The sequence below is a fragment of the Glycine soja genome, chromosome 11, assembly GCF_004193775.1.
Source record: "Glycine soja cultivar W05 chromosome 11, ASM419377v2, whole genome shotgun sequence".
Taxonomy (NCBI): Eukaryota; Viridiplantae; Streptophyta; class Magnoliopsida; order Fabales; family Fabaceae; genus Glycine; species Glycine soja.
The window spans coordinates 34,448,810-34,511,631 of NC_041012.1; the positions used below are offsets into that span (position 1 = coordinate 34,448,810).

Below are 62,822 nucleotides of genomic sequence, written 5' to 3' on the forward strand. Positions count from 1 at the left end.
TCAAGCTCTTCATTTTAATGTGTAAAATATTGTTGCGCAAGGATAAGTATACCCTACGCAGTAGTATCGTGGACTCAAAAGTTTGAATATTGTACCATAGAGACGGGTTGTGTTTCTAAATAATTCAAATTACATAAACTAAATAATTTTTGGAGGTTTATCTAGTGTTGAAAGTATTTTGCCAATTGTAACCGAAATACAAATTAAGCTAAGCAACAGTTTCTAAGGAAGAGATATACGATTGAAGACAAGCCCAAATTATGAATTCACATGTATCCATTTCCCCCTAATTCCAATTTTAATTAAGAACCTAAGTTAATGGTTAATCACCGATTGTCTCTTAAATTAATTGCCAACCTATGGTTAAGAACTTAAGTTAATGGTTAATCACCAATTGCCTCTTAAATTAATTGTCAACCTATGGTTAAGGTCTGAAAAAACTCTTCCCCTTAAATTAATTATCAATTGGTCATTTTGGGATTTAATTTGGGATTAAAGATGAATAAAAGAAAGATTTGTAAAAAGAAGATTCATGCCACTAGTTTGACCATGCAAGTTTTATGAACCCTATTATTTTACAGGTTAGTTAATTATGAGTAGATGATCACTAACATATAATTAATTATGAATTAGAATTATCAATTCCAATGTAAAAGAGAAAACAATAAAAACAATACGATTAACTGAATAACATCAGAGAACTCGCTTGAAATATGGAACTAGAGTACATGGTATAATTATATCATAATCCAAGCTCTGGGATTTAGTCAACCATGGTCACAGTACAACCAAACAACATACAAAATAACATAAAGAATGAAAGATATAAAAAATTCTTACAAATTATGACAAATGTTTCACCCATAGTCCTCTACCAATAGCCTTATTAAGAATGCCCAATTACTTCAAAATAAAAGACAAAATTTGAAAATTAAGAAAAAGGTACTTTATAATTAAAACCTAAGCTATTTATACACAAAGAAGTTCGTTTTGTCATGTAGGGGTAAGCATGAGTCATGCTTAAGTATGCATGACGCCAGGCTTAAAGTTCAGAGCATTGACCAATATACATACCTCGTGCTTGGAGGGTTGTGTATGAGTAAACATGGCCTATTTTTAGCTAAGCACAGGATCGTGCTTCAAGTTCAAAATGTTGGACAATAAGCATGCCTCATGCATAGGGGTTGTGCTTCCAAATCCGAAACAAAGTCTGACAAACACGCCTCGTGCATAGATTAAGCATGAGGTGTGCTTTATTCCAACTTCTAGCTCCCTTTTTATGCTTTTTCTCAATCCTTTGGAGATTTATAGGGTTTGCACAATTTAACACAATTTAGACTGAAACAACCAATCCATATGCTTATTGTCATAAAAATAATGTCAAAAATCCTATAAAAATTAATATCAAAATAGGGTTTATCAACCTCCCCACACTAGAACATTGCTTGTCCTCAAGCAATTATTTTAGCTCAAAAAATTAAAATAAACAAGAAGTTCAAAGAGGAAAATAGAAGTCCATGAGATCACTCATCTTATTCAAGAATGACAATTGATATTTGTCCTCAAGTAACCTCACCAGGGATAATGTTTAGCTAGATTCCCGATTAGACTTAAGTATTTAGAAATCAACTCCCCACTGAAAACATGAGTACTTATACTCACGTCCCTTAGTGTTTATAGGTAAAGAGAATAGACACTTAAGTACATCAAAAAGTATGTTCCATAGGCTTGTACTTCAATCAAATCACACCATAAAATTAACAAACATGCAAAAATAGGGTAAATCATGGGATGTAATGGGCCAAAGGCTTAGATGTCAAGTGGGTCACACAAAAAATGGATATACAAAAGGCTCATGAAAATAAAATGAGGTAACCTCTCTGGCACATTAATCTTCCCTCAATCTCAACTATTTCATCCCTTTTTTTCTTTACACTTTTTTATCACTTTTCATTGCTCTTACTCTTCTCCATTCTCTCATTTTTGTTTCAGTGCCAAATTCACTTTATTAGGCATTTTTTATTCCCTTTTTTTAGAAGGAGAAAAGTCAAAGTTCTTCTTTATTGACATATGGGCTTTAATTTCTGGAGGGAAGACCTTATATCATAAATTGCCTCCTTTCTTACCTACAGAGGTTATCACCACATAACCATTCACGAAGGGAACAAAAAAAGATTTTTCAAGCTCAAAGATGGCAACTAGTGGAAATGTAAGTCACAAGCTTTGAAAGTCATGAAATAGAAAGCCTAAAACTCCCTAAACTTTCACATGCAAGCAATTAAGCAGTATGCAAATGCATTTCATCACAAGTTCTAGAACAACATAAATTGAGAGATCATCACACATTAATTCCTTAGGGTTTTCTATGTTTCTACCTCATTCTGGTCTCAACAAAGAAGTTTTCAATCCAAACCACATTGCTAACTATCAACTCTCATTGGCAAAGTCCCCTAATTACAGTTACTAACTAAGTCTCTCTCTCTCTCTCATTGGATGTGAAATCTCATTTATTCATGAATATGCTAAAAGAAAAAACAAAAAGGAGCTAGAATAAATGCAGAGAACTACACAACATATCACTCAAAACAAGTGGGCAGAACAATCGTTTAGATAAAAACCCTTCCCCACACTTAACTGAAGCATGGTTGTTCGCTCCTCTGCAATGCTAATCGGCAAGTGTATCGAGTCGCACAAGTAATATAAAATGGTTAGAACCAAATATCATATCCATAGGGAACTTGTTTCACTCAAAAAATACAAATTCAATGAGCAAACATTTGTATAAAGCAAGTAAATGTTAAGTTGGGTTTTTGTATGAAAATCTAATTAACTACAAATTAAAATATCTAGAGATTGAGAAGTAAAAACAATCAAGTAGAAATCGTTGGGTCATTCTACTGAATCTACTTTGATGTTGTTGTGTATTTTTCTCTATTTAACATTATTTTAGTGTTCTTATGCTGGAAAAAAAATTACCCAAACCAAGATCCCCTGAGTGAATGGGCCTAACTCTATTTAAACCTCGTCCTTGATTCCAATGCTGAAAATCCTAACTATACATACAAATGGGTGATCAAGCCACAAGCATGCAAAAATAAGCATAGATAGAAGCAATGAACACATAAAAACAACATTAAATAGATAGTAAGAGAATTTTACATCAAAGGTTCAACAGAACTCCCGAACAAGAGGTTTAGCCTTCCATTACAAGTAATAAACTTTCAGCACAAAGGAAAAATTTTGAGGGAAGAAAATGGCTAAGAATGATTGAGGATGTCTCCTTCAACCTCTAGAACCCTAATCTCATTCCTTTAACCTATACTATCTTGGAGGCTTCATTTCTGTCACTTTGGCTTCTCCTTTTGCTCTTTTTTTTCGAATTTTCCTTTGTTTTATGCCAACTTCAGTGTTTTAAAGGCTCCTTAACATTTCAAATTCTGAAGGCTCGCTTAGCGAGATTGGCTCGCTTAGCAAGATTGACTCGCTAAGCGCGAGTTAGTGAAATTTGGCTTAACGAGCTGGGCTCGCTGAGCGCGAGAAGAGACAAACGAATCACTGGGCGAGCTTGCGGCGCGCTGGGCGAGCACATCTATAACTGATCCTCTTCTAGGGTTTCCCAACATGCTAAGTGAGCTGAGTGCCTCGCTTAGCGAGACACCAGCTGCAAGAACCTTCTCTTCTTTTAGCCTAAAATTGAAGTGGTTTCAACATTAATTCACAACATGCGAGTATCTACTATATAAAATCAAACTAAATATGAAAATATGTACAATTCCTACAAAAAGAACCATAAATTGGGGGAAAGAGGCTAATTTCATGTAACTATTCAATATAAAAGTTAGTCATAAATAACAACTAACAATGGCCCCTATGCGAGAAATAAGAAAATGAAAGCAAGAAAAGATGAAACTGAAAGAGACTAACTAACTCCTAGAAATGAAAATAAAATATGGATGACAAAGGATATTTTTTTGCAGGATGCCTCTTAGAAGCACTTCTTTAATGTCCTGAGCCTAACGAGTTAGCAAAGGAAAATTCACCCCTGGAAATGCACAATACAGTGCACTTGAAGGAATGTCTCCTCATAATGCTTGACTCTATGGCAATTGATCTGAAACGTGTCCTCATTGTTGCTTTTTAACTCAAGTACTCCATATGGGAATACTTTCACCACTATGAAGGGACCATACTACCCTGAGTGTGATTTTCTTGAAAAAAGGTGGAGGCGTGAGATATAAACTAATATTTTTCGCTCTCATGGAACTCATGCCTCTTTATGCGCTGATCATGCCACTTCTTGGTTTTCCCTTTGTAGAGCTTGATATTCTCATAAGTTTTGAATCTAAACTCATCTAGCTCCTTCAACTACCGTAACCTGTTACTACTTGCAAGCCTAGGATAAAAATTTAGAAACTTCAAAGCCCACATGGCTTTGTGCTCTAGTTCAATAGGCAAATGACAATTGTTTCCATATACTAGCCTAAAAGGAGACATCCCAATGGGAGTCTTAAAGGCTGTTTTGTAAGCCAAGAGTGTGTCATCCAATTTCAATGACCAATCTTTCCTGAACGCACTCACAATTTTCTCTAAAATCTTCTTTAGTTCCCTATTAGACACCTCAACTTGACCACTTGTTGAGGGTGGTAGGGAGTATGAGGAGGTAAGTTCTATTCTTCAACACTTTCATTGTCTGGAGACTAGGGGCCACCATGGTCCCATAAGGACAACTCACAAGGTCTTTCATTGTGGCTTCTTTTGGCCCTCCCTTCACCGGGATGCATATGATTATGTGAGGTCTTGTGATAGTTGTCAGCACACTGGTGCTTTGTCCAGGTGCCTTGAAATGTCTCACAAATCCTTTCCCCAAATATTTTGATTATGAATATATTTTGGTTGTTGTAGACTATATGTCTAAGTGGGTTGAGGCAATAGTATTACCCACTAATGATGCTCATAGTGTAACAAAATTCCTTAAAAAGAATAGTTTTACACACTTTGGTACACCACAAACAATGATTAGTGATGGAGGAACACACTTTTGCAATAAACTTTTGGATAGTCTTTTGACTAAATATATGTTACTCATAACTTGTTGAAATAATACTTGGTTAGAGCCTGAATAGGCTTGTTGAAACAATACTTGATAATTGCTCTTGGAGGCTTGTTAAAATAATATTTGGGTTGTACCTCAATTTTAATAATATTTAGGATTGAGGTTGAAGACAATTGTTGAAATAATACTTGAGTTTGAGTTAGGTTTGTTGAAACAATACTCACGTTGTACCTTAAGTTAAAGAGTACTAGGGTCTAATCCTGGAGGCTAAAAAAAGGGAAACCAAAGAATACTTGGTTTGTTGAAACTCAAAAGGCTTATTGAAATAATAGTTAGGTCTGAGCTTGAATAAGCTTGCTAAAAAAGCTCTTGATAATTGTTCAGCTCTTGTACCTTACCTTTAATTATAAAGTTAACCAGACAATGTTGCATATAAAGTTGGCGTATCAAATGCACAATTTTGGAAAATTCCATTAATGCAAAAAAAAAAAAGTATAGAAGAGAAACATTTCATTAGAATATTCAAGTCAAAATGGGAATAACATTTAATGCATCAATGAAATGCATTAATGTAAGTTTTCCAGAAGAGATCTCAACAACTAAATTTGAGTTCATCTATAAAATTCCAAAGAGTCAACAAGCTTCAAAGATCCCATACCTTGCAACCACACTTACTAAGCTATATTTATTTGCAGCAGTTTGAAAATAACACTGTAATTTTGTAAATGCTCTATAAGCATTATTAATGGTGAGCCTATATTGATGATAATATAGGGTTAATGAGCCTGAATAAACTTGTTAAAAATAATAGTACCTACCTAGAGAGACAAGTTTAAAGAGTGCTTGGGATTTGTCTGGAAAAGGCATGATGAAATACTTGGTCTGATCCTAAAGAGGCATGTTAAAAGAATACTTGGTAATTATTCTTGGAGAGGAAAGCGGAAGAATACGTAGTTTGTTGAACTTGAAGAGACTTGTTAAAAGAATATTTATAACAATGTGAAATGCTACTCCTGTAAATCTATGAGTTGGTGAAAAATTGGTGGTTGTTAAGGACAAAATATAGTCTTAGGTTGTCAAATAGAAAAAAATGAATATATGTATTATTTTAATTATTCTCTTACTATTTATTTTGTTTGACGCTAAGGAAGTTGAATATTTATTTAAGTAATTAAGATATTGATAAAGAATATTTATTAATTTTATCATAACTAATGGCAGCTAGGGAATTGAATATGAAAGAAAACATTTTGATTTTTAACAAAGAAATGTTTAAAACTAACATTTTTTCTCTTATTGACGATACCTTTAATTCATCCTATTGAGCCTAAAACTTTCAACTTAGCTTCGTATGTTCACTTTTAGTGTATTTTCTAAAAAAACTGAGGAAATTTTTTAAGAAAAGTAGTTAATCCCTTTTTCTTATATTTTCGTGTGTATTTACAATTGTAATCAAGTACTATAGTACAGAGGTGATAATTTCTTTGGATTCAGGGATATTTTTAATGTAAGTTATTCCATTCAGTCTCAAATATAATTTTTTGTTATATTTAGATCTCAAATATAAATAAATTTTAATTATTTTTACTTTATTTAATAAATTATCTTCAAAATTCACTTAATTTAATAGGAAGTTTATACTTATATCAAGTTTTAATAGATTGACATAATTTAATAAAGTTAATTATTTTTAGTTTTTTTTTATATGTTTGAGACTGAAAAAATTACAATTTTATCCTTAATCTAAGACGTCTCTATAAAACTTATATCTTATACTTAATCTTTCACTTCTTTTCAATCTAAGGATTTAATTTAATTTCAAGTACTCTTTTCAAGCACAAAGAACCTCGGTTCGAAATCTAAGGATTCAATTAAAGTATCTTAATTTAATTTTAATATTTTGTTTCTTAATTTAAATTACTGTCATGAAAGTAATTTTTTCTTTAACTTCCCATCTTTTTTTAACATCATTTTGCTTATCTTTATATTATAAATTATCTTTGTACTTTATATATAATGATTTTTTCATCATCTGTGTCAACTTTTTCAGTCCATATAATAATAATAATAATAAATTATTAATAAAATTTAAATATTTTGTTTGAATCACTATGACATTAGTGGTGTGAGTATCATATTCAAATTTTAAATATGAAATCTTATTTGAAGAGACTGAATTCAATTTTACTTAGACTAATATATATTGATAAATCTTTTAGTCTTTATAATATATATATATGTTTGTTTTTAGTATTTTAAATGCTTTATTTTAATTTTTCTTCTTCTTATGAATTAAAGATCTCAATATTACTATATTTACCGAGATTAAAAATATATATGATATTATTATTATTATTGTGACTACGGAAAAGAGACATTCTCTGTCTTTTATATATTTTAAAAAAAATTAAAATAAAAGATATAAAGAGAGAAAGAAAAGAGATTAAATAAATAAATTTATAAAAATTAAGAATAAACATGTCCTAAAGAAAAATACGTTAAAATAAATATCCTTATCATAACTGTTAAAGATTATTATTCTTCTTATTAATAATTAATAATAAGAGAAAAATAAATACTGCATACCTTGCCACATATTTTTATAAATAAAATAACAGATATTTTTTAAAATTAAACATAAAATGAGCATTTAACTCCATATTAATTAATTACTTAATACTAATCTAATATCTACACAACTAACCTATTTTAGTTTGGTGACCAGTGTCCTTTAATTGGACTTTTTTGTCATCTCACCTTTTCCATTTTTCTTCTTTTATTCTAGGATAATATTTATTTTTGTAGTTGGATTTGTTAGACGCCAATAATTATGTTCCTACATGATAGAAAATTAAAATTTTGTATTATGTTCCCACAGGATAGAAAATTAAAATTTTGTCTATGAATTTACAAAAAGTATAATAAATTAGTTTTATTGTTAGTTTTTTTTTTTAACTCAAATAGATGTGTCTATGTTCCTAAAAGATAAAAAATTAAAATTTTGTCCATGAATTTGCTTAATGGCTGCCACCGTCAAAAGGTTAACTTTTTATTTGGTCTTTGAAAAAAATAATTTATTATCATTTTAATCTTTAGATTTAATCACTTATTTATCTTTTGTACCCTAAACTTTACGTATGATCATTTTAATCTGTAAAATATTTTTGAATTTTTAATTAAGTATTACACTATACATAAATTGTTAGTATGGTGATAATAAATAACATTTGTTTATAGTGATAATAATTATTTATGATAATGAAAATTGAATGAAAGATAATTGTTAAGCATAAAAAACTATTAAATTTTATATTTAAAATGTGTATTTATGTAACAGAATTGAAAATAAATAAATATATTAAAATTAAATTAGTTTTTCCTAAGAATGAAATTAAGAATATGTATTATGTAAATATATAGATACAAACAAATGATTTGTTTTTAAAAGTCAGTATATTTATTTAATTAAGGAGGAAATTAAAAAACAAAGAGATATAAAATGGATTTTTTTATTTGACCAAAATTTAAGACGAAATTAGATATTTTCATTTTTTTTACCTTTTATTGAATTTTATTTTATTTTGTATACTCTAACATGACTAATATAATTGGTGAACTATATTTTATACTTAATTTTGTAGGTCATATATATTGTATACTTCAACATGATAGACGACAATTAGCTTCTCCAATGAGAATATAATGAATGAACTATACTTTATGCTTAATTTTATAGGTCGTATAATTTTAACTTATAATGAGCCATGTCTCCTAATACTCAATTGTTGAATAACAATGTGAAAACTGCAAAAAGGTATATAAGAAAATGGTTCTAACATTTTTATTTTTCATGTCCTCTTATACTTAATTGTTATAATGGGTCAAATTTTGTTTAACTATCTTTTCGTCATTAATATTATATTATAAAATAGATTAATTAATTAATTAATCTAACATTCTACGTATGTTAATAACATATAAGATAATAACTTAATTTAAGTAGAATATTTGGTTTGAAACCTTATAGAATCTTGTTAGTAATGTCTTAGATTTAACACTTACTATTGTGATGTAATCACTCATAAATTAAGTTTCATATTTATAATATAATTTAAATGATAAAATTATAGAAATAATAGAAGTGAGAGAATATGATAATATTTATGTTAATAATTTCATGTAATATGAAACTTAATTGAATATTTAAAAATATTTTTAAGAACCAAAATGACAATATATTTTAAGTTCAGAGACCAAAAATATCACTAAATGATTAAAATGATAAGAACTAATTAAGTTTAGAGGCCAAATTGAAAAGTCAATTTTTTGGTACTCAACAACCTCTCCTTATCACATCAGTCACGTAGGCTCAATCATTTGACTTTATGGAAAAAGCTAATACTAAAAATAATTTGTTGTACTTCTTGTAAACTTGGGGACAAAATTTAATTTTTTTAATCTTTTAGGAATTTAATTGTGAACCTCTAATAAATTCAAAGACAAACATGAATATTTATTTTTTTATTTTATAAAGATTACACAATTCAGTTTCACTCTCTTTGGTCTCACACGCTCACCCTTTCTCTTTTTCATTTCATTTCTTTTTATTATTTTTTTGAAAAATTGTTCTCTCTCTTCCCAATTTCCTTCCTATTTTCTCTCCCTCACTCTCTTTTTTTATTTTTGAATTTTTATTTACTCACAGATTTTTATATCCTATAATTTATATTAACACAATAACACATACAATCATAAGAAATTATTGTACTTTTACCAACATGTTATTTCGTTATTTGTAAATATTTAATATATATTATACTTGTTATTATATAATAATATTATTATCATATTAATTAAATGAAATAATTACTTATTAATTTCTATAATTTATATTATTATTGAATAATGTTACAAAATTTCTTTTTAACAAAAGTTAAAACTTGGTTTTAACATTTATACTTTATAATTTTTTCATATAACTTTATAAATATTTTAAATAAAATAACAAATATATGTGAAACTCTAAATATATTTTTTCTGCTTCGATACACTCTCAAATTTTCTACTTCAAAGAACTTATTAAGTAAAAATATTTGTTTTATCAAAAATATTTAATGTTACACTTAAACTTATTTGTTTATTACTGTACTCTCAATTTACAAAATATATATATTTTGATACACAATAACAAATGCATTCGTTGTGCTAGGAATTAAGGATAATAATGTCCAATCCGTCATTGCCATTCGCCAGATCGCCTTATCTAAGGTTACAGTAGTACATCATTATAAAAATAAAAAAATAAAAAGTCTACACACTACTATGATGTATCTAACATTCTAAATTTCTAACTTTCCTCTCTCTCTCTCTCTCTCCGAGGTCTTAGATCTCTGCTCTGTCTCTGTCTCTATCTCTACTTGAGGCCTTTCCCTCTGTTCCGTTGGCGGGTGGGTCTTTCTTCTCTCAAAATGGCCACCGGAGTGAACAGAAAAATTTCTGCTGCATCAGCTCGGGCCCACACCAGAAGGGCGAAGAAAACCAATTCTCTACCCCTTCCTTCAGGTTACTCTTCGCAGTTCCACTCACTCTTCGTTAAAGTTTCGTTTTTTATTGCATTTTAAGCTGTAAATGTTTCTGGGTCGTGTTGCATCTATAGTTAGAAATGAGGATATGTGAATATTAATCCAAAAAAATTGTTTGTTTGATGAGCACCGAGAAAGCTCGGGAAGCCTTTCCCTGCGCTTGTTTTGTTTTCTTTATCCGTAGGAATTGAAGATATCGAAGACAAGTACCAGACGATTTATAACCATCCAGTATAGATTGTTTTGTGTGGACACGTATAATGAACCATCGATTATGTTTCAATTTAATAGTTATTATTATGGCTTGGATTGCAATTGCACCTGGGGCATTATGATATTCCGTTCCTCATATTTACACGTCATTTATTAGTTAAGTTTAATTTTTATACACTATAGGTGTAGAAACTTTTACACTGACAAGTGGCAACCAATCAGAAATTGCTTTAGATATGACTTTGAAAGTAGTTATTACTTTAGTCCACATGGTGAATTGGTATTCGATGTTTGGATGACTGTGTAAGTAAATCTTTATGCTGACTATGTGTTCGTATTAAATTCTTATTAGTTATCAATGGGAGTTGGTCACTTTTTATTTTGTTCATTCCTTTTCTTTAGTAAGAGATTTGTTTATTAGTAAGCTAAAGTCTAGGGAGAGGAGAGTATCGCATTCCAAATCCTGGTGTGCTACAAGCCTTATCCTTAGTTTATAATGGTACTTCAAATTCGCTTGCTAAGGGGGATTGATGGTAGAAGGAGTCCAACCTAAGCATTTTTAAGTAACTTGCTCCGATCATTGCCAACTTTATTTGTTTTCAATCAGCATAAACAATGAAAACCAATCATTGCCAACTGAACCAACCCCTGTTGGCTTTAGGAGATTTATAACTAGTCTCACCTGTATTGGAGCATAGGGTAATTATTAAGTTGTATTTTGATATTCCTATGCTTGACTTATGGACTGCAAATTGTCATTTAGTCTTTATGTTTGAAGTTTTATTTATCTGTTTTTTAAATTTGGCATTATTATCTCTCAGGAATTCTTGGAACAGCACTAGCAGTGTTGTTTATTGGGTTTCTAGCATGGGCTTATCAGGTTATTCAACCTCCCCCTCCCAAGATATGCGGCACTCCTGATGGACCACCTATAACAGCACCAAGAATCAAATTAAGAGACGGAAGGCATTTGGCATACAAAGAGCATGGTGTTCCAAAAGATGCAGCCAAGTATAAAATCATCTCTGTACATGGTTTTAATAGTTGCAGGCATGATGCTGTGATTGCCGATACCCTATCACCGGTAATTATTAATATTACATTTTTTTTGTCTTTCATAGCATTCTCTAATATCTTTGTTGTTTGTACTATTATATTTAAGATGGGTTTTTCCAGGATGTTGTTGAGGAGCTGGGGATCTACATTGTATCTTTCGACAGACCTGGTTATGGGGAAAGTGATCCTGATCCAAATCGTACACTAAAAAGCATTGCTCTAGATATACAAGAGCTTGCAGATCAGCTGGGATTGGGCTCCAAATTCTATGTAGTTGGTGTCTCCATGGGTGGACAAGTTGTTTGGAACTGCCTTAAGTACATACCTCACAGGTATGACTTGGGATATTTTTAGTTTATTGTTAACACCATTGTTTTAGAAAGTATAACAGTTACTGTGTAATGTTGTGTGTTGTGTATGATCAGGCAGCCTTTATTTATAATGAGTAAGTAGGATCAATATTGATTACATAGGATCAATCTAATAATGAGTAATAATGACTAAATCACTAATTACTATCTAATCATAATAACAGAATAATATGTAAAACAGAAAGCATATCACTAATATTTCTTTTTACATGATTTGTTCTTTTGTTATTATGTTCACATCTTCTTGCTTGCCTATACATGTTAGCAGTGTGAGATACAGCTGTCAACCTCTCTTTGTAAAAATAATTTTTTTATGCTGACAGGCTGACAGGTGCAGTACTTGTCGCCCCAGTTGTCAACTACTGGTGGCCTGGTCTACCTGCAAACTTAACTACTGAAGCCTATGACCAACAAAAATTACAAGACCAATGGGCACTTCGTGTTGCTCACTACGTACCATGGCTAACTTACTGGTGGAACACTCAGCGATGGTTCCCAGGATCTAGTGTAATTGCTCATAGTCCACATATCTTTTCTCATCAAGACAAAGAACTTCTGCCTAAGTTGTTGTCCGATAGAAAGAGTTATGCGGTAGGTATCCAGCCTTTAGGTGATTACAAAATTGTGAATTTTTGCTGAATGCAATTCAGTGTGATTTAGCTGTATTGGTTAAATTCGTAAAATATGGTTTGATTTTGAAATATGTTGGCAATTGTTTTGCTTCCAAAGATCAGAACTTCACCAACTGCACAAATTCATGTTGTGAATATATTCTCTTGGAATTTGGTCACGAAAGAAAATTGTTTTTCAGTTTTTTCTAACTGTTTAATTTAGCATGTGGATGCCTACATTTTTTGAAATTGGTTGTAAACAATTCTGACCGCCTAATGCTTCTGAATTCTTTGTATGCATACTCTGTGTTCTTCGTTTTTGATGTTATACAGATATAAAAAAAATAAATAACTTTTGGAATTAATAGCTACTACAATAGTTTGTCTTTGGTTACTATTATGGATATTAAAAGATATATAATATAAAACACAAATTCAGACTGGAGTATTTAAAACACAAGATTCTCCCTTTTTGGTGGGAATCCATGTCGTGGGTGAACATCCTAGGAGCTTTCCCGCAGAAACCTAGGCAGCATTTCTCCCAACATGCCATCTGTTTGCCTAATCGGATTCGAGATAACAGATGGCGATGCTGGTGGTTGGCCCTCACATGGGCAGTGTGGCAACAGAGGAATAAAATAATCTTTTCAAATGAGACTTTTGATGGCAACAAGGTGATGGAGGATGCTATTTTTATACTTTGGACGTGGATGAGGAGTTTTGAGAAAGACTTTGCACTTCCCTACAGCTATTGGTCGACTAACATTTCATCAGTTTTTGTTAATACAGGGGGGTAGAATCTTTAGGAACTGGAATGTTAACAGAACTTGAACCCAGCTATTGGTTCCCTTTGGGACTGACCTTAGTCTGATTTTGGAACCATGTGGCTGGTAGTCTAACTACTTGTACTGATAGTACCGCTGGTACTGATTATAATTATATATATAAATATAATTTATTTTTGCCGATCAAAAAAAAAAAAGACTGGAGTATTTAAACTATGATCATTGATGCATTATATTGGTATCAGTTTTGGATCATGTTATTCTTGCATGACTACCAGCCACATGTTATTGATGCATTATACTGGTAGTCTAACATGATCCGCTGGTACTTAGTCTGATTCATTGTTCATTATATTTGTAGACAAATAATATCTTGTTCCCTAAGGATTTGGTTTGGATCATGTTATTCTTGCATGAACAATTGTGGGAGAAAATGCCTGAAAATTCATTCTTAAATTAAAAGGTCTATGAACTATGAATCTTTTTGCTTGTGTTGTAGTGTTTGACATATATAGAAGATATAGCTATTAAATATCAACCTTGTATAATTATTGACAATAGTTTGATGCATTTTGTAATAATTAAGGCTTAGTTGCACTTTTTGTCTTCCTACAGTTGTCATTTCTCAAATCCCCTGCCCATTTTTTATGCATATTTGGTCCCCCACTATTTTGGCTATGTATGAATAGCCGCTCGCACACCGTTTCATCCAGTTGAACATGGTTTCTAACGGAAATTCAAACACACTTTAATTGTGTAATTTTGATCTCTGTTAACTTGACAGTCAATAAAAACTAACATACTCCGGCGCTAGAGGCTCCTCACTTCGCTAAGGTACGGGGGAGAGTAATTGTACATTGCCTTCTCCTTGTATATGCAAAGAAGTTGTTTCTAGATTCGAGCCCATGACCAACCGGTCACCAAGACACAACTTCACTAAGGTATGGGGGAGAGTAATTGTAAATTGCCTTCTCCTTGTATATGCAAAGAAGTTGTTTCCAGATTCGAGCCCATGACCAACCGGTCACCAAGACACAACTTTACCATTGCACTAGGACTCGCCCTCTAATTTGACATTCAATATTTGGTGAAAATCTAAACATAGCACTCTACTGCAATCCACATCAGCATTTCCTTTAAATATTGAATGTTAAGTTAACGGATGAACCAAAATTACACACTTAAAATAGTGGGATCAAATTGGCAAAAAAAAAAAAAAGAATGAGGGGACTAAATTTGATAAATGACAATAGTAAGGGTCCAATAAAGTTGATATATGATAAAGATACTTACCCTGTATCCATGAATAGCTAGGAATATGGACTTTGGAGTTTATTTTTGGAACTTGATATCTGTTACATCATCTGCCAATTGAGAGCAGAATAAATGAATTGCATGAGAATTATTTTGAAGCATATTTTATCAGAGAAGCAAAATGTTTGTTTGTGCCCGAGGCTTTTGGTGCATTGCTCCTGCCATATCCTCATTCTTTTTATTCTTTTATCTTCAAATTACCTAATCAACTTATATAGAAAATTGTTAAGAGTACTGCCACTGTGACCTGGTTAGGTTGGCATAGCAGGTAAATCAATCTTCATGATATTAGTGCCTTGTATTTTCCAATTAGCTATTATCTGCATCCCATGGATAACTGCCTAAAGTTTATTGATTTCACAGATAGTTTGTTTTGAGTTCTTTCGCAATTTGTGATGTGTAACAAATTGAATGTTAAAGGTTCATCTGTAATTAAGGGATGTGGAAATTCTAAAATTTTATGCATGTATTTTCATGTTGAGGCATTGCACAATGACATCATTTAATCCATGTAGTTTATCCAACCTACAGAGGAAAGACTTTTGCCATGTATATTCTTGTTGAAGCAAGACAATTTGATACTTGTGCACCCAGTTTGACTTGATAATGCTTTGTTAGCATGCACTTTTGATATTTGATTTTACAGTTATCTGAATAATGCTAAAGCAACTTTTCACTTTTGTAAGTGCCCTTCTAGCATGGATGGAATCTTTTGAATTTCATCCACTAATAAAGAAATAGTTCTGTGAGAATTGGGTTCGTTCTAGAAGTAGCTTATTAATTGAACCATTAAATTTGATTAGCCTCATTCTAATTGAGTATGCTTGAAGTTCTGTAGTTGTCTTCAACTAAATAATTTCCTCTCATAAATATATAATAACATGCCTTGTTTCTGTTAGCATATTGGCTTGGAAAAGTTTTAGCTCTTCAAGTCCCTTAAACATCAGTTTCTTACCTCAATTCTTCATAGAGATTTATAAATTTGTTTTTTGTGGCTTCCACAGGCACAGGTAATACAGCAAGGTGATTATGAAACCATCCACCGCGACATAAATATTGGATTTGGTAACTGGGAATATAGTCCCCTTGATCTTGAAAACCCATTTCCAAATAACGAAGGCTCTGTCCATCTTTGGCAAGGAGATGAGGATATGATGGTTCCAGTTACACTGCAACGATACATAGCACAAAACCTTCCATGGATTAACTATCATGAACTCCAAGGTTCTGGTCACATTTTTGCTCATGCTGATGGTATGAGTGATACTATCATCAAGTCACTTTTACGTGCGAAGTAGGCTTCTTTTATGTTAGTTACTGTCTGTGAGAAGTTGGCGGCTTCTATATTGGTTACGGTCTATCTCAGGTCAGTTTCAGCATTTAATATCTCAGTTTTGGAGGATTCAAACTGTTGAACAGAATGATGTATGATCAACTTTGAACAACATTGTGTACACTTAATGGTAGGGAGAATTCAATTACTCAATAATTGTATGAACTATATTCTTTTGTGTGGGAAGTTGTTTAACAGAAATTGGCTTGTTTAAGTTACTCTGAAGCTGACACTATGGCGATGAGTAGCACTATTTTTGCAAAATCGTGTTTGGCTTTTAACTGCCTGATTTTTTATTTAATTTTTTTTACCAAAAATCAATTCTCAACAGCGTGTTCTTGACTTGAATTTGGACACATGCTAATTATTTTCAACTGTTCTAAATGTCCGTGTACGGAAGTTTGTGGTTCATATTAAAACAGCTAACAGATATATAGATGATGGGGTAGATAAATAGATGAGAAAAGGGAAAATGATTCATGTTATGATCTAAATTGAATACCCATCATCTAAATCAAACATGGTTATGTTTAGCACCAGTGTTCGGAAGTGAAATATTCGAATGAAATTTCCATAGACTTCAGTGGTGTGCTTGCAAGGATTTTGACGTTCAAATTAGTCTGATTTTAAAATAGAGGATCAAAGATAGAGAGAATATATTAAATCCCATTAGGTTTATATGTACCATTCTTGATTTGGTTATTTTGATGTTTCTTACCAGATATTTGTTTGGACTTTGGACAAATCTTATCAGATTCTTTACAATGATTCAATGCTTCACATCCATATTGAGGTTCATTCACGGTTTAAGGACTCTGGGTAAATGTCTTTTGAGGTTTAGTTATTGGGTCAGCGCATTAAGGTGTGTATGTGTGTGTGTTTTCTCAGTATATTAAGGTTGTGTTTGGAAACGTTCAACTTAGTTGAATGGCTATGTTGAACGGAAAAATTCCACATTTCAAAGCAAAAACGCCAAAGCAATTATGGTGTTACTTTTGCATTGTGTCTAATTTAATTTGTCCGAACTTAAATTCTCCAAAGAGGGGTGTATAAATTATTGTCAATAATGTCTTTAGTCCCTTGTACCCTTTTCCATGTCACGTGTAAGGCCAAGCATAATGTCACCCCTGAGAATTCAGAAGTAAATTTGTAGCACGAAAGAATAATTCATGCGCGTTACTGGGTGTCTCATGATAGGCATAGCTTTGGCTTTTCTGAATTGTAATCAAAACCATGTCCTCCACTTGCCACAATAAAATAAAAAAAAAATGCTGGTTTCCCATTAATTTATAGATTTTGAAGCTTAATAATGTCGCGTGTTTGTTTTGGCAGTGTTGCCTATAATGTTTTTCTTAATTGGCAAAGCCTTATCATTGCTATCATCTCTTGCAAAAAGCCTATGACGACTTTTGAAGTATTTGGGGTGTAAAAAACTAGTTAGCAGCTCGTTAGGTTGCCACGCAGCTCTATTATATTATTCCTTGTCATCAATCATATCATCATGTGCTTCAGCAACCTTCATTCCTTCAAAGTATATCACCGCCCAAAAGTCTTATTACCTTGTGGGACAAACCTTACGTGTTTGTCAGTGTTATTATCTAATCAAAATTAAAGTTTTACTTTTGATAAATTATGTTGATTTTTAATACAAATTTTTATCATATAAATCATTGAGATGAAACCCCAATTTTAATTAGAGAACAACAATAAAAACACTTAAGTAACTTGAAATTTTTTCCTATCTCATTTTTAATCTTATTATTTTGATAATTAATATTATGGGGAGAGGGGAATGGACTATTTGCTGCTTCAGAGTTTCAATACAAGGTAATGTGACCAAGCTGCACTCCATATTCTTTACTTATATAGTATTGTAATTAATACTACAACGATACACAAAAAGTGGGACAAGAGGTTGAAAACTCTTCAAAACAATGAAAAAAGCAAGAAAATTTAAACCCCAAGACATGATTCAAACCCTGAAAGGTACATAGACCAACAGAACTACCTTGCTGTCTTGGGATCAAATTTTTTCCTCAAGGTCCCAATCTGCTTAGAACTCAATCCAAAAGCCTTCTGTAGAAGCTCCTCATCAATCCCTGAGCCAAACACAGCAGAAGGTATCTTCTGAATACCAGGGTTTTGGCTATTGAAGCTTCCAAACAATGTGGCAGGCTCATCGCCAACGTTCATCATGAAGTGCACTAGCCCTTTAGGGAGCACCATGATCTCTCCTTGCTCAAGTACTCTAGCAAACACCCTATTGTTGGAATCAACAAAACCTAAGTACATAGAGTTATAAGATTGACTTTGTGGTAAAAAGAGAAGGGAGAAGGAAGAGGTGGTGGATTTGAATTGTCCCACTAACAAAACAAAAATAACAACTATATAATTAACAACTAACATTTGCTGATAAGAAAAAACAAACCTGAGTACACTTTTCCTTGCACCACATGAACTAGCTCCGTGGCTCTCGGGTGAAAATGGGGTGGATTGATGCCCCCAACTTCGATGTCGGCTCGCACAAAAGACAAGCCTAGAGTGTTGAGTCCTGGAAAATTGGTAGGGCTTGCTGACACCACAGCTAGGCCTGTGTCTGAGAAGTTCCCTGTGGCTTTTTTGAGTCCTGAAAAGACAAAGTCCTCAGTGGTGGCTTCGGAGGAGTTCTTGCATGGGAGAATGTAGTGCATGTCATGTGATGTTTTGATGGCACCAAATATTGGGTTTGATATGCAGAAGTCTTGGACTGGATCAGGGTCAGAGGCCAGTGTGATGGAAGCACTAAGGGAGAAAATAGCAAGCATAAGCCAAAGGGTGTTTTCTGAAAACATTTTTCTGATCTCTTGTTCTTTTGCCTCTTTCCTTTTTTGGTTCAGTAGTGGCTAGCTTGTGTGTTGAACAAAGAGTGAGTTTAGGTGGCTTATATAGAAATGAAATGTATGTTATGTTATAGTATATTTTAATATTTAAGAAGCTTTTTAAATGAACTGCACTACGCTCTTGGAATGATCACTAGGTAGTATAAGATGCAAAAGCTTTATTACAGGATCTTAGGCACATATTCTGCAATTAATGTTTCTTTTTTTTTTTTTTTTGGTATTAAAACTTGTACAGTGGGAGGTCTAAATGACAATCAATTTTACCCTTATTCAATTAGTTTCTCAGTACTAAAATTGAAGATCTCCTGAAAATTATTGTCCAACAAATAAGATTTTAGTAACATAATGAAAAATCAAACTTGTTCCATAGATAAATGATAGTTAATTCTGAATCCTTAATCTATTTTTTTTTACTGAATCCTTAATCACTTCTAGCATATATAATAAGGTCCAACGTACTAATGATGCTCAAGTTTTATTACAAGTACGTTGTTTTCAGCATTATAACATACAATACTTGTTATATAAAATTAATTAAAAGTGATTAAATCATAGGCTATTCCACGCGTTGTATAAAGCGGCGCTGACAATAACCATGATTAGAACGATTAATTAGGAATCTGTGTTTTAATTAAACAGGAAATACTTCCTGCGTGCACCACCACGGGGATTAAGGTGTGGTGATGTTGTTGCATTAGTGAACCATCCAATTCATGTTCTCGTGCCATTTATGCTGTATCCATCGATTGCATGGTGCTGTTCTCATTGCTTTACTTGTATGTGAAGGAAGCTAGGCATACGATCGAGTTGGCAAAATTAGAATGAACTTTAATCCACGCATTGATGACTTGATTATTTGTCAGCAATATTAGCGGAGAGGGTCGTGGTCCAGTTGGATTAGTGAGATTCATAACGCTAGAGTTGAACCGTAGAAAATGAGACACCAGAATATAATACCGTTATTGAGTACTAGGATTTCTTTTTTCTATAATGATCATGGAATGCATTTTATACGTCTCAATTTTTTAAAAAAATAGATGGGAAAATCCATGCACGACAGCTCGTGAATTAATATATATGATCGAATATCACAAACCGAATTAGTCTTTAATCTAATGAGTTGAAATACACTTACGACTTTTGACAGAAAAAAAAAATCATAATTGAATTTGCAACTTATTTTTTACACAATTTGTTGTGTTAATAGAAGTCGTAACCAGACATCAGACATGCATTAGGGATAGGTCAGGGAGTCAAACATTGGATAGGTTATACAAAGTCATAAATTCAAACTTTAATTTTTTTATATATAAGTCAATTCAAACTTTGCTTCTTTTTTTTTTGAAATTAAATCTATGGTATATTATGAAACGGAACTAGGGGCTGGAAAGGTCATCTACTCATGGGCTACAAATGAGAGAATCTGTGAGGGAATATCCTCAATCCAGACTAAATCCGCAAAAGAAAAAGCAATCCTAACTAGACGATTTGCAACAATGTTTTCTGTCCTTCTAGTATGAACAAGGCATGAATTGTTTCTATGTCCCAAGAGATACTCACAATCTTGCAGAATACCATCAAAGTATGTACATTTATCCACACTTCCATTCTTCCAAGCTAGAGAATTCTTGGCAATCAGTCTCAAATAGAAGAAGGTAATGGAGAGAGAGTTGTTGAATTAGCTGAATAGTCCATCTGAAAGTCATTGTTTCTGCAATTTTCGGAGTAAAACATTGGTGATTCACACAAGTAGCTGCTGCTAGCACCTGTCCATAGCAATCCCGAAAAATGACCCCATCCCTGTGCCCTTGCCAGCTTGCCGCCACAAGAGTGCACTTATAAAGCAAATTTTGACAATTCAAACTTTGTTGTCCTTGTTGAAAAAAAATAAAATCTGCATCATTGAGCTAAAAGCTCATGTAAAATGGCCAATGGAACTAAGCCTTGATTATTCTTGGAAATTCATCAGCTAATAACAAATAAATTAAAACATTTTGAAAAAGAATATGCTTCTTGCTATTTATTTTATTTATTTATCTTTTATTATGGATAGTTTGTACTTGAGATAAAATGGATAGTTTTGTCTCCTAATAATTTGTCTCTGTAGTGTCTCTTTGCATTGTTTTTATTTCCATGGCCTGACTATTTGTACCATCACTAGAATTGTGTTAAAGTTACAGGTTTCATTTTTCCTCTTCTTTTTCCTCTCTGGAGTTAAAATTTTGAAAGCTAGCTTGTATATCGTGTAACTTGTAATAACAAGTATTACTTGCAAAATAAAACAAGAGTGACGGGAGCCGCTTAGAAGTAAATGAGGTAAAAATAGAGTGCAGGTAGCAACATTGTGAAATCCCAGATGCTTGATTTTATTATTTGGGCCCAGGATTGGGCCATGGTTAAAGATCAAGGCCAGCCCATAATCCCCCTTATTAGGAATGGCATGCCACTGGAATCCCAGGCGTGGGAGAAGATGCCTTGTTTGAGAGGAAGCACGTTTTCATGCTTCCGTACGTGTGCGGGATATGCCATGCCATGCATCATTCATATGCATCTTGTTTTTTTTTCCCCAACCTAGGTCAGGTTATTTTCGGCCAACCTCGATCAAGAGTTATTTTTGACCGACCAAGGTCAGGATTGTTTTATCTCGACTCAGACCAAGATTATTTTCGGCCAACTTCGGTTGAGGTTATTTTCAGCCAACCTCAACCAAACCTATTTTTGGTCGACCTTAGTGGGACTTTTTCTGATTGACCTCGGCTAGGGTTGTTTTTGGTCTTCCTCAACCAGGGTTGATTTTGGCCAACCTTGGTTGGCTCTTTTTGCTTGGGTTCGACTAGGGTTAATTTTGACGACCTCGACTAGATTAATCTTGGTTGACCCTAGCTAGGGTTAATTTTTAGTTGACATTGATTAGGGTTAATTTCAAGTGACTTCTACCATGCTATTTTTAGTCGATCTCAGCTAGGGTTATTTTCGATCGACCTTGACTAGGTTAATTTCTAGCTGACCTCGACCAGAGTTATTTTTGGTTGTCCTCGGCCATAGCTATTTTTGGATGACGTGGGTCGAGGTTGTTTTCGGTCGACCTCGGGCAAGGCTATTTTTGGTCGTCCTCGACCAAGATTGTTTTTGGCTGACCTCGGCCAAACTGTTTTTAGTCGACCTCGACTAGTATTATTTTCGATTGACCTCAACTAGGATTAATTTCAATTGACCTTGGCTAGCTTGTTTTTTGTCGACCTTGGGTAGGGTTAATTATCGACCGACCTAGGGTAGGGTTAATTTTTGGTTGACCTTGGATAGGGTTAATTTTTTACTGACCTCAATCAAGGTTAATTTTGGTCGACGTCGGTCGGGGATGTTTTCAGTTGACCTCAGCCAAGGGTATTTTCATTCAAGCTTGATCAAAGCTATTTTTTGGCCAACCTCAGCCAGGGATATTTCCTGCCGACCTCGACAATGACTGTTTTTGGCCTAACTCGGTCGACTGTTTTTGGTTGACATCGACTAGGATTATTTTTTGTCAACCTCGACCAGGTTGTTTTTGGCTGCCCTTAGCTAGGCTTAATTTTGGTCGACCTTAGCCAATGTTGTTTCTGGCAACCCTCAATTAGAGTTTTTTTCAACCAATCTCGACCAAGGTTGTGTTCGGCCAACCTCGGCTAGGGTTGTGTTCGGCCGATCTCAGTTAGGTTTGTATTCAATCGATCTCAGTCGAGGCGATTTTCGACCATCTTCATCTATGATTAATTTTGCCAACCTCGGTTAGGGTTATTTTTGACTGACCTCATTCAAGGTCGAGTTCAGCTAACCTTGACTTAAGTATTAAAAAAGTAAGCCATAATATGAAACTTAAGGCCCATAAGCCAACCTTAGCCTTGCAGGCTTTGGGGAATTTTTAGCCCGACGATTTTTTTTGGCCCTACGGGCCTTTTGGTCAACTCGAGCCAAGGTTAGGTTGGGAGGAGCCATTTTGACGACTGTACACTCGACTACGTCAAACAATATTTTTGCCTTTCTGGGAATCATGTTAGATTTTTGTTTTACACCATAATTATTAGTGTCTGACTTGTATTTATTGAAAATTAAGTTCTTGATGTAAATGTTGTGATTTTACACTAATAATATGGCATATTACAAAATAATATAATTTATAAATATATTGATATTCTATAACCATTCTAATGGATAGGAACATAAATAAAAAAAAACTATAATAGGTGGAAAAGTTAGATAAAGACATAATTTAAACAAATAGGACAAGATCATAAAAAAGTACAAACTGATAAATAAATAATGCATGTATTAATAACGTAAAGGTCTTTTTTTTATAGCTTTATTTAATTATAAACTGATATGTATAGTAAATTAGTTCACTTTTATAATAATTATTTTTTTTCTTTCTAAAGTTGGAGATCATATTATTTGGGTGTGTGTTTAGATAGATGTTTAAACCACATTGTATGAAAATTTCTTGAATTTCAATGTGTAAATATAAAAGTTATACAAGAGATGGATTGATCTGAATTCAGTTAAATATGTAGTGACCCGTTACCATTACATAAAATTAGGAACTAACTTAAGCGAAATTTTTTATTTTAATTCATTTAAATTTTTTTCTATTAATTTGATTATGAAAATGCTTGCCAACTTTTTTTTTCATTTCAAAGGCCAAAGGCTAAAATGCACAACTCAAAAATAAAACATCACATGATATACATACAACACTATAGTAATTTAAATCTCCTTAAAACATGCATATAAACACAAATCACACTATAAGGATAAACTATATAAATTTTGAGTCGGTCAACACTATATATAACTTTAAAGAGGAAACAAAAATGCATAATGCGTCTTCACGTCCAGATACAATATCCATGAAGCCTCCAAATACAAGGGACCACCTACTATCCGTTTGTTCCCCACGTATGCCAAATACGGGATTGTCATAGGCACGAACCACATGTGCAACAATACAATGATAAACTTACCAAAAACAAACATACTAAAATGGGATAAAACTTAATAATTAAAGCATATTTCACTATCATCACATATTTAACATAATATGTAGAAATCATACATAAAGCATAAGTCTTAGAATTTTCCTAACAGGACGTCTCATGATAATCATTAGTTTATCAATCATTACATAAAGTTTCAATCATCATACGCCATCATCATCATCAGTCCATCAATCATCACACATCATAGTATTTCTATGACTCAAGTAACATATTCTCTAGTCACAATTATCAATGCACATATCTAACTATCATGTTATGTCATGTTGAGACTCTAATCTATTTAAGGATTTGTCCACCCATCCATTCTATAAGCCCATTAGACATAAGCCACCACAACAACCTCCAACACTAGGTTGAGGACCTTCTTAACACCTCCAACTTACACGTTTACTCACATGCAATGTTATTCATCAATGCATGTATGTTATGATCATTCAAGTCCAACATTATATCACATCATCAATACATTCAATCATCATCATCAATTTAATTCATTCACCAATTTCAATACTATAAGAGGTTATAACATCATAGATTCACTAGTCATATATTCATCACGCTTATGAACCCACCTATAGTTCAATAAGCATAGCAAGACATTCCAATATCTTGAATTCTTACAAACAACTCACCAAAAAATCATAAATTGAATCTTATGATCTCAACATAAAGTCAACTATAATCATAAAACAACATCATCTCAATCACATCTCATATCAATACAAATTCATTAAGATCTCATAATAATTAATTTACGCAAGGAAAACAAACATTAATCACATCCACATCAAAACTAGTCATTGGACTCAAAATTGGTCATTGGACACAAGACTGGTCATTGGACGCAAATTCTGTAAAATTGTCTCTCATGACTTCCAAATCATCCCAAAACAAACCCAAATCATTTTTTATCAATTTCGATACATAAGCAACATCAAAACTTTTCACAAATAAGAACTTTTAACCAATATTCATCAAATAATCAAAAACCCCAATTTCAAAACTCAAAACCTCAAATGCTCAAACTATCATTTTTAAGCAACATGATTCATTTTTTAACAACATTAAAACCAATCAACAACAACCTAAACATAGAAAAATGATAAAACTTCTCTTACCTATTCAAACTCAAAAGATGACTTTGTGAAGAAGAATAAGTAAAGCAAGAAACTTTGGGTCCAAGATGGAAGCTTTCTCCTACTCTCACAACAATTCCTCACCATCCATACCCCCAAACCCCCCAAAAACCAATAAATACTGCATCAAAACCATGAAAGTGAACACTTTTATAAACTTTCAAAAGTGTCCATTAAGGAAAAAGAAAATAGAAGATGGGAGAGGAAGGAAGAGAGTTCCTTACTACTAAACTAGCCTCAACACTCGAAAAGAATACCACTGCAAGATCCCTTGAGTCAAGAAACTTCAAGGTCTCACACTATGACTCTCTCACTTCCTTCTATTTACACCCCCACACTTTACTAAACTCATCTATCTTTTTCTCATGACTCAAGGTCCATGCACTCAAACTCATCAAAACATACATACAACATGACATATACATAACATAGACATAAATATAACAATTCATTATCTCATAATTAATTAATTAATGATATACATTAAAAATAAATTTAATTTTCTTATAATCTAATTAAAATCCTTAATTATAGAAATTAAAATATTACAAAAATATAATTATAATCCAAATTAACATATCGACTCTCACATGATAAAGTCATCACATCATATTCCAAAACATATAGACAGATCTGATGGTGCATGTCTTCTGCAGAGTAACAATCATGAAATGAAATGCTACCTTAGCAAGTCTATCAGATATATCATTTCCATGTCTTTTGGTAAACACTAAGTCAAAATAAGAGTTTATTCTTATTAGCCGTCTACAATCAATGTAATTTCTCTTAAAATTTGTTCAAATTTGTACAAAATTATGTTGATTGGTGGAAAAGTTGAGATAAGATAGGTTAAAAAAGAATAATATAATATAATAAAATAAAATGGTTACTAATTAATTTTGACCACCGATTGCCATGGCAGGAAAGAAATTAATCAAAAAAGATTCAAATCAAAATTATTATCATAAAAAATAATAATTAATCTTGGTTGAAAATCCTAAATTTATATTAAATGAGTATTTTTCTTATATAATATATTCTATATTAAAAATTAATCAAAATTTAAATTTAAATAATGAATTATTTGAATTTAGAAACAAAGTCTACTGTCACTAGTAGTTGGTACTACCAAGGTATGTTGTTCACCACAAATAGATATCCTTTTCGTGGTTTGTCGTAGCATCCGATACCTCACAATCAAAGCGTACACACTCGCATTAAGTTTTAAGGGAAAAAAAATAGTAAAAAAGAGAAAGAAATTTACAAATTAAAGGGTACGTATACGTGTTGAGCTGAAAGCAGGGACTGCGCCAAAACTAGGTTGCACAAACGACACCTGTCCTTAACGTGGCGAAGGCTGCAATGTTTTGGTCTCTGATTTTTTTGATCTCTACATGGGACAATCTTAATTCCTCAATTTATATATAATACGTTGCGGCACTTAACAACTCTTTTATTCTTTAATAATAACGCCGTGTGCTAGCTTTTGTGGCGTCTTTGTTTGTGAGCTTGAACATACAGTGTGTTTAAGTGTTGACACTCCGAAAAACACCCGAAGCAAAAAAAACTCTTATTTTTCAGTTCCTCACATCCCAAGCCTTTATAAATAAGTTTTAGGGTTTTTTTGGGGTACACAAGGAACGTGTTTCGCTTGATCATTTACTAGCATTTTGGGGTGAACATTTTGTTTTCAGGTATCTCTTTATCTATATATGCTTTGTTCTTGTGTAATATTGTAATTATGTATAATTGCTGATCCTTTGTTTTCATTGCACCTTGGTTGATTTCTTCTATCTTTTGGTTTGTATACTGAGATGTAGATTAATAACAAAGGCACATGGTGCATGCTTGGTCCTTGAGTTGGTATTTGATCGTTAATTGGTTTGATTTTAGTGGGATTTAACTCTCTTTATTTGAATGTTCGTGCAAGCATTAGGATTTGGTAGTAGCATGCATATTGTATATTTTTTTTTATCTCGTGGGAAACGACACATGCATGTATATTTTATATTTTCAAATACACTCTTTATTTTGGACTGAAATTTATTAAAAAAAATAATTAGAGTGTCATGTCTTTAATTTTTTAACCAAAGGGTGTCATTTCTTATTTATCCAGTTTTACTCATGATTTTATAAATTTGATTTAATAGTAGAGAGAGTATTACAATGATTAATTAATTGTGATATTGGATCAGCTGGTTTGGTATACCTTAATCTCGTTTTTCATTATGTTTTTCCTTCTTTCGAGTATTCCCTTTCGAGTCTTTTAAAAATGTTTTTTTGAAATAAAAATATGTATTCTCATCGATCAATCACAAGACTTTTTTTTTTAAAATTTTTTTTAATTTTATAATAATTATTAAAATTCATATGTAACATTTTTTTATTAATTGATGAAGTACTGTGCTGAAAAATAAACTTTTGTCAATATCATATCTATATTTGAGCCACTTGGTGTTTTCGCCTTTTCGGTGCCTAATGTGAACATGACATTTAAGGGATGCCATATTTTTGAATTGTTTATTATTATTATTATTACTTTCGTAAGGCACCTAAAGAGTGAAATACTGAAATTTGTTCATGGACTTGTATAAGGAAAAAAATTAAGAAAATAAAATAAATTAGGCTTTTTTTTATATATTTTTTCCTACATGTCTCTTTCCTTGAAAGTAACTCTATACTAAGTCGATATTAAATTTGGACACCTTTTCTAATAGAAATTCGAATCTTGATTTATCATATTGTGTTTTTCCATTAGATCCGATCCGTTGGTTTTTTTTCTTTCTTTTCTTTATAAGCATTTACATAGAAGTTTATGAAAAATTACCATAATTTTCTAATAAAGTTTAGGATAAGAAAATCAAACATGATTGTGACAAGGTTCTACTATATTTTTACCTCTATTTGGTACAGTAGTAATGGTTATGGAGGTCCATGCCTATTACCTACTGAACTTTTCTGTATGCCAATAAAACCGGTTGTTGCTTCGATATTTATAGGCACTAGACAAAGGGTAGCGGTGCAGTTTTCAACTTTCCGTGCTACTCGATACTGATAATATTCTTGACTTAGTAATTTCTAAGCGGGATTCAGTGGAGAGAAACAATTTTCTCCTCAGTGGAACAAGAATCAACATCAACATTTGTATCTCCATCATCTAGTTTTGGATAATATTAAATATTACGCAAAATATTTTCATATGCTTTGTTGCACCCGACAAAAGTAAAAAGAGTTGATTCTGTGGGAAAGGCGCACTCTTCAACTCAATTTTATATTATTTCATAGTTTTTTTTTTTTTGGGACAGAACATTAAGTGTTAAACTTTACTTTTTTTTTTCCTTTCAAATAGATACCATAAACTTTAAAATTATTATGATTGATATTTAATTTTAACTTTTTCATAAATCGACACCTCATTTTTTCATATTTAAAATGTAATAAAAAAATATAAATTTAAAAGAGATATATAAAAAGGGAAAATAATAACATTAATAAAAAAATATTTGATTGTTTTAATTTTTAATTTTCAATTTTATTATGTTTTAATGTTTGAAAAGTGATTTATAAAAAACATTAATAAACAATTGAGATTCTTTTGTTAGTAATTTAACCCCAATTTAATATAAAATGTTGTTTATGAAAGGAGTCATTTTTAAGAATTAATTGAGATCAAATTGAAATTAGGTCTTTATATGCAAAAGAGATAAAGTTTAAGGATTGATTGAAATAAAATTAAAGTTTATGGTCTCTATTTGCAAAAGAGATAAAGTTTAGGGTGTCTTGTAAAAAAGATAAAGTTTAAGGTACTTAAATACTCTTTTTTATTACTTGATTATTAATCGTTGATTTTGTGACTCGCTCACCAGGATGCAGTGCAGTTTTGATGGTTCATAGTAGTATTTAGCTATAAAATATAAATTAGGGTCAATTTGGATTAGCTTATTTAGAATTAATTCTAAAAAAGAAAAATAAGAAGAAAAAGATGTGATGAATTTTTTCGATTTTCACCCACTAATCATTAAACTTTACATTAGCTAATCATAGTAGTATTTTTTTTCCTACAAGTGTTTTTAGAGAAACTTATTTAAATAAGTCTTTAAGGTGTTATTTGTTTATGAGAAAATATATTATATACTGATAGAATAATTTATACTCTTATTTAAATACAACTTATACTATGCATACGACAAATTTACTAATCTTTATGATAAGTTATATGAACATTAATTTGTGATTGAAATAAAATTATTTTACAACATTGTAGGATTGTCACTATAATGGCATTGGCGTTAGTGATAGACATAAGAAATGGAGTCTCTAGTTCTCGCGCAACATCCACAAGCGAGAATGGTGCCGTTGTCTTGAAGTAGCATCACTGGCTATACACACGTTTCAGTCAACTTGATTGTGCTATTTGTATTTATATCTAGACTCTAGTAATACAATGACAAAATAAGAATCACAAAAATAAAAATAAAAAAAGCTGGTAGGGTTTTTCTCTTACTAACTTGTGTTCTTACATTTCAACAAAATTGTGTATGGTTTGTCATAAAGCTAAAGGCAGGGTGAATGACTAAAAAGAAAAGGCGAAAAATAGTGGAATCGATCTCTAATTTATTTGTAACCATAAAACTAAAATAAAATATATTAAATTATCTTCACAGTTTACTTAAAAAAAAAGAGTAATGTTAAACACTACAATATATTTTATAATTTAATGAATTTATTGTTTCTTTTTATTTCTCTCTGTTACATTATGTGTATTTTATTCCACAATTCTCTCTCTTCTATATAGGAATTTTATGGTATACTTAATAAAGAAAATAAAGAGAATATACTGGTATCATACAAGAAAAGGGTAGATTTGTAGATATCCAAATATAGTTAATAAAAATAGTGTTTAACTCCGTTGACTTTGTGGGAAAAATTGAATGACACAGAGAATCTACTGCTTCCATCACAAGAAAGATCACCATCATAATAACGTTATATATTATTATCTTTTCTCCCTTACTCATCTTTTGACCTTTCACAAACAACACTTAAGAGGTTGTGTTTGACTTGGCATCTTAATTTGCAGCAAAAAAGAAAAGGAGAGAAATCAAGAAGAACATATGGTGGTGCCTGAGTCTGAGATGAATTCCCAAAACGAGGTCGAATCGCCGCTACAATTGGAGCAGCAGCAACAACAACACAACAACAAGAACGATCCATTTTCATCACTGGGAAGACAATCTTCTTCGATATACTCCCTCACCCTTGACGAGTTCCAGCACACGCTATGGGAGAGTGGCAAGAACTTCGGGTCCATGAACATGGACGAGTTCCTCAGCAGCATATGGAGTGCAGAAGAGAATCAAGTTTTGAACAATTCCGTCTCTAACAACAACAACAACATGAACAACTTGTCTTTAGAAGCTTTGACAGAGAAAGGGGTGATAAGGAAGCAACCAAGCCTTCCTCGGCAAGGTTCTCTAACACTTCCTGCACCCTTGTGTAGGAAAACAGTGGACGAGGTTTGGTCTGAGATACACAAAGGACAACAATCTCAGCAACAACAACAGCAACAGCAAAACAATAACACTAACAACAATTGTGGCGGTGGTAGTAATAATAATAATGTGCAGAATACCGAATCTGCCCCTCGCCAACCTACCTTTGGAGAGATGACTTTGGAGGATTTCTTGGTTAAAGCTGGGGTAGTTAGGGAACAAGGTGGAATGGCTGCAATGCCTGCCATGCCTGCTCAAGCTTCAGCACATCAACATATGCAGCAGTATGGCATGTATGCAAATAACAACCCTACAATGGGGGCTTCTTTTGTCGGTAGGCCGGTAATGGGGATGGCGGGTGGCGTCGATGTCGGTGGCGGTGGTGGTGGGAATGTGGTTGCACCGCCTTACCAGGCTGTGCCTCAGGGTGGTGTTGGTGGTGCAATTGGGGATTCTTCTGGGTATGCTGGAAATGGAAAGAGGGATGTTGGGTATCCACCGGCGGCGGTGCCGCCACCGGGGGTTTGCTTTGGAGGGAGGGTGTTGAATGGTGGCGGTGGCTATGCGGCAGTGAGTAACATGGGAATGGTGGCGCCAGTGAGCCCGGTTTCACCGGAGGGGATTGGAACCGGCGAAAACTCTGGTGGTCAGTTCGGGATGGACATTAGTGTATTGAGAGGGAGAAAGAGGGTGTTGGATGGTCCTGTGGAGAAGGTGGTAGAGAGAAGGCAGAGGAGGATGATCAAGAACAGAGAATCAGCAGCCAGATCTAGAGCAAGAAAACAGGTAGACATACCTTGTTGATTAATTTCACAAACTGCACTAGTTATGAAGCTAGATGTCTTATTAATTATTCATCTTGTGAACTATACTTGTGTTGTTTATCTGGTTCTTAGAGATTACTGTGTAATGTGCATTGCTTAATGTAAATACATGTCATACATATATCCATTCTTTACAATATTTAATCTTATAAGCCATTACAATAGCCACTGGGATAGGTTTTGTTATTTTCCCCATAAATTAAGCAAAGGTAACGTGATTAACTTTTCTTTATAGGACTGATATTAAAATCAACTACTAATTTTGCCACAAGATCTGGTTGGAATTTTGATTCTGATAGAATGAGGATTATTTTTTCTTAAGTAGCTTGGTCTGTGAAGATGTTAAATTGTCAATAAGATTGTTCTGTAGTGCATTTTGTTGGCTGCCACATGCCTAGGTGCATTGTGGTTTTCAGTTGGAGGGTTCCCCCATAACTGATAATTTGGTGGCAGGCAAAACAGTTAGCATCAAATTAATTATGACAGAATTTTTTTAATTACACTACTCTTTACATCTCCTTTATTGATAAACTCTTTCCTCCTTCATTGACCAAAGAGAGGGTGTAAAGGGGTAGGATAAAAAGATGTGAGAATAGCCTTTTTTTTATTATTAATGATAAACTGTTTACCAGTGATTGGGGGAAAAGGTAAAGAAAAGGTGCATAAGTAGGGATCACCACCACGAAAGATAAGTAGGGATAACTTTTGAGAATTCTTGTCCTTAGAAAACTTCCTAAAATTTTTTAACAAAATGAGTGAAATTGCACTACAGGGGTAACAAATTTTAAACTTTTAAAAAACAAAATGCTTGCTTGTTAATTCAGGCTATATTAAGTATAAACCATTGGATGCAAATGGGGTGGGGAGAATGGAAGAGAAAGGAATGGCCAAGATTAAATAAATATTGTAAGAAATTTGTATGTATTTCGCCTAGATTTCATAATATGTAAATATTTGACAATTATTGTTGTTAATGACATTCCTTTGCCTGACATAACCTTTTCTAATTTTGCCTTGGCAGGCATACACTGTTGAATTAGAAGCAGAATTAAACCAATTGAAAGAAGAGAACGGGCAACTTAAACTAGCTCTGGTATGCCTACTAATTTAATTAACAATTTGATCAATATTGTTGAATGTTTATTTTTTTCTTTACTGTATTAATTATGGTAATTCCATATCTAACCTGGATCATGCTTCTATCTTTAGGCTGATCTTGAGAGGAGAAGAAAGCAACAGGTAACTAATTAACATGCTTATTCAATTGCAAACCTTTATTTATTTTCAGATTTAGGTAAACTAGATTTTAATGTTATCCTTTCAATTCCCATAACCATATATATAAGAACAATTCAATATGAGAACCACATTTTTAATATTAATATCGGCTATGCATGCACGGACCGCAAGCAAATTGCAAATATTAATTAGCATGGTGCAGAATTTGGTTAGTTATTTTATTTTCCATGAGGATATATTATGTGAAAACTTATAATTTCCTTTTAATAAATTCTGATCTTCTCTTATCACCTTGTGCAGTGTTTGGAGGAAGTGAACGGGAGAGTTCAAACCAACGCTCAGAAGGCCAAAAAGAAATTGAGATCATTGAGAAAGACCCTAAGTTGCCCTTTATGAGTCAACTAAAGGATCTACATGTGTAACCAGTGACAGTTCTTAATTAGATTTTAGTACATAGAGGAGTTGGCTGTGGTGCATCTTCTTGTGTTTTTGCATGAACAACACTCCATGATGCAAAGCAAGAAGGAAGCAAGACATAGAAAAAACTGAGACTAATGTCAAAGCCAACTAAGGCGAACAAGAACACAATTGCTAAAGCAAGTTCGTGGCCAATCAAGGATTAGATGACTGTTTTTCAAATGAGTGACTAGTTAGTGAAATATAGTAAATATATATAGTTTGTTTGTATTATTGATGACATTTTCAATGTCAAATAAATAAATCTTAGTTGCCTGTATGGCTGTATTAATATTGTAGTTTTATTGTGCAAATATATATATATATATATATATATATATATATATATATATATATAAAGCAATATGTAAGTTAATAATCATCATTCATCAATGGCCCTTTACGTATTTATGTTGATGAAATCAACTAAATGGCGTGAACAGGTAGAAGCTTATTGCTAATTACTGAAACCGCCTGCATGTTGGTGAAATAAAGTAAACTGGAAAACCAAAAACTAATATTCTTCACTTAAACAATCTTACCAAATTACTGTAATGCTTTAACTTTATCTTGCCGCGATCATTGCTTGGTTTATGTAACTATGATCACTATCAGCACGGTAGCACCAACGTCCCCACCATTACCATCACAACTAGGCGGACCACTACCACTATTATTGTAATTCACCATAGAGGCTATCGTTGTAACTATGCTTATATTTATAAAACGTGAAAATTATAAACATGTATTCAACAATATCATGTGAAAACTAACACACACACACACACATATATATATATATATATAAAAGATACAATTCAATTCCATATATAGTTAAATACAATTTAGCCCTCACATTATAGGTATCATACAGTACATAGAAGAAGTATAAGTAATATTAGTTTGTAACTGCGACTCAAATGGGGAGTGAGAGAGACATAGAAGATTGACAGGAGGGACGAGGGGAGAAAAAGAGACGATGGTTATAGGGAGACTAGCTATGGAAAAGGGATACAGAGAGAGAAGATTGACATGAGGGACCAGGGGAGAAAGAGAGACGACGGTTATAGGGAGACTAGCCATGGAAGAGAAGTATGCTCATTTTACTTTACTCACATCTTGAAAGACCTCCAAGAACATGAGCTAAGGAATGTATTCATACGTTGAGGCAAGGTGGTTGATGTTTTCATCTCGAAAAGACTTAACAAGCTTGGCCTTAGGTATGACTTTGTTAAGTTCAGAGAGGTGGAAAAACCTAGAGTTTTGGAAGGAAGAGTTGACAAGATTTGCATTGGCAACATGAAGCTCATTGCAAATCTAGCCAAGTATAAGAAAAGGGGTGAGGGTTGTGTGAAAGATTCCAAATACTTTTCTGGGGGTCAAAGAACAAAGGTGGTCTTGTCGGAAATATATCAGAGAAAGCGAAGAAAAGGTGTTTCCTATGCACAAGAAGTGTAACATAAGGAGGGTGAGCCTGTCAAGTATGGGAAGGGGATTGGGTGTGGTGTGGGTGCGATAGGGGATAGGGATGCATCATGTAATGAGGACAAGGAGGAAGTAGGTACAATGTTTGGGGAATTGTGTCAAGTAAGGGTGTTCTTATACGAGGATCATATTAAAAAATACTCAGTTGATAGGGGTTGTCGAGGTGGATAGGCAATGTAATGCTTGCTTGGGCAAGAGGTCAATCAGGCCCAACTAAATGAGCCCAATTTTGTAAGGGATGTGGTTGAAAATCAGATAAGTGAAGGGATTGGAGAGAGTGGAGGGTATGATACTTGGGCCTAAGATGTTAACATTTTGGCCCAAGTTAATGAGGCAAAATTTGGAAGGGAGGTGTTAGATAACTAAACTATAAAAGGAGGTGTAGTAGCATTTTGGGAAGAGATTTCACATGGGCCAAATTCTAAGGACGAGTCCCTAAGGGGAGATCCTTCACTTGGACCTATTTCATGTATTCGGGTCTTTGAGGAAGCACATCAGATGCCGAAGGAACCTTCACAGTCGAAAGAGCATTGACTCGACCCCTAACTAATCACCTCTCAGAGATCCTTGTGGAGTTTTATGGATAGGGATCTGATTTCTAAAGAGGAGGGAAATGACAGTTTCATGTCTAGCCAGAGGGAAGGTATCAGTAAACGTCACAAATGCAATTACAGTAGATCCTTTTCCATTATCATGAGATCTAAGCAGAAGCAAAAAAGATTGGCATTGTGGCAGAGTGCGAATGTCTCGGTGGTGGGTGTGGCTTGTCTTGCACCGCTTCAGAATACATCTAAGGTGTTGTGGTAGAGTGCGGGCAGTTGGGATTTGGTTTCCTCCCCCTTACAAGCCAATGTCGTACATCTGGGGTGTTGTGGATGAATGACAACTATCATGAAGTGACAAATCTGTGGGAGTTTGGTATGGCAATGGGAGCATCATATAGGGGTGTGATGCCTTAGTGGTTCAAAGGTTCTTTACTTTGGAATAAAGGGATAATGATCATTTCAAGGAGGCATAGGGACAAGGAGCAGAAGGGACATCTGTGGTGGACCCATGATTATTTTGTCTTACAATATCAAAGGGATACATGGGAAAGGGAAAGGTAGAAGGATTCAAAGGTTGGTAACTGAAGAGGGTGTTGAATTCATTTGCTTGTAGGAAATGAAAATGGGGGAATGCATGGAACAAATGGGCTCATTCTGGGATGATTTTGATTTTGAATGTAGAAGTGTTCCTTCAGATAATTTGGCAGGGGAGCTCATGTGTGTTTGGGGTAAAAGGAATTTTTAGGTATCTGACTTGTTTTCTAGAGCAGGATACCTTGGCTTCAGAGGAAGATGGAAAGAAAAGTGGGAGTCTAGGGTGATTGTCAATATTTCCTACTCGTGTCAGATGGAAAGGAAGAAGCAACTTTGGGGGGAGCTTTAGCAGTTAAAAACATAGTTTTTAGACAATTGGTGCCTTGCAAGGGACTTCAATGTTGTTAGGAAACCAGTTGGGAGAAGATGGGAAACAAGATTGTGGACATCAAGTAAATCAGAAATGGAGAATTCAACACTTTTATTGACTCCATGGAGCTTCTGGAGATTCCACTTGCAAGAAGACAATATATGTGGTTCAAAAGTGGTGGATCAACTTGTAGCAAGCTTGACATGTTTCTACTCTCACCTGAATGGCTAAATCTCATACCTGATGATATGCAAGTTGTGCTGAACCATGATGTTTTCACCACTGCCTAATCATTATGAGGGAGTCTAAATTGGATTGGGGTCCAAAACCTTTATGTTCCCTCAATGGGTGGGTGTCAGTGAAAGGGTTTGATGATTTTGTGAAAGAAAAGTATTCCTTAATGTAGATTTAAGCTTAGGGAGTGTTTGTATTTAAGGAAAAATTTAAGAGGCTGAAAGTGGATCTTAAAGAGTTGAGCAGTTTGAACTATAATGATCTTGAAGTATGATGTATTGATTTAAAGGCTAAGATGGTTAAGTCGGATACTAAAGCATAACAACATGATAAAGGTTAAAAAGGAGAAACAGTAGGCGAGTACTAGAAATGGTCTAATTGTTTGGAATTATTGCTAGTGTTAGAAGTTAAGGATTTATTCACTCAAGGAAGAAGACTCGAATACAAAGTTTTTTCACACCATGGTGAATTGGCGAAGGAAAATCAAAACCATCCATGGACTCGAGCTGGATGGGAGGTGGGTATAAGATCCGATTGAAGTTAAAAATGGAGTCAAACAATTTTTTTCAAGAGCATTTCTCACAGCCAGAGGAGCTGAGACTAGGGTTGGAAGGGGTTCGGTTCGATTCACTTAACGAGGAAAATAATAACCATCTCATTGCTCCTTTTATAGAGGATGAAATCAAGGAAGAAGTATGGGCATGCACAACAAACAAATGTCTAGGTCTCAACAGATTTAATTTTTGTTTCATAAAACACTTCTGGGAATTACTCAAGGTTGATATAGTAAGGGTGGTGATGGAAAAATTTCCTTTACACGGAAGATTTTGGAAGAGTGTTAATGCCTCGTTTATATCATTGATCCCAAAGAAGAAGGTGTTAGAGTCGTTGGGAGATTACAAACCAATTTCTCTTATAAGATGCATGTACAAAATTATTGTAGAGGTGTTGTCAATAAGGATAAAAAAAGGTAGTGCACAAGGTGATAGATGAATCTCAATCTGTGTTTGTGGAAGGGCGAAACATGCTTGATAGCGTTCTTATGGCTAATGAAATCATCAACGATGTTAAATCAACAAGGAAGTCATTTTAGTCTTTAAGGCCGACTTCGAGAAAGCCTGGGATGTCGTTGGTTAGAGATTTTTATTCTATATGATGCATAGAATGAGATTTTCTCCTATATGGATTTAGTAGGTGAAAGAATGTTTGGAATCCTTAATGATTTATATGCTTGTTAACGGAAGTATGACAAAGGAATTCAAGGCAAAGAGGTTGAGGCAAGGTGACCTTTTTGCGCCATTCCTATTTTTGGTGGTGGCAGAAGGACTAGAAGGTTTAGTGCGGTAAGCAGTCAAGAAACATATGCTAATAGGTGTCGTACTAGAGGAGAAACAATTGCACATTGTGATACAACAATTTGCAAATGATACCATGGATTTCTTGCTACCATCTATGGATAATGTGTTGGTATTAAAGAGCGCTTTAAGGTGTTATGAGGTGGCATTTGAACTAACAGTGAACTTTCACAAGAGTCGATTGGCAGGTATCAGAGTAGAAGGAGATTTGGTAGCGAGATTCACAAGGCTACTCAACTGTGCTACAATGGTGTTACCTTTTACGTTTCTAAGTATATTGGTTGGGGCTGATCCACGTATGGATGCAACATGGATATTAATCCTTGAAAATCTTAGGAAGAAGTTGACTCCTTTGAAGTAGAAACACTTATAACTGGGAGGCAAAGTTTGTCTTCTAAATTCTTTTATTTATGACATTCCCCTTTTTTATATGTCATTTTTCAGAATGCCAAGATGTGTGGATACTTCTATCAAGAACTTGCAAAGGACGTTTTTGTTGAAAGAAGGTGTGGGTGAGAGGAAAACATCATGGATTTGCTGGGACTCGGTTTGTCTTCCCAAGGATAGGGGTGGCCTAGGTGTAAAAGATGTTGAGTGCTTTAACAAAGTGTTGGTGGGGAAGTAGTGATGGAGAATGATGTTGGAAAAAAGGGCATTGTGGATAAGAGTGCTTTGAGCTTTGTATGGTGATAACACTCAAAAGGCTCATTATGGTGGAAGGATCTTGTAAGGTTAAGAGAGGGTGGCCAGGATAATGGGTGGTTCAATGAAGGGCTCAAGAGAGTTGTGGAGGGTGGGGGGTGGGGAAGACACTTTGTTTTGGAAGGAGGCCTAGCTAGGGGAGGAGAGTCTGTGCTATAAATATTTTTGACTTTTTTCTATATATGATCGACAATTGTCGTGCATAGATTACATGGGAATATGGAGGGGTGAAGTTTAGGAATGGAGGTTCAATTGGAGAAGAATATATTTGGAATGGGAGAAACCGATGATGGAGTCATTCATGAATCTTATTCAATTGGTAGCACCAAGGAAGGAATCCATAGTGGGTGGAAATGAAGGGATAGTTCAATCGAGGAGGAGGGGGGGTACACAATTAGAGAGGCTTATTATTCGTTGCAATCACTAAGCGTTCACCCATAGACACCTCTATTGCATATTCGGATGGCGTTTGGTTGGGAATAGGATACAAACAAGGGACAAGATGAGGAAGAAGAATATTTTGAAGACAAATCAAAATTTGTAGTGCCCATTATGCCAAGAGGAACATGAGATGCCTTCATATCTTATTTTCTCATGTAAAATCATATATCAGGTATGGTTGCATTGTTACACATGGATAGGGGGTTAGCTTGCTTTGCCACAAACATGTTGTAAGCATTTTTGGCAGCATTTTGGAGCTATTCCTAGAGAGCAAGTGAGGAAGTTATGGGTGATTATACATCTTGCTACAATCTTGTCCTTGTGGTTACATGGGAACGAATTTGTCTTTAAAGACCAACAACCTTGTGGTCATGAGGTGATGAAGAGGATTATGTTGCGATTGTGGATATGGATAAAAGCAAAAAACCCAGGAGCACACTTCTCTTACCATGACTAGAAAATTCAACCATTGTTATGTTTAAAAACTCTGGTATGAACGTATCAAATTTGGGGCAACCTTATCACATGCTAACCTGCTAAGGATAATGGGCTTGGAAAGGCATGGGTGCTATAGATGCTAAATTTGTTATTAACAACTTTTCATGAACTAGTATTTGTAATGTGTACCTTTCTATATGTCTTACTACTTGTGATGACCAATAATACTATTTTCACTTTGCCTTCCAAAAAGAAAATGCATAGAGTACATAAAACATCAATGTAACTAAACTACATATTTCGTAATAAGGCTCTAAGCTCCATCGACATGTGTCATACTTTGTTTCTTGAAAATAATGAACTTAAAGGGGTGAGCCTTAATATCTAAAGTTATACTAATTCTATCAAGTTACTTTTTTTCTTGTTTGAAAGTTAAGACAATTATCTACAACTTCTAAGACAAGGAATTATTAATGGGAGGTGGAAGGTAGAATAAGTGGTTATCCTAATCTAAGAATTATGAGATAGCCCCAAGGTAGTGGAAAAGGTATAATTGTCCTTGTTTATTATAAAATAGGAAGTGTAGAAGCAAGCTTCATGATGATGAATCAAGATTGATTCAAGAAGTTTTGATGATAACAAAGATAATGACAAAAAGCTCAAAGTCAAATCACTTCATGATAACAAAGATGATGACATTCAAGAATGCGTTCAAGATTGAATCAAGAACACTTCAAGGATCAAGAGGAAATTTGATTTCAAGAATCAAGTTTCAAGATTCAAGTTTCAAGAATCAAGAATAGACAAGTTGAAGATTCAAGAATCAAGAAAAGACTCAATCAAGATAAGTACTAAAAAGGTTTTCAAAACATTGAGTAGCACATGAATTTTTCACAAAACCTATTACCAAAGAGTTTTTACTCTCTGGTAATCGATAACCAGTTTATTGTAATCGATTACCAGTAGCAAAATGGTTTTCAAAAATCTTTCAACTGAATTTACAACGTCAATTGATTTCAAAATGTTGTAATCGATTACAATGATTTGATAATCGATTACCAGTGTGTTTGAACGTTGAAATTCAAATTAAATTGTGAAGAGTCACATCCTTTCACAAAAAGCTTTGTGTAATCGATTATAATGATTTGGTAATCGATTACCAGTGATAAGTTCTGAACAAAAATCAAAAGATGTAACTCTTCCAATGGTTTTTAAGCTTTTCTAAAAGTTATAACTTTTCCAATGGCTTTTTAAGTTTTTTTAAAGGTTATAACTCTTCTAATGGTTTTCTTGACTAGACTTAAAGAGTCTATAAAAGCAAGACTTTGATTTGCATTTCATTCATTCATTCTTTTGACAACAAACTTTTCTAATTGATTTTTGCATCTCTTTGAACTTCTTCTTCTTCTTCCTTTGCCAAAAGCTTTCCAAAGTTTTCTGGTTTTCCAAACCTTGAAAACAAAACTGTGCTATTCATCTTTTTCATTCCCTTCTCCCTTTTCCATAAAGAATTCGTCAAGGACTAACCGCCTGAATTCTTTTTGTGTCTCTCTTCTCCCTTTTCCAAAAGAACGAAGGACTAACCGCCTAAATTCTTTTGTGTCTCCCTTCTCTCTTGTCAAAGAATTCAATAAGACACAGTCTGAGAATTCTTTTGATTCTTCCCTTTCCCATAAACAAAAGATTTCAAAGGACTAACCGCCTGAGAATTCTTTTGTTTCCCCCTTCACAAAGTTTCGAAGGACTAACCGCCTGAGAATTATTTTGTTTCCCCCTTCACAAAGTTTCGAAGGACTAACCGCCTGAGAACTTTGTCTTAACACATTGGAGAATACATCCTTTGTGGTACAAGTAGAGGGTACATCTACTTGGGTTGTTGATTGAGAACAAGAGAGGGTACATCTCTTGTGGATCAGTTCTAGTGAAGGGTACATCCACTAGGTTGTTCAAAGAGAACAAGGAAGGGTACATCCCTTGTGGATCTTTGCTTGTAAAAGGATTTTTACAAGGTTGAAAAGAAATCTCAAGGACCACAGGTCGCTTGGGGACTGGATGTAGGCACAGGTTGTTGCCGAACTAGTATAAATCTCTTGTGTTTGTCTTCTTCTTCCCTACTCTTTTAATTTCCGCTGTGCACTTTAATTATCGCTTTTACTTTTGGTTAAGTTTCTATCTCTGTTCTTTATTTTCTTAACATTATAGTAAAAGCCTAAGAAGGGTAATTTTTAATTAGTAAAGGTCTAGTAATAATTAATTCAACCCCCCCTTCTTAATTATTCCGAGGCCACTTGATCCAACAGAAAGCAATGATGGAACAAAGGATTAGATAATTACCTTAACAAGATTATGGTGGCAGAGGAAGATGTGAAATCACAACCTCATTTTGGCTTTGAAGGGATGGAATCAATGAAGCTAGGATGGAATGATTTGTGAAGTAATTTCCCCCAGTTTTGGCTTGAAGGGTGAAGTTTGAGGAAGAGACAATGATAAAAGGGATTTCCCAAATCTAGACTTGATAAGGTGAACTAAAGATACTAGAGAGGAAGTGGATTGCCTTATTTTTGCTTTTTTGTCTTCTTTGAATGATTCCAATGAATGCGGGATGATATTTAGTAATTATTGATGTGTAAGAGAATTTTCCCTAGCATTTGCCTTAATGAGATCTTTAGATGGACAAGTCTTATGACCATTGATTTTATTCTTTTCTTCATTCTTTTTTTAGTGAAATTGTATTAACTATAATGGACGAATCAAGTTATTTTATCTTAGGATTAAAACTCAACAAAATAAAAGAGTAGTCAATTTTTTAATTAGCATGGATTTTATTGGGCTTATGGCGAGATTAATGGATAAAATGTTATGAAATAAAGGATATATAAGGCCCAACTAAGTGTTTACAGGTTTATTCAAAACAAGGATCTCTAGCATAATGTCATATTTAGTCCTTTATTTTGTGTCTCAAATATCATTATTCAATTATTTTTGTTTTTTTTTTACATTTCCTTTTCTTATTACTTTGATGAGATCATGAGTTTGTTAGATGATGCACGTTACCCCGTAATGTAGGAATGATCCTTGTTTGGGGTAATTTGAAAGATTTTTTTGTTAAGTTTTAGGCTTAAATGGGTAACATGGGATTTTTTTTTTTGGGGGGGGGGGGGGGGGTAAAGAAAAATGGTCATACATAATTTTAAATCATGATAACTTGTTTTCAAAAATTTAATCCTAAGGTAAATTTTGATAAATTACATGCTACTTTTTCTCTTTTATTTTTGATGTCCTAATATTTGCTTAGATTGTCTTTACGTATTTTTAGTTTAATGGACTTTCTCTTTTTAAATTTAAAAGTTTTTGTTTTGTTCAAAAGGCTAGCTGGGGGAAATTTTGGACAAACAAGTGAATAAACACCTAAAACACAATAAATGTGTCCCAGTGTAAAGATTTCAAATTCTCATTATTTTTCCAAAACCTCTTGATTAGAAATCATTCATAAAAGTTCTCAAGTATCATTACAAGAACAACCCCCTTTGGAACAATTCAGGTGGAAAAGGAAGTGTAAAAGATGGAGGTGAATTGAGACAAAGTGTGGAAGTATAAATTGTTGATAAACTAATGAATTATTGTTAAGTGCACATGACCAACTTTGTAAAAGAATGTACTTGTTATTATATCAACAGTTACATCTCTAGTAAGTCGCATCCATACTTAAGGTGGAAAACAATTTTGTTAAGATATATTTAGTGTCCAACGCACTATCATATCAACCACGTTCACTTATTGTGAAAACTAATGTTTACATATTGAGTTGTTCTTAGTTATGACTACTAGACTTCATATCACTCATACACTTATCTTATATCCTCACAAGTGACATCCAACAAGGTACTAAAGAACTATGTTAGCCACAAAGGGAAGTGTATGATCTCATTTTTTGAATTTTAGTTTTATTTCTCTTTATTTGAATTGTTAACATTCGAAATTTCACAAAATGACAAAATAGAAGAGAATATAACATATATGTAAATTATTCCTCAAAGGTCACCTTCATTGCGAAGGAAGAGCACATGCAATTGTTTGTACCTTTATTCTTATCCTCGTCATTCAAATTGTGTCACGTGTTTTGCCTCATACTATGAGAGAATGGTCATATCAAGGCTCAACACTGATCTCGTAACGAATCATTCACTGAAGTCTATAAAAGGCATTTTTTACTCCAAAAATGGGCATTAAAAAAATTATTCAAGTGAAAAACAAGCACAAGTTCCCTAAAGTGAAACTCTACAATTTTTAGTAGACGATATACTCTGCACCTAAACATTTTTACTTTTTGCTACACAAAGATATATGTAATTGAACTTAAATGTTTATTCACTCTTTGAGTGTTGTTGAATCATTGTTTTCATTCAAACTTTTGTTTGTGAAAGTCAAAAGAAGTGACTTAGTTTTAAACAATACTTGGGAGGTCTTAGATTCAGGAGGAATCTAAGAGTATGCCATGAATGACAAGACAAAATACTTGTTTGTAATCAAGTTTTGATTAGTAGAATCCTTTATAGTTGCGTAAAGGAGTACTGGACGTAGCTGTGTTTAAGTGAACCAGTATAAATCAAGTGTTTATATGTCTCTCTAAAGTGATTTTATTAAGTATTCTTTTAAGCTTATCTTGACATCGTTTCTCACCAAGTGTTTACCTAAAAAACCTTTGTGAAAATCTTGTTTCTTTATTACTAGATAACTAAAGTTGTTTTTCATCAAACTTGTTTTTCTTATCACTAGATGACTCCATTGTACTTATTCTTTTAGTCTGGTGATAGAAGTTTCTATTTGCAAAAAAATTATTATCTTTTATTAACACATTATTATTCAACCCTCCTTATAGTGTGATTGTTGATATTTCAAGAAGACTAGTCTCTCACAACATAGTAAACCAAGATTCAAATCTCCATCAAGAGAGGTGTCCATATCATTTAGTGTCTGATCGTACCTCAAATAAAATTAAATCTAACTGAAAATGCTAGTCTTCCACAATGTGATAAACCAAGATTCGAATTTTCATTTGAAGAGGTACTCATATAATTTACTATCTGATCGTACCTTAAATAAGATTATCTCCGAAGTAGAAGACATGTAAAAAAAATAATTTTTGTTGGAAAAAATGCATTTGCTATGTCACTCTTCCTATAAAAAAAATGTTTTCTTTGTAATAAACATTTTTAATTAAATAATTTCTTCTTGATAAATTTTTTCCACTTTTAATTGCTGAAAATCACTTTTAATGTTAACATCACTAATAAATTAATTATCCAAACTCTACTATTGTCTCCGACCTCCCCCGTTTACTATCTTCCAAAAAAATCTTCAGTCCCACGTTTCTGTCTGTCTCGTAGTACCGCACCATGGAATAGTTGGCTAGGGTCTGGATTCCTCTAATCCATTGTATGAATTGAACCTAATTCTGACTGTTACTTGAAATTGGAACCCATTGGTCCATTCTATTTGTATAGAATCGAAATTGAGTTTGACTAATTTTGGTCCTCATTAATTCTAATTCCTTACTCTCAATGTTAGTTTTTATTTATTTATTTTATAATTTTAGATTTTATGTTTTCAAAATTCATAATTTTTATTTATTTATTTTATAATTTTAGATTTTATGTTTTCAAAATTCATAATTTTTATTTAATTTTAAATTATGCATACACTTTTTTATATTTTAATTAATTAAATTATTTCTTGATTATATCTTAGATGAATGTGTTAGTTTTAGTATTTAATTATCAAATAAAAAACATATGTAATATTAAAATCTGAATTGAAATTATCAATTTTTTTAAATATAAGGATTAAAATTGTAAAAACAAAAAACAAAAAAAAACTAAAGTTATAAATAATTTTTTTTAAAGAAATCAAAGTTGTAATTTCATGATATCTAATTCAGAGGTAGGACATATTCTAGTCCATTCAATGTCCATTCATATCCCCAAATACTTTCATCATTTATCTCACCGCATAGTTCTTGTTAGGGTCATCAAATGAACAACCTCGAACAAATTGGGGTTAGGATACCAAGAAAACAAACTAGTGTTGGTTTGATGCAATTGCACATATAAATTTATACTGTTTTAAAAATATTTTGGATAAAAAAAAGATTTCATTTACTTCTGTTTTTTTAATAAAATATCACTCATTTTTTTAAAAAAGTAGTATGTTTATTTAGCTTCATTAAAAAAAATTCTAATTATTTAATTTGAGTAGCTTTTTAAAAAATTTAAAATTATATTTAACTTTTTAAATTAAAAAAGTATTTTTTTTATAATTGTAACCATACAATTTATTTTTACTTTCCACAAAATCTCTACAAAATAAATAATTTTTTCGTATAAGAATACTTTGATTTTTTAACTAATATTCTATAAATACACAATAGCATTTAATTTCTTGGAATAAAAAAACGTATAAAGATGAAAATGTAGTGCAAATAAGTGAATAACACAATTTTTTAGTTGATAATTAATTTTGATTGATTTTTTTTTTCAGAAATAAAATTGTCTGCCGTAAAAAAAATTGTGTTCTTTTATATAGAAAAAGACACAATTTTATTTCTTAAAAATAAAATTTTTAATGAAAACGAATTATCAACAGAAAAGGGGCAAAGGCCAAGGTTGTTGCTGCTTAGTGGTTGGTTAACTCTGTAAACCCAAATGCTATTGATTCCACCATTTCCATTCACCACCCAAATGCTCTTCACAGTTTCCCAATTTCTCTCTTCAACTTTCTCAGGTCTCTATCTCTCTCTCTCTCATACCATGATTCTGCTTTTTGTTATCTTCAATTATGCTGTCTGTTCTTTTCTGTATCGTTTGCCACTCTCTTCTTCATTACAATTTTATGCATTTGCTCTTATCTTCAAAACATCGCACTGAGCTTGCACATTGTTGGTTTTATGATTCCAAGTAATTAGCTTTACTATGTGTTAATTCATGTTGTTATGAGTGACGTGTTAGTGTAAGGGTGTGTTCAGGGTATTTTGAAAATTCATTTTTATATGTAACTAAGCAAGGTTACAGGGTGAAGGGTGGTGCAAGATAAATGGCAGAGTAGAATTGAGGGAGAGCTTGAAAAAGATGAAAACAGGAGAAAATGGGAAAACATCTCCCAGATGTTTCTGTTTTTTTGGTTTTTAAAACACTTGTTTTGGAAATAATTTTTACAAATTAATAGGTTTTGGATGGGAAATTGATTGCGTAGTAGTGTGGAATTATTTTGGAAAACAATTTTTTAAAACTAAAAAATTAGAAGGGAATGAAACAGGTCCTAACATTTCTGTTTTTATTTTTATTTTTTAGGAACAGGTATTCGAAGAAAGAATTCTGGGTGAATTGAAAGTTTGGATCTTTTAAGCCTTTAAATTTCCTCTATACATTTACCTACATATCCCAACTTTGAAGTTTGGATACAGTAATAATCAAAATGGCCACTTGTGTGTCAACAATTTTTGCACCATCTAATACTAGAAATTCCGCAAGGGTGCTTTCTGTTGGAGGAACAAATCTCACTTGGAATTATCCTGGGAGAGCTTGTTTTACGAAAATGTATGACCGCAGGAATGGGTTTTCTGGTGGCATCCAGATGTCGGGTTTACTTCAAGTTAAGTGTTCAGCCAATTCGCACAGTGTAAGTCCATATAATAATAGCCAAGGTCCTTTTCTAGATTTACATCCTGAGGTGTCAATGCTTAGAGGAGAAGCGAGCAGTACAGTGAACAGCCCTAGAAAGGATAGCTCAGGTGGGGATTTATCTGAGAGCCTGGGAACTACATCTAGTCAAAGTGATTACAATGAAGCAAAGATCAAAGTTATTGGTGTTGGAGGTGGTGGGTCAAATGCAGTCAATCGCATGATAGAGAGCGAAATGCATGGCGTGGAGTTTTGGATTGTTAATACTGATGTTCAAGCCATGAGAATGTCACCTGTCTATCCTGAGAACCGTTTGCAAATTGGTCAAGAGCTTACACGAGGTCTTGGTGCTGGTGGTAACCCTGAGACTGGAATGAATGCTGCGAAAGAAAGCAAAGAATCAATAGAAGAGGCAGTCTATGGAGCCGATATGGTCTTTGTTACTGTAGGTTCATGTACTTTTATCCAATTATATCTTCTGCAAATTTAATCATGATTTTGCATTATGGATTATCTTTTTAGTACTGGTCTAAATGTTACACCATTAGACATGATTTACATGCTCCATTATAATATCGAAATGTGTCAATCAAGGACCAACTCTCGGAAATGCTTAACCTGTTAAGTGAGGGTTCATGAGTGATTTTTATATCTAACGAGTCCTATCATCTGAGAGTTCTTTGAGCTTGAAGCGGTGCAGCTAGGATTGAACTCCTAACAACTTCTCATAAGAGGGACTGACTCTCTTAAAAGCTTAAGATGCTGAGTGAAGACAAATGATTTTTGTATCTAATTTGTTTACAAGCTAATAGCTCATAATATAATAGGACCACGATAGTTAAAGGAAAAAGGGCACTCTAAAAAATTGTTTTTATTATAATGTTGAAGTTAATTTAGCTTGGTACACGATGAGATCAAGTACAAATTTGGTTTATTGTGATATTTCTCTTAACTCTTAAGAGATGGGAGGGACATAAATTATTAAAAAGTATAAAATGAAAGTATTTACTATTCTGATTTTAGATGATTAGTTCCCATTTGAGATAAGGAATCAGCAGTTCTTGATGTTTGAAATCTTCAAATATGTAAAATTTTCAAAATCTGGAACAGGCTTACTTGTAGTTCTTTTAAATTGTACTTTATTGGTATATTTTACTAAACTTGGAAATTGAAATTAACTTTTTCAGGCTGGAATGGGTGGGGGAACTGGCACAGGTGGTGCTCCAATTATTGCTAGTATTGCAAAGTCAATGGGTATACTGACGGTTGGTATTGTCACCACCCCCTTCTCGTTTGAAGGGAGAAAGAGAGCTATTCAAGCCCAAGAAGGAATTACAGCCTTAAGAGATAATGTTGACACACTTATAGTTATTCCAAATGACAAGCTACTAACAGCAGTTTCTCAATCTACCCCTGTAACTGAAGCATTCAATCTGGCTGATGATATTCTTCGACAGGGTGTTCGTGGCATATCTGATATTATTACGGTATGAATTATTGTTAATGATGTTTGAACATTAACACATGCATTCCTGTTTTCTTTCAGTTTATCTTCTCCCGATCAAAATTTGATTGTAAAGGAGTAAAAGCCAAAGGATAAAAAAAAAGGGAACCTTACAACCTTAAAGTATGTTGTACTGACTTTATCAGTTTTGTAATCATGAAGGCATGATTACAACACGGGAAACGGATATGATACAACAAGGACATGAAAATGATAAATTTTAAAAATCACAATATATTACACGACTATAATACAACATCTAAAAATTAACATAAAACACTTGCCTTAATGAGAGAAGCAATGTTTTAATGACCAGCACAAATCATTCTAGACATAATAAAATTATACAATTTATCTAATTATTGTGATACTTTCAACTGTGTGGGTATAAATTTTAAAAAAATAGAAGTTAAAAAAAAAAGTAAAATTTACCTTGTTTGTGATAATCTGACATGGGTATCTGACATGAATGTCTGACATGGATACATGTTTGACATGACTAATATTCTGAAGTATTTGTGTTTCCTTGTTTGTGATAGTCTGTTCTTGCCCAATGCATAAGGTTACAGGGCACTAAGTTGTTTGACATGTTGATTTAAAATTGTCAGAACCCATATAATCTTGTTACCATTAGTTTTGTTCTGTTTTTTTAGCATGAAATCATGTATTTTGTTTATCAATATCAATTTTCAATACCTGTGGACAAAACATACACTGGCCATCCTACTAGTAGGATATTCTGATTATGTGTATTGATTCATTGCCAATGGTTTAAAATTGGTGATATCTTTCTGTAAAATCATTAATGCTCATTGCTTTTACTAATTTATTGCAGATACCAGGGTTGGTGAATGTAGATTTTGCTGATGTTCGAGCTATAATGGCCAATGCAGGTTCTTCACTAATGGGGATAGGAACTGCAACTGGTATGTATGGAAACTGCAATGTAGCTTCCAATTCTTGATCTTCTATTTGATTCATAATTATGCAATGATTGGAATGCGAAGAAGCTCTTGATCCTCTGTTTTGCTTACAAAAAGATGTATAATGTGTAGAGGGTAGTGCGAATATGTGATACTCAAACTATATATGTTCGACGGTTGTACATATTGGCTTATCATCATGCATGTCCAAAAGGAAAGGATTTGTACAAATGAAGTGATTTTTGGGGCATGGCTGGCATTGCATTATAACTATTTTTTGTATACCCAACAAAGCAATACGAAGGGTGTAAGCATATGATACAAAATACTATGCCAGTGATCCAATTTTTACTAGTAAGGTCAAGTACTAGTGTTGTATTACGAGCCAAAGCCCACTAATACAAGTACTAGTATATATTACCAACCCTAAATAACTAAGGATATAAACCAGAAAACAATTCCTTAGGTTGCTTCCTCATTTATATGACCAATTGATTTCACTGTATATTCTATGATAACACTAGTATATTCTGAAGATATGTTAATATATTCGGAAGTACTCTGAACTCTCAAGATATTCCTAACATTATGCTGTTATGGTTAACAGAATACAATTCTTTTACCTCTTCTACACCACTTTCTGTTTTTCTTTTTGTAATATTAAATTGTAAATGTATTGCCTTTTTATTGCTCCTTACTGTCATTTTCTTGGCCCAGAATTTTGAGGGCATTCTAATTTTTGAGCTACATATATCATTGAAATTTATCATGTGGCTTCTTTTTGTGTTTAAGGGAAATCAAGGGCAAGAGATGCTGCATTAAATGCCATCCAGTCACCTTTACTGGATATTGGTATAGAGAGGGCTACTGGAATTGTTTGGAACATAACTGGTGGGACTGATCTGACCTTGTTTGAGGTGACTACCTATCCCTTTGGCTCTTAAGTATTTCTGTTGTGCCCATAATTTTTTTCCCTTCTGTTTATTATTATTATTGGCTTCCTTTTTTCCTCTGCTCCTTTAGAATTTGCATCATCTAAGGACTAAGGCAAATTACTAGCGTAGAGCTGTCACATGGGCTGGCCTGGCTGGCCAAAGTGTGGAAAGCAGGTCAGCTCAGCCTTGCACGAATTTCTTACAGGCAACTTTTTTTTTTTGGCCCAACCTGGTCTGTTTGCCTGTCAGGCCGGCTAAATTGGCTCATTTTTTGGCTTAAATTTGCATGAATTTTAAAAGAAAAATAAATGGATAAAGGAAATAATAATACCGGGTCAAATATGAATTTTTCGGGCATAAATTTCACTGGCCCATCTAGCCCACCAGGCCAGACCAACTTGGCCCAGTTGCTTTTGAGCCTCTAATTTGATAGCATGGTCTGGTCCAATGACAGCTCTGTTATTAGGACCTTCATGATACTCGAATGTAAATACATTTTCTGACAGTGCCGTATTTGTTGGCATGGTGTCTTGTGTAATTTACTCTGTGATTTGTCAGTTTCCCATGGATATGATATTTATTTGAGAGAGCAAAATCTGATGCTTATAAATTCCATTGTTAAAAGACAATCAAGCTATCTTGTTACTGTAATTCCATAGTTTTGCTTTTCCATTAAGCATTTTGTGAACTTGGATTTTTAGTTGAGCTAATACTTTGTTTGAGGAATACTTGGCCTTCATGATAAGCTATCTATTGAATTCATCATGCTCTTGCTGGCTACTATATATGGTACCCCTTTTGTATGTTATGGCTTTTAATATAATCATTTACAGGTAAACACGGCAGCAGAGGTTATATATGACCTCGTGGACCCTACTGCTAATTTAATATTTGGAGCAGTAATAGATCCATCACTCAGTGGTCAAGTAAGTTAAACTATGTAAATCTGTATCATTAATTATATGAAGTTGTAAATAATATGCAGTGATTCCACCAGAAATGAATTGCACCACATACCCCACTCTCGTGTAATGTGTATAACTAGAAGAAGGAGATATACTGCCATTGTTCCTTAATATTAAAGTCAGTATGATGTAACGGGCATGTGATAACCATTAGTAATTCATGACTGTAGAAAAGATTTTACGATAAGTTCTCTTTGCAAGTGATAGAGACTAGTTAGCAATCAATTTGAATTTCTAAAATATTAGTATAATCCTTTCATTGTTTTGGGTTAATTTCGCCAAGTGAAGGATCATTAGCTTTAAAAAAGTCACCCAACACAATTGACCTCAAATATTAATTATTTAGTCCTCAAAGGAAATAACTAAATGTCCTACTTTCACATTGTGGACCACAAAATCTGAGTACTATTAGGTGAAAAGAACTAAAATTAATATATTGCTTGTGTATAAGTGGGCCAAGTTTAAACTACCATGTTAAATACATTAAATAAGAATAGTGCTTCTCTTTCAGTAAGAGGTTAGAGAATAATAAAGTTCAATATATGCTTTATTCTCCTAACATAATTGTTAATATGTTAGATGATAGTGGTAGAAAAGATTAATAAATTTGGGTTGTTCTGGACACATTAATAGTCATAATATGGAACAGAATGGACTTTATTCAAGATAACTATTTGCTTGAACTGTATGTAAGACTTTAATTTTACAATATGTACATACCAGTATCATTTTGCTGAATTTGAGATTCTGTCCTTTGCAAGTCAATTTCTTCAACTCAAATGCTCATTTCTTATTACAAGTTAATGGTAGTGATCTTTCTTTATTTATGGTGAACTTGTCCAGTGATTATTTGTGTTGCTGGCATTTGGGTTGAGTGTTAGTTTAATTATTTGGACATATAATATGATCATTATGGTGAACCATGAAATTTGGTTTCATACAGGTGAGCATAACATTGATTGCAACTGGGTTCAAGCGTCAAGAGGAGAGCCAAGGGAGGCCTCTGCAGGTAAGGATCATCTCTTCCAACTACTCTGTTTCTGTCATGCATATGGCATACTGTAATTCTGGTTTTGTTCTGATCACAGGTCAGTCAACTCACTCAAGCGGATACAACCTATGGCACCAACCGGCGGTCTTCCTCTTTCGCTGATGGTGGTTTGTTTGAGATACCAGAATTCCTAAAGAAGAAAGGAGGAGGTTCACGCTATCCAAGGGCGTAATACTCTTCATCCTAATTTCTTTGATCCCTTGCATTTCTTCACCTTTGGATATACATAGCATTGGTCTAGTTCTTAGGTCCCTGTCTTGCCCTTTTTTGGATTTTAGTCAGAGTAGTGAATACAGTTTGTTCATGAAAGTTGATTACTTTCCACTGTCCAGTCTTGTGCGCCTAACTGGAGGTATTGCAGCATGGATGCTTTTCTTGGCATATTTGAATAAGTTTGTTAGCTTGTACAGAGAATATTTCAGTAATGCTGAGAGCTTGTTATAGAAAATTCATTATTGTTGATTTGTTGTGCATCAAGGTAATTATATTCTGCTATATTTTCTTTCTTGTAAATAATACCGAATGGTATCATTTGTAACATGTATATAATATAGGGGTTCAATTTAAATAGAGAAATGTTAATATTTAGTCTCTAAAAAAATCATCTTCTTTTGGTTCCTTAATTATGATAACAGGAACCACACTAGCCACATTTCTATAAATGAGAGAAGCCGATTTATTTAGGGACTAAAAGCAAACATTGAAAATAGGTTTGGTTTAACCATTTCCAAAAACAAAATTTATAAATTATTTCTAACAAAAAGATAAAAAGATTAATTTATGTTAATAAGTTAATTATTATCAACATAGTAAAAAACAAATATAACTTTATATTAAATATAATTAATAAATTGTACATAACCTTAATCCAATTTAAAATTTTAAAATTAAAAACATTTGTAATGAACTTCAAAATTGGGGAAGTGGTTGTGTTCAAGGTTGTCGAATAACCATGGGCATGGGGCGGGGTACATTAAAGGTCATGCAGTGTAAAAAGCTTAAGTCTGTTGTGTTTGCTTAGTTCGCCATCAAGGTGCTGGTGTTAAGCGAGAACAATCCAAGGTTGTCTAATCTCGAGACCTTAGGTCTTATAGTTCTCATGTGTGATGGCAAAAACAATGTGTTTAAGATTACATGAGTGTCACGTTTTCACTCTTTATTTTCATTTTACAAGAAAACACACAAAATGATAATCTGTTGTTTTCAATATTTTCAAAAACTGAGTCTATCTTCTAAATTTGAAAATGAAAATGTTAAATCAAATATGTTTTTTTCTCTTATTTTTTATTTTTAATAAGAATGAAATAAAATAAAATAAATCTAAACATGCTCCACCTTAGTTTCTCATTATATGTTTGGTTGGAAGGGAAAAAAACGAGATAGGATGAAACAAGAGAAATAGAGAAAATAAAATAAATAAATAAATATGAATGTTTGATTTAATTAAGAGAAATAAAAAAGAAATAGAGAAGAAAAAAAACATAAGAATATGAATAAAAAAATTAATTAATTAAAACGATTGATTACTGAAGCAGTTGTGTGTGTACTGTGCAGCACATAATTGATTTTTGCAAGTGTATATTGATTATTGTTTTAAAAATAATCGATTATTGAATATTCGAAATCAGATACGTATGAAATTCAATTTTTATAACTAATGATAATTAATTATAAACAAAATTAATTGATTATTTTTTGCAAGAAATGTGTACCACTGATTATTTTTTTCCAGAAATGTTATTTTTGTGCCCTTTTGAAGAGAAATAAAAAAATATGTGGGATTCACATGTTTTATTTTTTCTTCCTCCTTATTTCAAGTTACCAAACGATCATAATTTCTAACCTTCATGCTGTTTTATCATTTTCCCTTCTCTCCCCAATCCATGCCACCAAACGGACCATAGGTGAGAGAATAAAGAGCATCCTGGATCTATAAAGCTCTCATCATGATAGGGTTCGGGGAAGGGTCAAATCCGTTATGGTTATACTATAGGCAGCCTTATATTCTATTTTTTAGAGACTGATTTCACAAATTGAACCAATAACCTAATCACACAGTAGCACCTCTAACTATTGCGCCGGTGTTTCCTTTCTCAATAAATGAGAAAATGTTTTGAATAAACATAAAATAAAAAGCATAACCTCACTTGGATACTGGTCATTTCTCCTTTTAAAGTTCTTTAAGGTTCAAAACCTGCAGTATTGCATAAGTTTGATCGCTTGAGTTATACCTTGTGGAATGAAGTCTGTCTCGTTGCATTTTTATTTTTTTTTATAATTATATTGACCTTTGAAGTTTAACTCAATAATATTCATACTTACCTCCTTCAGATTTGGTGTTTGTTTGGATTAAATTTTTAAATGTAAGTTTAAATTAAAAGTATTTTTTTATGACAAATATTAATTTGTTTGTTTTTATCATAAATGTCAGTTGAAGATATTGAACTTACCACCCCTCCCTCCAATTCACTATTTTTCAATTATTGAATCAATCTTATATTTCTTAAATTAAAAAGTATGTTGTAAACTCAAATTTGGAAAAAAGAAAAAATTTATTTAACGTGATTTATATTTTAATATTTTTTATTTCAAAGTTCATTTAATAAAATGAATATAAATAATTGAATTGTGCATTTTGTTAATCATTATATCAATGAATATAAATAATTAAACAATTATTGGTAAAAAATAAATAAAGTGAATAAATTGATAGGTGATTGTTTTAGCTTAGCTAATGGTAAAATAGCTGAACTAAGAGAGGATGGGCAGGCCTCCCAAAAAACAAAAGATTGGTGAGATGAAGATTCTTCTTTGGCAAACCATTCTGCACACGAGTTAGCTTCTCTTAAAGCATGCTAGAGGTTGACCTGCCAAGGTTTGGCCAAGAGTCCGAATTTTGTTAATGATGGCAGCATGCAAATGAAACAAAGGTCAGGACCAGTCTAACAATGAATAAGACTTAAAATAAAATTTAAGAGAAATATTTTACTTTAAATGTAATTGTTATATGATAGGTCTTTTTTGTCAACATATATGAACTTGTCTGAGTTTCCTTTTTATAAAAACTAAGACAATTTTGTTATATTGACTCTCCTTTTTCTTTATTCACTCCCTTTTTCAATTTGTTTTCTAAAAAATATACTCTCCTATTTACTTAGAAAAAGAGAGTGGATAAGCAAAGAAGAGAAGTGAATATAATCAGTACAAAAACTAATAACAAATATATTTTATGGTAGATCTAAAACTTGAGTTTTAGTTACTTCATCCTTGGGTCCAGCTAAAGACATGTGTTGAACCAAGAGCTGATATGCGTTCATGGAGTTGGTTTTACAAATCAATACAAATAACAAGCTTCCCAAGCTATGTTAAGACCATGGTAAATGACAAACAATTCTGTATGGAGGTAGGCAGCCACTCCACAATATCCGGAGTAACCGCAAATGGTATTGAGTTTCAACCTTAGATATATAATTGTTTTCAATTTAAAAAAGAAAACTTCGTTGTCTCTTAAAAAAATCTAAGGTGAAAAATTGTCGTGACCATGAAAAGGATTAAATAAATTTGCATAAGTTATTTTTATTTTATTTTATTAGTTTTTTGGGGGCATTAATTCGTTTTATGACTTTATCAACTATAATTTGAGAAAGGAGCAAAGGTAACAGGACTAATTTCCACAAAAAGAAAACTGGGGTATCAATAGTGGTCATTGACGTTATCAGGAAGCAAGGAATACTGTATAGGCCCAGCTAAAGGCCAAGACCTCTTGTCAAAATCTTTGATACTATGCCAATAGGCTGAACATTTTTCTTCCTGGTGTCTGTGAGCCTACCTGAATGTGCATAAAATTTGTATGGTATGTTTCATTGAGAAGAAAAAATATGAATAATAATATTTTTATTTTGTTAAAAAAAAAAGAGGAAAGATGTTTTAAAAAAAAAATCAATTTTCGTTCAGTTCATTTTTTCTTTAAAATTTTCTACCATCCCTAATTTTCCTTCTCCTGTGGCAAATAGAGGGGCATTGAGAAGCAGTCATGTCATGTGTATTGACGTAGGTAGGGCAATGGAGGAGACAACCCACGTGTAATGTAGGATTACTAAACATCTTGGTTTGCATCAAGCCAGTGACAAAGGGACTGCATCACCTTGTTATTCTCCATAATGTGGATGATGGCGCATTAATCTACCCTCTCTGTCTTGTTAAAGAATGCAAACGACTAATAATCTCTTGTATTTTCAACAATTTATTGGTTTTTTTTTCTTTACTTTTTAAGGATTTTCTATCATTATTATTGAAAAATGTGTTCAAATGTTATTGATATAATTTTTTTACATAAAATGATAAATGAAAAGACATTTGCAATACTATCGGACAACTGCCAGTAGAAATCCACCTAAAGATTATTGCACAAATCTAAATCATCAGTTTGACCTAGTTATACCTATTCAACTAGTCTATAATAGCTAAGTGATCTCCCTAGGTAGGGTTGTCATCCAAGCGGGAAAGTGACATAAGATGATTAGAACTCCGACCCATAGGAAAGATAAAATTCATTTGAAGTTCTTCACCACTTGTGTCAACTCGCATTTATTGTTATTTATATTTGCATATAAGTAGTATGGATTTATAGATAGTGTTGATGATTTTTTTTTCCCACGAAAAATAGGAGTGAGTACGGGTGAAGTTGGTTTAAGATTCAAAAGTATTTAAATTCAGTTCTAATCAATCAATATTAATTTATTTAGATTAGGAGGGTAAACATCCGAGTTGGAATGAGTTTTATCAATTTTTTAATTCAATCCAATTGATTGATTGGATTCAATTTTTTTTTTTCAATCCAATCAAATTTTAATTGAATTGAATTAGGTTGGTTATTGGGATGGACTATTAAAAAATTGTCACTATTTTAAGTCTTTGGAAAAAATTTAAAAAATTTCTCAAATTCAAAAATAGTAAGGATTTTTTCTTTAATAAAATAGTAAAGATATTTTTAAAAATTAATATTCGTAAAATATTATACAATTCATATGATAAACAAAAAAAATCATAAATATATACTCATAATATGATTCATAAACCAATGTATTACCTTAAAATAAATAAAAAAAGATAAACATCAAAACAATGTATTACCTTGGAAATGAGTTGTACTTAGTTTATAATTTTTATATTAGTAATTTAATTATATGCAGGTTGGATTGAGTTTCAGTCGGATTCAAAACTCAAAATTCATCACTCAAATTAATTTTAATTGAGTTCACTAAACTAAAATCAATCTAATCCAATTTAACCCATTTATATTAAATTGCATTGAGTTGAATTGGACATATTCAAAGATTATGTTTGATCCATATACATCCCTAGTTTAGATTGAATTTATTTAATAAAAAATGACAATTCAAATCAAATTATTCGATCACTTTTTAATTAGTTTGAGTTGAAATTCATTCATCTTTACATATTGATATTAAGTAGTTCATTCATATTAAAATGAATTCAAATATAATACCTTTTATTTATCAATAAGAGTGTACGTACACTTTTTCTATAACAAAAAGAGTGTATGCTTTGTTTTAATTTATGAAAGAAACAGAGAAAAGAAAGTAAGAGGGTACATTTGTTTGTTTGATTTATGAAAGACAAATAAAGAAAAGAAAGTGAGAAGAGAAAAGACATATGATTTAGTTGTTTGGTGGGATAGAAAAGGGAAAGAAAGAGTTAAAGAAAAGAAAAAAGTTTTTTTTAAATGACATAATTATCCTTAAGTAAAAAGAGGTATAATAAATAAAATAAAAATAAAAATAAAAAATATTATATCAAAATTTAAGATAAATTTAAATATTTGTTTTCATCTATTAATAAATTAAAATAAAAGATTTATATATATATATATATATATATATATATATATATATATATATATATATATATATATATATAGTGAATGTTTATACTATATAATAAAAAGAAAAATAATTATCAATACAAAAAATAAAATAACAAAAACTCTAAATTTAAAAATATTATTAAATATTAGAATTATTTATTTAATGATAAAAAAATTGAAAATATAATTTATATTTTTTATAACATAAAGGATATAATGAATGAAAAAAGGTAAAAAAAGATTGTGACACAAATGGAATGAAAGTGAATTATAAGAGAGTGAGATATATGAATATAATTATTCTTTTTCAATAACTATGTTTACTTTTCATTCCTTTCAAACAAAGTCCTAATATTTACAATTAGAATGAGTATAAGTAATAACATAACTAACTACATTAAGCCGCACACTATAAGCATCTTTTAATAATAAATTGAAAGACTATACTACACTAAGAAATTGATGAAGGTTATATCCTTTATAGATATTCTCTTAATACTTATATAAAATAATTGTATTTTTTAAATCCTTATTAAAAAAATAATTATTATTTTTACTATGTTATATATGTTATAAATATGAAGTATTCATAACTTTGTCATTTATTAATTTTTACTAAAAAAATTATAAGTGACTCATCTTTAATAGAGTTTACCATTTTTAATCATTTTCTATTATTTTTGTTGATAATTAATTTTAAATGAGAAATTTAAGCTTAATTGTAATTACTTAAAATGTATTGTCTCCATCTTGTAATAAGTGTCATGTTAAAAAGCAAAAGCTTCAAAATAAGTATTACATTTTGTTATTATTATAAGGTCAAATGACTAATTCATCGTGATTATGAAATTTTAATTATTTTATTAATTTAGTTAAAAACCTTAATTATTTTATAAAATTTTATACTATGAGAGAAGTTTATTAATCTTTAGGATAATTATTTTAAAAGTTATGTAATATTTTTAATTAGTTAATATTATTAACTCTTTTGTAATTACACTAATGATACATTGCACATTTTTTTAAAAGGAATAAGCTTATGAAATATCATTAAGAATTAAATCATCAATACAGGGAGGAACATGATGAAAATACTAAAGGCAAGAAAAAGATGTTGCTATCCTAACTAAGCTATGTGCCACAACATTGGCTTGTCTTCTAACAAAAACCAAATGGTAGGTTTGATTGAATAATAGTAGTTGGCGGCACTCGTTAATCAAGACACCTGCTTCCGACAAATCCACACTGTTGCTGCTAACTTTGTCTACTAAAATTTTACAATCTGACTCAAAGTAGACCTCAGTTAAACAAATATCCGTAGCAAACTTCAGTGCACAGTGAAATAGGCCTCAGATCTTTTAAGTTCACTGGGTTGTCAATTGTTGGGATAAGAACAATGTTAGTATCATTGACAGATTGGGGAATTGAAACCGTGTCCAAGCCAGTAGCCGAATTTGCTTCCATTGAGAAAAGAGAAGCACAAAATTCTTCCTTACAGAAAGGTCTGATCAATTTGTCATTCTCCTGTTGGGTTCTTTTGGGCACGACTTTCTCAACATGTTTGTAATCTCCTACAAATCTATCATAGAGATACCTGCAAAATAAGCAAGGGTTAGTTTAATAACTTCCTCACGACCTTCCACCTTACTCCCCAGAAATATGGTTTCTCTTTATTCTAACAGTGGCGAAAGCATGAAAATATATTGAGTTCATATCCCCCCCTTTCCACCAATGAGTTTTCTCTCGCTACCTTCAGAAATCTCTTCTCTTTCACTAAGAGAGTTGTTGCTTCCTCTCTCGTCTTATTATTAAACTCAATATCATCTCCAGCTTCCTTTTAAAACGATCAATATCATCTCTAAATTTCCTTTCTATGTTGCTTCCCCCATACCTCCAAATCCTCCTTACAATTCTGTAGTTTTTCAATAACACTCCCATTTGATACACGAGACCATGATTGGAATTGATAGAGAATCGGTAACTGTACTGACAGAATTTGATTGGATCCATTGAATTTTCGTTCATAATATATCATTGGTGATAACTGAATGTGGGCCTCCCCATAAAGTGTGTCAGCACCTTTCCAAAGAGAGAAGATTCCCTCTCATGATTGAGGCAATGATTACCATTAATATCATTGGGTCGTTGTTGCTTGTTATCACCATTAATGGCAATTATTGCATTGTCTCTCGCCTCCCTCAACTACATGTTTGTGCTTCCACCACTGTAACGGCAATTGTTTATGAATCTGTACCCAATATGATACATTGTACAACTCAACCTACCTTGGTAGAACTCCTTCATGCAACCTTCCTAAAATGAGAAATTGGTTGTCAAAGGACCATGGGTCATTTTCCAAGATACGTTGCATATCCGGTTTGTGGAAAAACTAGAATAAAAACACCCCTTATTCCACTTCTATTATCCTTATTCATTTTTTAGGCCTCCAAATTTTCGCTCCATCATCATCTTCTCCATGATCTTCTCCATGATAACCCTATAATAGACACAACAACTTACTATTCATTCAGCTTCAAGGAATAACAAGCCTTCACACCCTCACCGTGTTTCGCTCAACTCACGTGTTTCACTCAGCACTCAAGAATGAATTACTACCTAGCACCAAAAACCAAGCTCTCAAACAAGGAGAGAGAACAGAGCTCCCAAACGAGGAGAGAAAAAATGATGGATGATACATTGCACATAAAAATTATAAGTGAACATTTTTATGAGTTTTTGAATCAATTCTAATCTCTCCATAAATTTAGGTTGCTTTGAATTTGATAAACTTACGTGAGACACACACGCATATATTGAAATATATGACATATGAACTAATTTTATAGTCGGATAAAAGGGCATTTTTTTCACGGAAAGCGTATAGCACTATCACATTAGTTTCTGAAAGTAGGAAAGTTGAAAAATAATCCTTGAAATTGCAAGTTATAACTTACAATTTCAAGGATTATATTGTAAGTTTATGGACTTAGATGAAATAATAAACTTTTCATTTAAATCCCCAAACTTAACCAAATAAGTTGATAAATGATTAAAAATATAACTAAAAAAATTACACTAATTATTCCAGTAGACTTTTTGATGACATGACAACTTAATAAGTTGAGAACTTGATTATTATGTCATCAATTAACATAATTACTTGTTAGCATGGATTAAAATAAAAAATAATAATAAAAAGTATCAAGCACAATTTGCACAAAGCACATGAAGTGTGAGGAGAAGAGAGGGGTGTCCAATGTTATACGAGGGAATAAATTAGATTTTTTTTAAGGTTACAGATCGAAGGGGTATGCATTTTTGTTTTTCATGCTATTGTTTACCTAAAATTATTACTTCTTGTTGGCTAAGAAATTTGTGAAACTTTTTTCAAATTGCATGGGAATAAATGGATATCTAATTTGATTTTTGCTCATTTGTTATTATTTATCATCTTTGCCGACAGTATTGTAGCCCAACTTTACTCTTTCTTGATTTCATCGTCTTTAGGCCTTTTATAAGCTCAACTAATTGTTATGTTACTAAAATAGTTTTTTCTTTCTTACAAAAACTACCTGGTATTTTGTCTTATTGCAACATATTAAATTAGATAAATCTCCTCCTTCTGAAGTTTGAAGTTATTACATCCAATATTCCTCCATTTAACACCATCAAGGGGGACAAAAGGTGTTACTCTTAAGAGCCCCAAAAAATTAGCATGTTTTGTATAGGTTGAAAAAAAAGGAGGAGTATCAAATTTAATTAGTGTAAACTTTAGAGGAATGAGTGTAATTAACTCTAAGAAAAATGGTCTTTTGAAGTTTGAGTTTTGGTTAGAACCTTCTAAATTATTTTATATTAGTATTCAATTATGAACAATAATTAATTGTAAGAAATTAATTGTAATATACATTAATAGTGTAAAGATCCATTGTACTATTATTTAATTATGAATCAATCACGTTATATTAATTATTAATTTTTATAATAATCACTTTAAAAATCATATTTGAAATGATTTTTAAATAATTAATTTTTGTAAATATTTAAAATCATATTTAAAGTCATATTAAAATTAAACTCTTACCATAATTGATCACAAAAATTGTTCAAACTATGAGTTAGCTAATATGCTAATTCATCAAGTGAAATAGTGAATCAAGTGAAACTGATGTGTCTAATTTAAATTTTTTTATTTATAAAAATCAAAGATAAATATTCAAAATTTATAACCATATGTATCCTAATCAATCAATATTGAACCAGCAGACTTCATATCTAATTTGAATTTATAGTACCAAGCAAGAATACTAAAAAAGAAATTCTTCAAAAGGGAAAAACTAAAAAGAAAAAAAATCTAAAAAAAGACTCCTCTCCATAGAATACGTGATATGTATTTATATCTT

The 62,822-nt window shown here is 32.5% G+C and overlaps 4 protein-coding genes across 6 annotated transcripts; 3 read left to right on the forward strand and 1 right to left on the reverse strand.

The window, feature by feature from the left end:
- Nucleotides 1–10,380: 10,380 nt before the first annotated feature.
- On the forward strand, nt 10,381–16,604 carry LOC114376339. Its single transcript, XM_028334425.1, has 5 exons — nt 10,381–10,615; nt 11,670–11,932; nt 12,025–12,236; nt 12,599–12,866; nt 15,990–16,604. Exons 1-5 carry the CDS (start codon nt 10,522–10,524, stop codon nt 16,281–16,283), a joined length of 1,131 nt encoding a protein of 376 aa, XP_028190226.1. The 5' UTR covers nt 10,381–10,521; the 3' UTR covers nt 16,284–16,604.
- Nucleotides 16,605–18,094: 1,490 nt separating this feature from the next.
- Nucleotides 18,095–19,244, reverse strand: LOC114375386 (germin-like protein subfamily 3 member 2). Its single transcript, XM_028333160.1, has 2 exons — nt 18,747–19,244; nt 18,095–18,600 (listed from the first exon to the last, which is right to left on the reverse strand). The coding sequence occupies exons 1-2, from the start codon at nt 19,147–19,149 to the stop codon at nt 18,323–18,325; spliced, it is 681 nt and encodes a 226-aa protein (XP_028188961.1). The 5' UTR covers nt 19,150–19,244; the 3' UTR covers nt 18,095–18,322.
- A 7,569-nt stretch (nt 19,245–26,813) lies between these two features.
- On the forward strand, nt 26,814–33,666 carry LOC114374155 (protein ABSCISIC ACID-INSENSITIVE 5-like). Of its 2 annotated transcripts, XM_028331763.1 has the most exons (6): nt 26,814–27,057; nt 29,628–29,729; nt 30,444–31,641; nt 32,701–32,772; nt 32,889–32,918; nt 33,219–33,666. In XM_028331763.1, the coding sequence occupies exons 2-6, from the start codon at nt 29,641–29,643 to the stop codon at nt 33,312–33,314; spliced, it is 1,485 nt and encodes a 494-aa protein (XP_028187564.1). In that variant the 5' UTR covers nt 26,814–27,057; nt 29,628–29,640; the 3' UTR covers nt 33,315–33,666. The 2 variants fall into 2 exon arrangements, with proteins under 2 accessions (XP_028187564.1, XP_028187565.1); XM_028331764.1 differs by lacking the exon at nt 29,628–29,729 and having other exon boundaries at nt 26,815–27,057.
- Nucleotides 33,667–46,113: 12,447 nt separating this feature from the next.
- LOC114377388 (cell division protein FtsZ homolog 2-1, chloroplastic-like) lies at nt 46,114–52,997 on the forward strand. 2 transcript variants are annotated; one of them, XM_028335868.1, is made up of 8 exons: nt 46,114–46,258; nt 46,825–47,599; nt 48,342–48,641; nt 49,494–49,584; nt 50,374–50,498; nt 51,350–51,442; nt 52,425–52,490; nt 52,570–52,997. In XM_028335868.1, exons 2-8 carry the CDS (start codon nt 46,949–46,951, stop codon nt 52,702–52,704), a joined length of 1,461 nt encoding a protein of 486 aa, XP_028191669.1. In that variant the 5' UTR covers nt 46,114–46,258; nt 46,825–46,948; the 3' UTR covers nt 52,705–52,997. The 2 variants fall into 2 exon arrangements, with proteins under 2 accessions (XP_028191669.1, XP_028191670.1); XM_028335869.1 differs by having other exon boundaries at nt 46,124–46,258; nt 46,831–47,599.
- The last annotated feature ends 9,825 nt before the right edge of the window (nt 52,998–62,822 follow it).

Coding starts and splice junctions, on each gene's coding strand:
- LOC114376339 (XM_028334425.1), top strand. CDS start 10,522: ATGGCCACCGGAGTGAACAGAAAAATTTCTGCTGCATCAGCTCGGGCC. Junction 10,616..11,669: donor TTCTCTACCCCTTCCTTCAG/GTTACTCTTCGC, acceptor ATTATCTCTCAG/GAATTCTTGGAACAGCACTA. Junction 12,867..15,989: donor CCGATAGAAAGAGTTATGCG/GTAGGTATCCAG, acceptor TGGCTTCCACAG/GCACAGGTAATACAGCAAGG.
- LOC114374155 (XM_028331763.1), top strand. CDS start 29,641: ATGGCATTGGCGTTAGTGATAGACATAAGAAATGGAGTCTCTAGTTCT. Junction 29,730..30,443: donor AATGGTGCCGTTGTCTTGAA/GTAGCATCACTG, acceptor CTTAATTTGCAG/CAAAAAAGAAAAGGAGAGAA. Junction 31,642..32,700: donor GATCTAGAGCAAGAAAACAG/GTAGACATACCT, acceptor TTGCCTTGGCAG/GCATACACTGTTGAATTAGA.
- LOC114377388 (XM_028335868.1), top strand. CDS start 46,949: ATGGCCACTTGTGTGTCAACAATTTTTGCACCATCTAATACTAGAAAT. Junction 48,642..49,493: donor GCATATCTGATATTATTACG/GTATGAATTATT, acceptor AATTTATTGCAG/ATACCAGGGTTGGTGAATGT. Junction 49,585..50,373: donor GGGGATAGGAACTGCAACTG/GTATGTATGGAA, acceptor TTTGTGTTTAAG/GGAAATCAAGGGCAAGAGAT.
- LOC114375386 (XM_028333160.1), bottom strand. CDS start 19,149: ATGTTTTCAGAAAACACCCTTTGGCTTATGCTTGCTATTTTCTCCCTT. Junction 18,601..18,746: donor GCAAGGAAAAGTGTACTCAG/GTTTGTTTTTTC, acceptor CTATGTACTTAG/GTTTTGTTGATTCCAACAAT.